The sequence below is a fragment of the Hydractinia symbiolongicarpus genome, chromosome 5, assembly GCF_029227915.1.
Source record: "Hydractinia symbiolongicarpus strain clone_291-10 chromosome 5, HSymV2.1, whole genome shotgun sequence".
Classification (NCBI taxonomy): domain Eukaryota; kingdom Metazoa; phylum Cnidaria; class Hydrozoa; order Anthoathecata; family Hydractiniidae; genus Hydractinia; species Hydractinia symbiolongicarpus.
Genome location: NC_079879.1, coordinates 15,471,890 through 15,543,978, shown reverse-complemented (window position 1 = coordinate 15,543,978; position 72,089 = coordinate 15,471,890).

Here is a 72,089-nt window from a genome sequence, read left to right as displayed (position 1 = left end):
TCGTTCCAGTCTCAATGCGCTACAACGTCCCAAGATGTTTTCATTGGCGAAGTTGCCTTAGAACACTCTTAACTACGTGCACAGTCCTATAAAGGCTGTAATATGGCCTTTTGCAGTCTAATAAAGGCTTCACACGTAAATCACGTGGCTTCACCTGCCTGCGCAGGTTACCTTTGGACTAATCGTTCCAGTCTCAATGCGCTACAACGTCCCAAGTCGTTTTCATTAGTGTCGTTGCCTTACAACACTCTTAACTACGTGCACAGTCCTATAAAGGCTGTAATATGGCCTTTTGCAGTCTAATAAAGGCCTCACACGTAAATCACGTGGTTCCATTTGCCTGTGCAGGTTACCATTGTACTATTCCTTACAGTCTCAATGCGCTACAGCGTTTCAAGTCGTTTTCATTAGCGCCGTTGCCTTACAACACTCCTAACTACGTGCAGAGTCCTATAAAGGCTGTAATATGGCCTTTTGCAGTCTAATAAAGGCCTCACACGTAAATCACGTGGTTCCATTTGCCTGCGCAAGTTACCATTGGCCTAGTCCTTCCAGTCTCAATGCGTTACAACGTCTCAAGTCGTTTTCATAATCGCTGTTGCCTTACAACACTCCTAACTACGTGCAGAGTCCTATAAAGGCTGTAATATGGCCTTTTGCAGTCTAATAAAGGCCTCACACGTAAATCACGTGGTTCCGTTTGCCTGTGCACTTTACCATTGGACTATTCCTTACAGTCTCAATGCACTACAGCGTTTCAATTCATTTTCATTAGCGCCGTTGCCTTACAACACTCCTAACTACGTGCACAGTCCTATAAAGGCTGTAATATGGCCTTTTGCAGTCTAATAAAGGCCTCACACGTAAATCACGTGGTTACATCTGTCTGTGCAGGTTACCAGTGGAATAGTTGTTCCAGTCTCAATGTGCTACAACGTCTCAAGTCGTTTTCATTTGCGCCGTTGCTTCACAACACTCTTAACTACGTGCACTGTCCTATAAAGGCTGTAATATGGCCTTTTGCAGTCTAATAAAGGCCTCACACGTAAATCACGTGGTTCCATTTGCCTGCACAAGTTACCATTGGCCTAGTCCTTCAAGTCTCAATGTGCTACAACGTCCCAGGTCGTTTTTATTAGCGCCGTTGCCTTACAATACTTTTAACTACATGCACAGTCCTATAAAGGCTGTAATATGGCATTTTGCAGTCTAATAAAGGCTTCACACGTAAATCACGTGGCTTCACCTGCCTGCGCAGGTTACCTTTGGACTAATCGTTCCAGTCTCAATGCGCTACAACGTCCCAAGATGTTTTCATTGGCGAAGTTGCCTTAGAACACTCTTAACTACGTGCACAGTCCTATAAAGGCTGTAATATGGCCTTTTGCAGTCTAATAAAGGCCTCATACGTATATCACGTGGTTCCATCTATTCCTTACAGTCTCAATGCGCTACAGCGTTTCAAGTCGTTTTCATTAGCGCCGTTGCCTTACAATACTTTTAACTACATGCACAGTCCTATAAAGGCTGTAATATGGCATTTTGCAGTCTAATAAAGGCTTCACACGTAAATCACGTGATTTCACCTGCCTGCGCAGGTTACCTTTGGACTAATCGTTCCAGTCTCAATGTGTTACAACCTCCCAAGTCGTTTTCATTTGCGCCGTTGCTTCACAACACTCCTAACTACGTGCACTGTCCTATAAAGGCTGTAATATGGCCTTTTGCAGTCTAATAAAGGCCTCACACGTAAATCACGTGGTTCCATTTGCCTGCGCAAGTTACCATTGGCCTAGTCCTTCAAGTCTCAATATGCTACAACGTCCCAGGTCGTTTTTATTAGCGCCGTTGCCTTACAATACTTTTAACTACATGCACAGTCCTATAAAGGCTTGTAATATGGCCTTTTGCAGTCTAATAAAGGCCTCACACGTAAATCACGTGATTTCACCTGCCTGCGCAGGTTACCTTTGGACTAATCGTTCCAGTCTCAATGTGTTACAACCTCCCAAGTCGTTTTCATTTGCGCCGTTGCTTCACAACACTCTTAACTACGTGCACTGTCCTATAAAGGCTGTAATATGGCCTTTTGCAGTCTAATAAAGGCTTCACACGTAAATCACGTGGTTCCATTTGCCTGTGCAGGTTACCATTGGACTATTCCTTCCAGTCTCAATGCGCTACAACGTCCCAGGTTGTTCTCATTAGCGCCGTTGCCTTACAACACTTTTAACTACATGCACAGTCCTATAAAGGCTGTAATATGGCCTTTTGCAGTCTAATAAAGGCTTCACACGTAGATCAGGTGGTTTCACCTGCCTGCGCACGTTACCATTGAACTAATCGTTCCAATCTGAATGCGCTACAACGTCCCAAGTTGTTTTCCTTGCCGAAGTTGCCTTAAAACACTCTTAACTACGTGCACAGTCCTATAAAGGCTGTAATATGGCCTTTTGCAGTCTAATAAAGGCCTCACACGTAAATCACGTGGTTCCATTTGCCTGTGCAGGTTACCATTGGCCTAGTCCTTCCAGTCTCAATGCGTTACAACGTCTCAAGTCGTTTTCATTATCGCTGTTGCCTTACAACACTCCTAACTACGTGCAGAGTCCTATAAAGGCTGTAATATGGCCTTTTGCAGTCTAATAAAGGCCTCACACGTAAATCACGTGGTTCCATTTGCCTGTGCACTTTACCATTGGCCTATTCCTTACAGTCTCAATGCACTACAGCGTTTCAATTCGTTTTCATTAGCGCCGTTGCCTTACAACACTCCTAACTACGTGCACAATCCTATAAAGGCTGTAATATGGCCTTTTGCAGTCTAATAAAGGCCTCACACGTAAATCACGTGGTTACATCTGTCTGTGCAGGTTACCAGTGGAATAGTTGTTCCAGTCTCAATGCGCTACAATGTCCCAAGTCGTTTTCATTTGCGCCGTTGCTTCACAACACTCTTAACTACGTGCACTGTCCTATAAAGGCTGTAATATGGCATTTTGCAGTCTAATAAAGGCTTCACACGTAAATCACGTGGTTCCATCTGCCTGTGCAGGTTACCAGTGGACTAGTCGTTCCAGTCTCATTGCGCTACAACGTCTTAAGTCGTTTTCATTAGTGTCGTTGCCTTACAACACTCTTAACTACGTGCACAGTCCTATAAAGGCTGTAACATGGTCTTTGCAGTCTAATAAAGGCTTCACACGTAAATCACGTGATTTCACCTGCCTGCGCAGGTTACCTTTGAACTAATCGTTCCAGTCCCAATGTGCTACAACCTCCCAAGTCGTTTTCATTAGCGCCGTTGCTTTACAACACTCTTAACTACGTGCATAATCCTATAAAGGCTGTAATATGGCCTTCTGCAGTCTAATACATGCCTCACACGTAAATCACGTGGTTCCATTAGCCTGCGCAAGTTACCATTGGCCTAATCCTTCAAGTCTCAATGTGCTACAACGTCCCAGGTCGTTTTCATTAGCGCCGTTGCCTTACAACACTTTTAACTACATGCACAGTCCTATAAAGGCTGTAATATGGCCTTTTGCAGTCTAATAAAGGCTTCACACGTAGATCAGGTGGTTTCACCTGCCTGCGCACGTTACCATTGAAGTAATCGTTCCAATCTGAATGCGCTACAACGTCCCAAGTTGTTTTCATTGCCGAAGTTGCGTTAAAACACTCTTAACTACGTGCACAGTCCTATAAAGGCTGTAATATGGCCTTTTGCAGTCTAATAAAGGCCTCACACGTAAATCACGTGGTTCCATTTGCCTGTGCAGGTTACCATTGGACTATTCCTTCCAGTCTCAATGCGCTACAACGTCCCAGGTTGTTCTCATTAGCGCCGTGGCCTTAGAACACTCTTAACAACGTGCACAGTCCTATAAAGGCTGTAATATGACCTTTTGCAGTCTAATAAAGGCCTCACACGCAAAACACGTGGTTCCATTTGCCTGCGCAAGTTACCATTGGCCTAGTCCTTCAAGTCTCAATGTGCTACAACGTCCCAGGTCGTTTTTATTAGCACCGTTGCCTTACAATACTTTTAACTACATGCACAGTCCTATAAAGGCTGTAATATGGCATTTTGCAGTGTAATAAAGGCTTCACACGTAAATCACCTGGCTTCACCTGCCTGCGCAGGTTACCTTTGGACTAATCGTTCCAGTCTCAATGCGCTACAACGTCCCAAGATGTTTTCATTGGCGAAGTTGCCTTAGAACACTCTTAACTACGTGCACAGTCCTATAAAGGCTGTAATATGGCCTTTTGCAGTCTAATAAAGGCCTCATACGTAAATCACGTGGTTCCATCTATTCCTTACAGTCTCAATGCGCTACAGCGTTTCAAGTCGTTTTCATTAGCGCCGTTGCCTTACAATACTTTTAACTACATGCACAGTCCTATAAAGGCTGTAATATGGCATTTTGCAGTCTAATAAAGGCTTCACACGTAAATCACGTGATTTCACCTGCCTGCGCAGGTTACCTTTGGACTAATCGTTCCAGTCTCAATGTGTTACAACCTCCCAAGTCGTTTTCATTTGCGCCGTTGCTTCACAACACTCTTAACTACGTGCACTGTCCTATAAAGGCTGTAATATGGCCTTTTGCAGTCTAATAAAGGCCTCACACGTAAATCACGTGGTTCCATTTGCGTGCGCAAGTTACCATTGGCCTAGTCCTTCAAGTCTCAATATGCTACAACGTCCCAGGTCGTTTTTATTAGCGCCGTTGCCTTACAATACTTTTAACTACATGCACAGTCCTATAAAGGCTTGTAATATGGCCTTTTGCAGTCTAATAAAGGCCTCACACGTAAATCACGTGATTTCACCTGCCTGCGCAGGTTACCTTTGGACTAATCGTTCCAGTCTCAATGTGTTACAACCTCCCAAGTCGTTTTCATTTGCGCCGTTGCTTCACAACACTCTTAACTACGTGCACTGTCCTATAAAGGCTGTAATATGGCCTTTTGCAGTCTAATAAAGGCTTCACACGTAAATCACGTGGTTCCATTTGCCTGTGCAGGTTACCATTGGACTATTCCTTCCAGTCTCAATGCGCTACAACGTCCCAGGTTGTTCTCATTAGCGCCGTGGCCTTAGAACACTCTTAACAACGTGCACAGTCCTATAAAGGCTGTAATATGACCTTTTGCAGTCTAATAAAGGCCTCACACGCAAAACACGTGGTTCCATTTGCCTGCGCAAGTTACCATTGGCCTAGTCCTTCAAGTCTCAATGTGCTACAACGTCCCAGGTCGTTTTTATTAGCACCGTTGCCTTACAATTCTTTTAACTACATGCACAGTCCTATAAAGGCTGTAATATGGCATTTTGCAGTCTAATAAAGGCTTCACACGTAAATCACGTGGCTTCACCTGCCTGCGCAGGTTACCTTTGGACTAATCGTTCCAGTCTCAATGCGCTACAACGTCCCAAGATGTTTTCATTGGCGAAGTTGCCTTAGAACACTCTTAACTACGTGCACAGTCCTATAAAGGCTGTAATATGGCCTTTTGCAGTCTAATAAAGGCCTCATACGTAAATCACGTGGTTCCATCTATTCCTTACAGTCTCAATGCGCTACAGCGTTTCAAGTCGTTTTCATTAGCGCCGTTGCCTTACATAACTTTTAACTACATGCACAGTCCTATAAAGGCTGTAATATGGCATTTTGCAGTCTAATAAAGGCTTCACACGTAAATCACGTGATTTCACCTGCCTGCGCAGGTTACCTTTGGACTAATCGTTCCAGTCTCAATGTGTTACAACCTCCCAAGTCGTTTTCATTTGCGCCGTTGCTTCACAACACTCTTAACTACGTGCACTGTCCTATAAAGGCTGTAATATGGCCTTTTGCAGTCTAATAAAGGCCTCACACGTAAATCACGTGGTTCCATTTGCCTGCGCAAGTTACCATTGGCCTAGTCCTTCAAGTCTCAATATGCTACAACGTCCCAGGTCGTTTTTATTAGCGCCGTTGCCTTACAATACTTTTAACTACATGCACAGTCCTATAAAGGCTTGTAATATGGCCTTTTGCAGTCTAATAAAGGCCTCACACGTAAATCACGTGATTTCACCTGCCTGCGCAGGTTACCTTTGGACTAATCGTTCCAGTCTCAATGTGTTACAACCTCCCAAGTCGTTTTCATTTGCGCCGTTGCTTCACAACACTCTTAACTACGTGCACTGTCCTATAAAGGCTGTAATATGGCCTTTTGCAGTCTAATAAAGGCTTCACACGTAAATCACGTGGCTTCACCTGCCTGCGCAGGTTACCTTTGGACTAATCGTTCCAGTCTCAATGCGCTACAACGTCCCAACTCGTTTTCATTAGTGTCGTTGCCTTACAACACTCTTAACTACGTGCACAGTCCTATAAAGGCTGTAATATGGCCTTTTGCAGTCTAATAAAGGCCTCACACGTAAATCACGTGGTTCCATTTGCCTGTGCAGGTTACCATTGTACTATTCCTTACAGTCTCAATGCGCTACAGCGTTTCAAGTCGTTTTCATTAGCGCCGTTGCCTTACAACACTCCTAACTACGTGCAGAGTCCTATAAAGGCTGTAATATGGCCTTTTGCAGTCTAATAAAGGCCTCACACGTAAATCACGTGGTTCCATTTGCCTGCGCAAGTTACCATTGGCCTAGTCCTTCCAGTCTCAATGCGTTACAACGTCTTAAGTCGTTTTCATAATCGCTGTTGCCTTACAACACTCCTAACTACGTGCAGAGTCCTATAAAGGCTGTAATATGGCCTTTTGCAGTCTAATAAAGGCCTCACACGTAAATCACGTGGTTCCGTTTGCCTGTGCACTTTACCATTGGACTATTCCTTACAGTCTCAATGCACTACAGCGTTTCAATTCATTTTCATTAGCGCCGTTGCCTTACAACACTCCTAACTACGTGCACAGTCCTATAAAGGCTGTAATATGGCCTTTTGCAGTCTAATAAAGGCCTCACACGTAAATCACGTGGTTACATCTGTCTGTGCAGGTTACCAGTGGAATAGTTGTTCCAGTCTCAATGTGCTACAACGTCTCAAGTCGTTTTCATTTGCGCCGTTGCTTCACAACACTCTTAACTACGTGCACTGTCCTATAAAGGCTGTAATATGGCCTTTTGCAGTCTAATAAAGGCCTCACACGTAAATCACGTGGTTCCATTTGCCTGCACAAGTTACCATTGGCCTAGTCCTTCAAGTCTCAATGTGCTACAACGTCCCAGGTCGTTTTTATTAGCGCCGTTGCCTTACAATACTTTTAACTACATGCACAGTCCTATAAAGGCTGTAATATGGCATTTTGCAGTCTAATAAAGGCTTCACACGTAAATCACGTGGCTTCACCTGCCTGCGCAGGTTACCTTTGGACTAATCTTTCCAGTCTCAATGCGCTACAACGTCCCAAGATGTTTTCATTGGCGAAGTTGCCTTAGAACACTCTTAACTACGTGCACAGTCCTATAAAGGCTGTAATATAGCCTTTTGCAGTCTAATAAAGGCCTTACACGTAAATCACGTGGTTCCATTTGCCTGTGCAGGTTACCAGTGGACTAATCGTTCCAGTCTCAATGTGTTACAACCTCCCAAGTCGTTTTCATTTGCGCCGTTGCTTCACAACACTCTTAACTACGTGCACTGTCCTATAAAGGCTGTAATATGGCCTTTTGCAGTCTAATAAAGGCTTCACACGTAAATCACGTGGCTTCACCTGCCTGCGCAGGTTACCTTTGGACTAATCGTTCCAGTCTCAATGCGCTACAACGTCCCAAGATGTTTTCATTGGCGAAGTTGCCTTAGAACACTCTTAACTACGTGCACAGTCCTATAAAGGCTGTAATATGGCCTTTTGCAGTCTAATAAAGGCCTCACACGTAAATCACGTGGTTCCATTTGCCTGAGCAGGTTACCATTGTACTATTCCTTACAGTCTCAATGTGCTACAACGTCTCAAGTCGTTTTCATTTGCGCCGTTGCTTCACAACACTCTTAACTACGTGCACTGTCCTATAAAGGCTGTAATATGGCCTTTTGCAGTCTAATAAAGGCCTCACACGTAAATCACGTGGTTCCATTTGCCTGCGCAAGTTACCATTGGCCTAGTCCTTCAAGTCTCAATGTGCTACAACGTCCCAGGTCGTTTTTATTAGCGCCGTTGCCTTACAATACTTTTAACTACATGCACAGTCCTATAAAGGCTGTAATATGGCATTTTGCAGTCTAATAAAGGCTTCACACGTAAATCACGTGGCTTCACCTGCCTGCGCAGGTTACCTTTGGACTAATCGCTCCAGTCTCAATGCGCTACAACGTCCCAAGATGTTTTCATTGGCGAAGTTGCCTTAGAACACTCTTAACTACGTGCACAGTCCTATAAAGGCTGTAATATAGCCTTTTGCAGTCTAATAAAGGCCTCACACGTAAATCACGTGGTTCCATTTGCCTGCACAAGTTACCATTGGCCTAGTCCTTCAAGTCTCAATGTGCTACAACGTCCCAGGTCGTTTTTATTAGCGCCGTTGCCTTACAATACTTTTAACTACATGCACAGTCCTATAAAGGCTGTAATATGGCATTTTGCAGTCTAATAAAGGCTTCACACGTAAATCACGTGGTTTCACCTGCCTGCGCAGGTTACCTTTGGACTAATCTTTCCAGTCTCAATGCGCTACAACGTCCCAAGATGTTTTCATTGGCGAAGTTGCCTTAGAACACTCTTAACTACGTGCACAGTCCTATAAAGGCTGTAATATGGCCTTTTGCAGTCTAATAAAGGCCTCACACGTAAATCACGTGGTTCCATTTGCCTGTGCAGGTTACCATTGTACTATTCCTTACAGTCTCAATGTGCTACAACGTCCCAGGTCGTTTTTATTAGCGCCGTTGCCTTACAATACTTTTAACTACATGCACAGTCCTATAAAGGCTGTAATATGGCATTTTGCAGTCTAATAAAGGCTTCACACGTAAATCACGTGGCTTCACCTGCCTGCGCAGGTTACCTTTGGACTAATCTTTCCAGTCTCAATGCGCTACAACGTCCCAAGATGTTTTCATTGGCGAAGTTGCCTTAGAACACTCTTAACTACGTGCACAGTCCTATAAAGGCTGTAATATGGCCTTTTGCAGTCTAATAAAGGCCTCACACGTAAATCACGTGGTTCCATTTGCCTGCACAAGTTACCATTGGCCTAGTCCTTCAAGTCTCAATGTGCTACAACGTCCCAGGTCGTTTTTATTAGCGCCGTTGCCTTACAATACTTTTAACTACATGCACAGTCCTATAAAGGCTGTAATATGGCATTTTGCAGTCTAATAAAGGCTTCACACGTAAATCACGTGGCTTCACCTGCCTGCGCAGGTTACCTTTGGACTAATCTTTCCAGTCTCAATGCGCTACAACGTCCCAAGATGTTTTCATTGGCGAAGTTGCCTTAGAACACTCTTAACTACGTGCACAGTCCTATAAAGGCTGTAATATAGCCTTTTGCAGTCTAATAAAGGCCTCACACGTAAATCACGTGGTTCCATTTGCCTGCGCAAGTTACCATTGGCCTAGTCCTTCCAGTCTCAATGCGTTACAACGTCTTAAGTCGTTTTCATAATCGCTGTTGCCTTACAACACTCCTAACTACGTGCAGAGTCCTATAAAGGCTGTAATATGGCCTTTTGCAGTCTAATAAAGGCCTCACACGTAAATCACGTGGTTCCGTTTGCCTGTGCACTTTACCATTGGACTATTCCTTACAGTCTCAATGCACTACAGCGTTTCAATTCATTTTCATTAGCGCCGTTGCCTTACAACACTCCTAACTACGTGCACAGTCCTATAAAGGCTGTAATATGGCCTTTTGCAGTCTAATAAAGGCCTCACACGTAAATCACGTGGTTACATCTGTCTGTGCAGGTTACCAGTGGAATAGTTGTTCCAGTCTCAATGTGCTACAACGTCTCAAGTCGTTTTCATTTGCGCCGTTGCTTCACAACACTCTTAACTACGTGCACTGTCCTATAAAGGCTGTAATATGGCCTTTTGCAGTCTAATAAAGGCCTCACACGTAAATCACGTGGTTCCATTTGCCTGCACAAGTTACCATTGGCCTAGTCCTTCAAGTCTCAATGTGCTACAACGTCCCAGGTCGTTTTTATTAGCGCCGTTGCCTTACAATACTTTTAACTACATGCACAGTCCTATAAAGGCTGTAATATGGCATTTTGCAGTCTAATAAAGGCTTCACACGTAAATCACGTGGCTTCACCTGCCTGCGCAGGTTACCTTTGGACTAATCTTTCCAGTCTCAATGCGCTACAACGTCCCAAGATGTTTTCATTGGCGAAGTTGCCTTAGAACACTCTTAACTACGTGCACAGTCCTATAAAGGCTGTAATATAGCCTTTTGCAGTCTAATAAAGGCCTTACACGTAAATCACGTGGTTCCATTTGCCTGTGCAGGTTACCAGTGGACTAATCGTTCCAGTCTCAATGTGTTACAACCTCCCAAGTCGTTTTCATTTGCGCCGTTGCTTCACAACACTCTTAACTACGTGCACTGTCCTATAAAGGCTGTAATATGGCCTTTTGCAGTCTAATAAAGGCTTCACACGTAAATCACGTGGCTTCACCTGCCTGCGCAGGTTACCTTTGGACTAATCGTTCCAGTCTCAATGCGCTACAACGTCCCAAGATGTTTTCATTGGCGAAGTTGCCTTAGAACACTCTTAACTACGTGCACAGTCCTATAAAGGCTGTAATATGGCCTTTTGCAGTCTAATAAAGGCCTCACACGTAAATCACGTGGTTCCATTTGCCTGAGCAGGTTACCATTGTACTATTCCTTACAGTCTCAATGTGCTACAACGTCTCAAGTCGTTTTCATTTGCGCCGTTGCTTCACAACACTCTTAACTACGTGCACTGTCCTATAAAGGCTGTAATATGGCCTTTTGCAGTCTAATAAAGGCCTCACACGTAAATCACGTGGTTCCATTTGCCTGCGCAAGTTACCATTGGCCTAGTCCTTCAAGTCTCAATGTGCTACAACGTCCCAGGTCGTTTTTATTAGCGCCGTTGCCTTACAATACTTTTAACTACATGCACAGTCCTATAAAGGCTGTAATATGGCATTTTGCAGTCTAATAAAGGCTTCACACGTAAATCACGTGGCTTCACCTGCCTGCGCAGGTTACCTTTGGACTAATCGCTCCAGTCTCAATGCGCTACAACGTCCCAAGATGTTTTCATTGGCGAAGTTGCCTTAGAACACTCTTAACTACGTGCACAGTCCTATAAAGGCTGTAATATAGCCTTTTGCAGTCTAATAAAGGCCTCACACGTAAATCACGTGGTTCCATTTGCCTGCACAAGTTACCATTGGCCTAGTCCTTCAAGTCTCAATGTGCTACAACGTCCCAGGTCGTTTTTATTAGCGCCGTTGCCTTACAATACTTTTAACTACATGCACAGTCCTATAAAGGCTGTAATATGGCATTTTGCAGTCTAATAAAGGCTTCACACGTAAATCACGTGGTTTCACCTGCCTGCGCAGGTTACCTTTGGACTAATCTTTCCAGTCTCAATGCGCTACAACGTCCCAAGATGTTTTCATTGGCGAAGTTGCCTTAGAACACTCTTAACTACGTGCACAGTCCTATAAAGGCTGTAATATGGCCTTTTGCAGTCTAATAAAGGCCTCACACGTAAATCACGTGGTTCCATTTGCCTGTGCAGGTTACCATTGTACTATTCCTTACAGTCTCAATGTGCTACAACGTCCCAGGTCGTTTTTATTAGCGCCGTTGCCTTACAATACTTTTAACTACATGCACAGTCCTATAAAGGCTGTAATATGGCATTTTGCAGTCTAATAAAGGCTTCACACGTAAATCACGTGGCTTCACCTGCCTGCGCAGGTTACCTTTGGACTAATCTTTCCAGTCTCAATGCGCTACAACGTCCCAAGATGTTTTCATTGGCGAAGTTGCCTTAGAACACTCTTAACTACGTGCACAGTCCTATAAAGGCTGTAATATGGCCTTTTGCAGTCTAATAAAGGCCTCACACGTAAATCACGTGGTTCCATTTGCCTGCACAAGTTACCATTGGCCTAGTCCTTCAAGTCTCAATGTGCTACAACGTCCCAGGTCGTTTTTATTAGCGCCGTTGCCTTACAATACTTTTAACTACATGCACAGTCCTATAAAGGCTGTAATATGGCATTTTGCAGTCTAATAAAGGCTTCACACGTAAATCACGTGGCTTCACCTGCCTGCGCAGGTTACCTTTGGACTAATCTTTCCAGTCTCAATGCGCTACAACGTCCCAAGATGTTTTCATTGGCGAAGTTGCCTTAGAACACTCTTAACTACGTGCACAGTCCTATAAAGGCTGTAATATAGCCTTTTGCAGTCTAATAAAGGCCTCACACGTAAATCACGTGGTTCCATTTGCCTGTGCAGGTTACCATTGTACTATTCCTTACAGTCTCAATGCGCTACAGCGTTTCAAGTCGTTTTCATTAGCGTCGTTGCCTTACCACACTCCTAACTACGTGCAGAGTCCTATAAAGGCTGTAATATGGCCTTTTGCAGTCTAATAAAGGCCTCACACGTAAATCACGTGGTTCCATTTGCCTGCGCAAGTTACCATTGGCCTAGTCCTTCAAGTCTCAATGTGCTACAACGTCCCAGGTCGTTTTTATTAGCGCCGTTGCCTTACAATACTTTTAACCAACATGCACAGTCCTATAAAGGCTGTAATATGGCATTTTGCAGTCTAATAAAGGCTTCACACGTAAATCACGTGGTTCCTTCTGCCTGTGCAGGTTACCAGTGGACTAATCGTTCCAGTCTCAATGTGTTACAACCTCCCAAGTCGTTTTCATTTGCGCCGTTGCTTCACAACACTCTTAACTACGTGCACTGTCCTATAAAGGCTGTAATATGGCCTTTTGCAGTCTAATAAAGGCTTCACACGTAAATCACGTGGCTTCACCTGCCTGCGCAGGTTACCTTTGGACTAATCGTTCCAGTCTCAATGCGCTACAACGTCCCAAGATGTTTTCATTGGCGAAGTTGCCTTAGAACACTCTTAACTACGTGCACAGTCCTATAAAGGCTGTAATATGGCCTTTTGCAGTCTAATAAAGGCCTCACACGTAAATCACGTGGTTCCATTTGCCTGAGCAGGTTACCATTGTACTATTCCTTACAGTCTCAATGTGCTACAACGTCTCAAGTCGTTTTCATTTGCGCCGTTGCTTCACAACACTCTTAACTACGTGCACTGTCCTATAAAGGCTGTAATATGGCCTTTTGCAGTCTAATAAAGGCCTCACACGTAAATCACGTGATTCCATTTGCCTGCGCAAGTTACCATTGGCCTAGTCCTTCAAGTCTCAATGTGCTACAACGTCCCAGGTCGTTTTTATTAGCGCCGTTGCCTTACAATACTTTTAACTACATGCACAGTCCTATAAAGGCTGTAATATGGCATTTTGCAGTCTAATAAAGGCTTCACACGTAAATCACGTGGCTTCACCTGCCTGCGCAGGTTACCTTTGGACTAATCGTTCCAGTCTCAATGCGCTACAACGTCCCAAGATGTTTTCATTAGTGTCGTTGCCTTACAACACTCTTAACTACGTGCACAGTCCTATAAAGGCTGTAATATGGTCTTTTGCAGTCTAATAAAGGCTTCACACGTAGATCAGGTGGTTTCACCTGCCTGCGCACGTTACCATTGAACTAATCGTTCCAGTCTCAATGCGCTACAGCGTTTCAAGTCGTTTTCATTAGCGCCGTTGCCTTACAACACTGCTAACTACGTGCACAGTCCTATAAAGGCTGTAATATGACCTTTTGCAGTCTAATAAAGGCCTCACACGTAAAACACGTGGTTCCATTCGCCTGTGCAGGTTACCATTGGACTATTCCTTCCAGTCTCAATGCGCTACAACGTCCAAAGTCGTTTTCATTATCGCTGTTGCCTTATAACACTCCTAACTACGTGCACTGTCCTATAAAGGCTGTAATATGGCCTTTTGCAGTCTAATAAAGGCCTCACACGTAAATCACGTGGTTCCATTTGCCTGCGCAAGTTACCATTGGCCTAGTCCTTCAAGTCTCAATGTGCTACAACGTCCCAGGTTGTTTTTATTAGCGCCGTTGCCTTACAATACTTTTAACTACATGCACAGTCCTATAAAGGCTGTAATATGGCATTTTGCAGTCTAATAAATGCTTCACACGTAAATCACGTGGCTGCACCTGCCTGCGCAGGTTACCTTTGGACTAATCGTTCCAGTCTCAATGCGCTACAACGTCCCAAGATGTTTTCATTGGCGAAGTTGCCTTAGAACACTCTTAACTACGTGCACAGTCCTATAAAGGCTGTAATATCGCCTTTTGCAGTCTAATAAAGGCCTCACACGTAAATCACGTGGTTCCATTTGCCTGTGCAGGTTACCATTGGACTATTCCTTCCAGTCTCAATGCGCTACAACGTCCAAAGTCGTTTTCATTATCGCTGTTGCCTTATAACACTCCTAACTACGTGCACTGTCCTATAAAGGCTGTAATATGGCCTTTTGCAGTCTAATAAAGGCCTCACACGTAAATCACGTGGTTCCATTTGCCTGCGCAAGTTACCATTGGCCTAGTCCTTCAAGTCTCAATGTGCTACAACGTCCCAGGTTGTTTTTATTAGCGCCGTTGCCTTACAATACTTTTAACTACATGCACAGTCCTATAAAGGCTGTAATATGGCATTTTGCAGTCTAATAAATGCTTCACACGTAAATCACGTGGCTGCACCTGCCTGCGCAGGTTACCTTTGGACTAATCGTTCCAGTCTCAATGCGCTACAACGTCCCAAGATGTTTTCATTGGCGAAGTTGCCTTAGAACACTCTTAACTACGTGCACAGTCCTATAAAGGCTGTAATATCGCCTTTTGCAGTCTAATAAAGGCCTCACACGTAAATCACGTGGTTCCATTTGCCTGTGCAGGTTACCATTGGACTATTCCTTCCAGTCTCAATGCGCTACAACGTCCCAGGTTGTTCTCATTAGCGCCGTGGCCTTAGAACACTCTTAACAACGTGCACAGTCCTATAAAGGCTGTAATATGACCTTTTGCAGTCTAATAAAGGCCTCACACGCAAAACACGTGGTTCCATTTGCCTGCGCAAGTTACCATTGGCCTAGTCCTTCAAGTCTCAATGTGCTACAACGTCCCAGGTCGTTTTTATTAGCACCGTTGCCTTACAATACTTTTAACTACATGCACAGTCCTATAAAGGCTGTAATATGGCATTTTGCAGTCTAATAAAGGCTTCACACGTAAATCACGTGGCTTCACCTGCCTGCGCAGGTTACCTTTGGACTAATCGTTCCAGTCTCAATGCGCTACAACGTCCCAAGATGTTTTCATTGGCGAAGTTGCCTTAGAACACTCTTAACTACGTGCACAGTCCTATAAAGGCTGTAATATGGCCTTTTGCAGTCTAATAAAGGCCTCATACGTAAATCACGTGGTTCCATCTATTCCTTACAGTCTCAATGCGCTACAGCGTTTCAAGTCGTTTTCATTAGCGCCGTTGCCTTACAATACTTTTAACTACATGCACAGTCCTATAAAGGCTGTAATATGGCATTTTGCAGTCTAATAAAGGCTTCACACGTAAATCACGTGATTTCACCTGCCTGCGCAGGTTACCTTTGGACTAATCGTTCCAGTCTCAATGTGTTACAACCTCCCAAGTCGTTTTCATTTGCGCCGTTGCTTCACAACACTCTTAACTACGTGCACTGTCCTATAAAGGCTGTAATATGGCCTTTTGCAGTCTAATAAAGGCCTCACACGTAAATCACGTGGTTCCATTTGCCTGCGCAAGTTACCATTGGCCTAGTCCTTCAAGTCTCAATATGCTACAACGTCCCAGGTCGTTTTTATTAGCGCCGTTGCCTTACAATACTTTTAACTACATGCACAGTCCTATAAAGGCTTGTAATATGGCCTTTTGCAGTCTAATAAAGGCCTCACACGTAAATCACGTGATTTCACCTGCCTGCGCAGGTTACCTTTGGACTAATCGTTCCAGTCTCAATGTGTTACAACCTCCCAAGTCGTTTTCATTTGCGCCGTTGCTTCACAACACTCTTAACTACGTGCACTGTCCTATAAAGGCTGTAATATGGCCTTTTGCAGTCTAATAAAGGCTTCACACGTAAATCACGTGGTTCCATTTGCCTGTGCAGGTTACCATTGGACTATTCCTTCCAGTCTCAATGCGCTACAACGTCCCAGGTTGTTCTCATTAGCGCCGTGGCCTTAGAACACTCTTAACAACGTGCACAGTCCTATAAAGGCTGTAATATGACCTTTTGCAGTCTAATAAAGGCCTCACACGCAAAACACGTGGTTCCATTTGCCTGCGCAAGTTACCATTGGCCTAGTCCTTCAAGTCTCAATGTGCTACAACGTCCCAGGTCGTTTTTATTAGCACCGTTGCCTTACAATACTTTTAACTACATGCACAGTCCTATAAAGGCTGTAATATGGCATTTTGCAGTCTAATAAAGGCTTCACACGTAAATCACGTGGCTTCACCTGCCTGCGCAGGTTACCTTTGGACTAATCGTTCCAGTCTCAATGCGCTACAACGTCCCAAGATGTTTTCATTGGCGAAGTTGCCTTAGAACACTCTTAACTACGTGCACAGTCCTATAAAGGCTGTAATATGGCCTTTTGCAGTCTAATAAAGGCTTCACACGTAAATCACGTGGCTTCACCTGCCTGCGCAGGTTACCTTTGGACTAATCGTTCCAGTCTCAATGCGCTACAACGTCCCAAGTCGTTTTCATTAGTGTCGTTGCCTTACAACACTCTTAACTACGTGCACAGTCCTATAAAGGCTGTAATATGGCCTTTTGCAGTCTAATAAAGGCCTCACACGTAAATCACGTGGTTCCATTTGCCTGTGCAGGTTACCATTGTACTATTCCTTACAGTCTCAATGCGCTACAGCGTTTCAAGTCGTTTTCATTAGCGCCGTTGCCTTACAACACTCCTAACTACGTGCAGAGTCCTATAAAGGCTGTAATATGGCCTTTTGCAGTCTAATAAAGGCCTCACACGTAAATCACGTGGTTCCATTTGCCTGCGCAAGTTACCATTGGCCTAGTCCTTCCAGTCTCAATGCGTTACAACGTCTCAAGTCGTTTTCATAATCGCTGTTGCCTTACAACACTCCTAACTACGTGCAGAGTCCTATAAAGGCTGTAATATGGCCTTTTGCAGTCTAATAAAGGCCTCACACGTAAATCACGTGGTTCCGTTTGCCTGTGCACTTTACCATTGGACTATTCCTTACAGTCTCAATGCACTACAGCGTTTCAATTCATTTTCATTAGCGCCGTTGCCTTACAACACTCCTAACTACGTGCACAGTCCTATAAAGGCTGTAATATGGCCTTTTGCAGTCTAATAAAGGCCTCACACGTAAATCACGTGGTTACATCTGTCTGTGCAGGTTACCAGTGGAATAGTTGTTCCAGTCTCAATGTGCTACAACGTCTCAAGTCGTTTTCATTTGCGCCGTTGCTTCACAACACTCTTAACTACGTGCACTGTCCTATAAAGGCTGTAATATGGCCTTTTGCAGTCTAATAAAGGCCTCACACGTAAATCACGTGGTTCCATTTGCCTGCACAAGTTACCATTGGCCTAGTCCTTCAAGTCTCAATGTGCTACAACGTCCCAGGTCGTTTTTATTAGCGCCGTTGCCTTACAATACTTTTAACTACATGCACAGTCCTATAAAGGCTGTAATATGGCATTTTGCAGTCTAATAAAGGCTTCACACGTAAATCACGTGGCTTCACCTGCCTGCGCAGGTTACCTTTGGACTAATCGTTCCAGTCTCAATGCGCTACAACGTCCCAAGATGTTTTCATTGGCGAAGTTGCCTTAGAACACTCTTAACTACGTGCACAGTCCTATAAAGGCTGTAATATGGCCTTTTGCAGTCTAATAAAGGCCTCATACGTAAATCACGTGGTTCCATCTATTCCTTACAGTCTCAATGCGCTACAGCGTTTCAAGTCGTTTTCATTAGCGCCGTTGCCTTACAATACTTTTAACTACATGCACAGTCCTATAAAGGCTGTAATATGGCATTTTGCAGTCTAATAAAGGCTTCACACGTAAATCACGTGATTTCACCTGCCTGCGCAGGTTACCTTTGGACTAATCGTTCCAGTCTCAATGTGTTACAACCTCCCAAGTCGTTTTCATTTGCGCCGTTGCTTCACAACACTCTTAACTACGTGCACTGTCCTATAAAGGCTGTAATATGGCCTTTTGCAGTCTAATAAAGGCCTCACACGTAAATCACGTGGTTCCATTTGCCTGCGCAAGTTACCATTGGCCTAGTCCTTCAAGTCTCAATATGCTACAACGTCCCAGGTCGTTTTTATTAGCGCCGTTGCCTTACAATACTTTTAACTACATGCACAGTCCTATAAAGGCTTGTAATATGGCCTTTTGCAGTCTAATAAAGGCCTCACACGTAAATCACGTGATTTCACCTGCCTGCGCAGGTTACCTTTGGACTAATCGTTCCAGTCTCAATGTGTTACAACCTCCCAAGTCGTTTTCATTTGCGCCGTTGCTTCACAACACTCTTAACTACGTGCACTGTCCTATAAAGGCTGTAATATGGCCTTTTGCAGTCTAATAAAGGCTTCACACGTAAATCACGTGGTTCCATTTGCCTGTGCAGGTTACCATTGGACTATTCCTTCCAGTCTCAATGCGCTACAACGTCCCAGGTTGTTCTCATTAGCGCCGTGGCCTTAGAACACTCTTAACAACGTGCACAGTCCTATAAAGGCTGTAATATGACCTTTTGCAGTCTAATAAAGGCCTCACACGCAAAACACGTGGTTCCATTTGCCTGCGCAAGTTACCATTGGCCTAGTCCTTCAAGTCTCAATGTGCTACAACGTCCCAGGTCGTTTTTATTAGCACCGTTGCCTTACAATACTTTTAACTACATGCACAGTCCTATAAAGGCTGTAATATGGCATTTTGCAGTCTAATAAAGGCTTCACACGTAAATCACGTGGCTTCACCTGCCTGCGCAGGTTACCTTTGGACTAATCGTTCCAGTCTCAATGCGCTACAACGTCCCAAGATGTTTTCATTGGCGAAGTTGCCTTAGAACACTCTTAACTACGTGCACAGTCCTATAAAGGCTGTAATATGGCCTTTTGCAGTCTAATAAAGGCTTCACACGTAAATCACGTGGCTTCACCTGCCTGCGCAGGTTACCTTTGGACTAATCGTTCCAGTCTCAATGCGCTACAACGTCCCAAGTCGTTTTCATTAGTGTCGTTGCCTTACAACACTCTTAACTACGTGCACAGTCCTATAAAGGCTGTAATATGGCCTTTTGCAGTCTAATAAAGGCCTCACACGTAAATCACGTGGTTCCATTTGCCTGTGCAGGTTACCATTGTACTATTCCTTACAGTCTCAATGCGCTACAGCGTTTCAAGTCGTTTTCATTAGCGCCGTTGCCTTACAACACTCCTAACTACGTGCAGAGTCCTATAAAGGCTGTAATATGGCCTTTTGCAGTCTAATAAAGGCCTCACACGTAAATCACGTGGTTCCATTTGCCTGCGCAAGTTACCATTGGCCTAGTCCTTCCAGTCTCAATGCGTTACAACGTCTCAAGTCGTTTTCATAATCGCTGTTGCCTTACAACACTCCTAACTACGTGCAGAGTCCTATAAAGGCTGTAATATGGCCTTTTGCAGTCTAATAAAGGCCTCACACGTAAATCACGTGGTTCCGTTTGCCTGTGCACTTTACCATTGGACTATTCCTTACAGTCTCAATGCACTACAGCGTTTCAATTCATTTTCATTAGCGCCGTTGCCTTACAACACTCCTAACTACGTGCACAGTCCTATAAAGGCTGTAATATGGCCTTTTGCAGTCTAATAAAGGCCTCACACGTAAATCACGTGGTTACATCTGTCTGTGCAGGTTACCAGTGGAATAGTTGTTCCAGTCTCAATGTGCTACAACGTCTCAAGTCGTTTTCATTTGCGCCGTTGCTTCACAACACTCTTAACTACGTGCACTGTCCTATAAAGGCTGTAATATGGCCTTTTGCAGTCTAATAAAGGCCTCACACGTAAATCACGTGGTTCCATTTGCCTGCACAAGTTACCATTGGCCTAGTCCTTCAAGTCTCAATGTGCTACAACGTCCCAGGTCGTTTTTATTAGCGCCGTTGCCTTACAATACTTTTAACTACATGCACAGTCCTATAAAGGCTGTAATATGGCATTTTGCAGTCTAATAAAGGCTTCACACGTAAATCACGTGGCTTCACCTGCCTGCGCAGGTTACCTTTGGACTAATCTTTCCAGTCTCAATGCGCTACAACGTCCCAAGATGTTTTCATTGGCGAAGGTGCCTTAGAACACTCTTAACTACGTGCACAGTCCTATAAAGGCTGTAATATAGCCTTTTGCAGTCTAATAAAGGCCTCACACGTAAATCACGTGGTTCCATTTGCTTGTGCAGGTTACCATTGTACTATTCCTTACAGTCTCAATGCGCTACAGCGTTTCAAGTCGTTTTCATTAGCGCCGTTGCCTTACCACACTCCTAACTACGTGCAGAGTCCTATAAAGGCTGTAATATGGCCTTTTGCAGTCTAATAAAGGCCTCACACGTAAATCACGTGGTTCCATTTGCCTGCGCAAGTTACCATTGGCCTAGTCCTTCAAGTCTCAATGTGCTACAACGTCCCAGGTCGTTTTTATTAGCGCCGTTGCCTTACAATACTTTTAACCAACATGCACAGTCCTATAAAGGCTGTAATATGGCATTTTGCAGTCTAATAAAGGCTTCACACGTAAATCACGTGGTTCCTTCTGCCTGTGCAGGTTACCAGTGGACTAATCGTTCCAGTCTCAATGTGTTACAACCTCCCAAGTCGTTTTCATTTGCGCCGTTGCTTCACAACACTCTTAACTACGTGCACTGTCCTATAAAGGCTGTAATATGGCCTTTTGCAGTCTAATAAAGGCTTCACACGTAAATCACGTGGCTTCACCTGCCTGCGCAGGTTACCTTTGGACTAATCGTTCCAGTCTCAATGCGCTACAACGTCCCAAGATGTTTTCATTGGCGAAGTTGCCTTAGAACACTCTTAACTACGTGCACAGTCCTATAAAGGCTGTAATATGGCCTTTTGCAGTCTAATAAAGGCCTCACACGTAAATCACGTGGTTCCATTTGCCTGAGCAGGTTACCATTGTAATATTCCTTACAGTCTCAATGTGCTACAACGTCTCAAGTCGTTTTCATTTGCGCCGTTGCTTCACAACACTCTTAACTACGTGCACTGTCCTATAAAGGCTGTAATATGGCCTTTTGCAGTCTAATAAAGGCCTCACACGTAAATCACGTGGTTCCATTTGCCTGCGCAAGTTACCATTGGCCTAGTCCTTCAAGTCTCAATGTGCTACAACGTCCCAGGTCGTTTTTATTAGCGCCGTTGCCTTACAATACTTTTAACTACATGCACAGTCCTATAAAGGCTGTAATATGGCATTTTGCAGTCTAATAAAGGCTTCACACGTAAATCACGTGGCTTCACCTGCCTGCGCAGGTTACCTTTGGACTAATCGTTCCAGTCTCAATGCTCTACAACGTCCCAAGATGTTTTCATTGGCGAAGTTGCCTTAGAACACTCTTAACTACGTGCACAGTCCTATAAAGGCTGTAATATAGCCTTTTGCAGTCTAATAAAGGCCTCACACGTAAATCACGTGGTTCCATTTGCCTGCACAAGTTACCATTGGCCTAGTCCTTCAAGTCTCAATGTGCTACAACGTCCCAGGTCGTTTTTATTAGCGCCGTTGCCTTACAATACTTTTAACTACATGCACAGTCCTATAAAGGCTGTAATATGGCATTTTGCAGTCTAATAAAGGCTTCACACGTAAATCACGTGGCTTCACCTGCCTGCGCAGGTTACCTTTGGACTAATCTTTCCAGTCTCAATGCGCTACAACGTCCCAAGATGTTTTCATTGGCGAAGTTGCCTTAGAACACTCTTAACTACGTGCACAGTCCTATAAAGGCTGTAATATGGCCTTTTGCAGTCTAATAAAGGCCTCACACGTAAATCACGTGGTTCCATTTGCCTGTGCAGGTTACCATTGTACTATTCCTTACAGTCTCAATGTGCTACAACGTCCCAGGTCGTTTTTATTAGAGCCGTTGCCTTACAATACTTTTAACTACATGCACAGTCCTATAAAGGCTGTAATATGGCATTTTGCAGTCTAATAAAGGCTTCACACGTAAATCACGTGGCTTCACCTGCCTGCGCAGGTTACCTTTGGACTAATCTTTCCAGTCTCAATGCGCTACAACGTCCCAAGATGTTTTCATTGGCGAAGTTGCCTTAGAACACTCTTAACTACGTGCACAGTCCTATAAAGGCTGTAATATGGCCTTTTGCAGTCTAATAAAGGCCTCACACGTAAATCACGTGGTTCCATTTGCCTGCACAAGTTACCATTGGCCTAGTCCTTCAAGTCTCAATGTGCTACAACGTCCCAGGTCGTTTTTATTAGCGCCGTTGCCTTACAATACTTTTAACTACATGCACAGTCCTATAAAGGCTGTAATATGGCATTTTGCAGTCTAATAAAGGCTTCACACGTAAATCACGTGGCTTCACCTGCCTGCGCAGGTTACCTTTGGACTAATCTTTCCAGTCTCAATGCGCTACAACGTCCCAAGATGTTTTCATTGGCGAAGTTGCCTTAGAACACTCTTAACTACGTGCACAGTCCTATAAAGGCTGTAATATAGCCTTTTGCAGTCTAATAAAGGCCTCACACGTAAATCACGTGGTTCCATTTGCCTGTGCAGGTTACCATTGTACTATTCCTTACAGTCTCAATGCGCTACAGCGTTTCAAGTCGTTTTCATTAGCGTCGTTGCCTTACCACACTCCTAACTACGTGCAGAGACCTATAAAGGCTGTAATATGGCCTTTTGCAGTCTAATAAAGGCCTCACACGTAAATCACGTGGTTCCATTTGCATGCGCAAGTTACCATTGGCCTAGTCCTTCAAGTCTCAATGTGCTACAACGTCCCAGGTCGTTTTTATTAGCGCCGTTGCCTTACAATACTTTTAACCAACATGCACAGTCCTATAAAGGCTGTAATATGGCATTTTGCAGTCTAATAAAGGCTTCACACGTAAATCACGTGGTTCCTTCTGCCTGTGCAGGTTACCAGTGGACTAATCGTTCCAGTCTCAATGTGTTACAACCTCCCAAGTCGTTTTCATTTGCGCCGTTGCTTCACAACACTCTTAACTACGTGCACTGTCCTATAAAGGCTGTAATATGGCCTTTTGCAGTCTAATAAAGGCTTCACACGTAAATCACGTGGCTTCACCTGCCTGCGCAGGTTACCTTTGGACTAATCGTTCCAGTCTCAATGCGCTACAACGTCCCAAGATGTTTTCATTGGCGAAGTTGCCTTAGAACACTCTTAACTACGTGCACAGTCCTATAAAGGCTGTAATATGGCCTTTTGCAGTCTAATAAAGGCCTCACACGTAAATCACGTGGTTCCATTTGCCTGAGCAGGTTACCATTGTACTATTCCTTACAGTCTCAATGTGCTACAACGTCTCAAGTCGTTTTCATTTGCGCCGTTGCTTCACAACACTCTTAACTACGTGCACAGTCCTATAAAGGCTGTAATATGGTCTTTGCAGTCTAATAAAGGCTTCACACGTAAATCACGTGATTTCACCTGCCTGTGCAGGTTACCTTTGGACTAATCGTTCCAGTCTCAATGTGCTACAACCTCCCAAGTCGTTTTCATTAGCGCGGTTGCTTTACAACACTCTTAACTGCGTGCATAATCCTATAAAGGCTGTAATATGGCCTTCTGCAGTCTAATACATGCCTCACACGTAAATCACGTGGTTCCATTAGCCTGCGCAAGTTACCATTGGCCTAATCCTTCAAGTCTCAATGTGCTACTACGTCCCAGGTCGTTTTCATTAGCGCCGTTGCCTTACAACACTTTTAACTACATGCACAGTCCTATAAAGGCTGTAATATGGCCTTTTGCAGTCTAATAAAGGCTTCACACGTAGATCAGGTGGTTTCACCTGCCTGCGCACGTTACCATTGAACTAATCGTTCCAGTCTCAATGCGCTACAGCGTTTCAAGTCGTTTTCATTAGCGCCGTTGCCTTACAACACTGCTAACTACGTGCACAGTCCTATAAAGGCTGTAATATGACCTTTTGCAGTCTAATAAAGGCCTCACACGTAAAACACGTGGTTCCATTCGCCTGTGCAGGTTACCATTGGACTATTCCTTCCAGTCTCAATGCGCTACAACGTCCAAAGTCGTTTTCATTATCGCTGTTGCCTTATAACACTCCTAACTACGTGCACTGTCCTATAAAGGCTGTAATATGGCCTTTTGCAGTCTAATAAAGGCCTCACACGTAAATCACGTGGTTCCATTTGCCTGCGCAAGTTACCATTGGCCTAGTCCTTCAAGTCTCAATGTGCTACAAAGTCCCAGGTTGTTTTTATTAGCGCCGTTGCCTTACAATACTTTTAACTACATGCACAGTCCTATAAAGGCTGTAATATGGCATTTTGCAGTCTAATAAATGCTTCACACGTAAATCACGTGGCTGCACCTGCCTGCGCAGGTTACCTTTGGACTAATCGTTCCAGTCTCAATGCGCTACAACGTCCCAAGATGTTTTCATTGGCGAAGTTGCCTTAGAACACTCTTAACTACGTGCACAGTCCTATAAAGGCTGTAATATCGCCTTTTGCAGTCTAATAAAGGCCTCACACGTAAATCATGTGGTTCCATTTGCCTGTGCAGGTTACCATTGTACTATTCCTTACAGTCTCAATGCGCTACAGCGTTTCAAGTCGTTTTCATTAGCGCCGTTGCCTTACAACACTCCTAACTACGTGCAGAGTCCTATAAAGGCTGTAATATGGCCTTTTGCAGTCTAATAAAGGCCTCATAGGTAAATCACGTGGTTCCATTTGCCTGCGCAAGTTACCATTGGCCTAGTCCTTCCAGTCTCAATGCGTTACAACGTCTCAAGTCGTTTTCATTATCGCTGTTGCCTTACAACACTCCTAACTACGTGCAGAGTCCTATAAAGGCTGTAATATGGCCTTTTGCAGTCTAATAAAGGCCTCACACGTAAATCACGTGGTTCCATTTGCCTGTGCACTTTACCATTGGACTATTCCTTACAGTCTCAATGCACTACAGCGTTTCAATTCGTTTTCATTAGCGCCGTTGCTTTACAACACTCCTAACTACGTGCACAGTCCTATAAAGGCTGTAATATGGCCTTTTGCAGTCTAATAAAGGCCTCACACGTAAATCATGTGGTTCCATTTGCCTGTGCAGGTTACCATTGTACTATTCCTTACAGTCTCAATGCGCTACAGCGTTTCAAGTCGTTTTCATTAGCGCCGTTGCCTTACAACACTCGTAACTACGTGCACAGTCGTATAAAGGCTGTAATATGACCTTTTGCAGTCTTATAAAGGCCACACACGTAAAACACGTGGTTCCATTTGCCTGTGCAGGTTACCATTGGACTATTCCTTCAAGTCTCAATGTGCTGCAACGTCCCAGGTTGTTTTTATTAGCGACGTTGCCTTACAATACTTTTAACTACATGCACAGTCCTATAAAGGCTGTAATATGGCATTTTGCAGTCTAATAAAGGCTTCACACGTAAATCACGTGGCTGCACCTGCCTGCGCAGGTTACCTTTGGACTAATCGTTCCAATCTTAATGCGCTACAACGTCCCAAGTTGTTTTCATTGGCGAAGTTGCCTTAGAACTCTCTTAACTACATGCACAGTCCTATAAAGGCTGTAATATGGCCTTTTGCAGTCTAATAAAGGCCTCACACGTAAATCACGTGGTTACATCTGTCTGTGCAGGTTACCAGTGGACTAGTTGTTCCAGTCTCAATGCGCTACAACGTCCCAAGTCGTTTTCATTTCCGCCGTTGCTTCACAACACTCTTAACTACGTGCACTGTCCTATAAAGGCTGTAATATGGCCTTTTGCAGTCTAATAAAGGCCTCACACGTAAATCACGTGGTTCCATTTGCCTGCGCAAGTTACCATTGGCCTAGTCCTTCAAGTCTCAATGTGCTACAACGTCCCAGGTTGTTTTTATTAGCGCCGTTGCCTTACAATACTTTTAACTACATGCACAGTCCTATAGAGGCTGTAATATGGCATTTTGCAGTCTAATAAAGGCTTCACACGTAAATCACGTGGCTGCACCTGCCTGCGCAGGTTACCTTTGGACTAATCGTTCCAGTCTCAATGCGCTACAACGTCCCAAGATGTTTTCATTGGCGAAGTTGCCTTAGAACACTCTTAACTACGTGCACAGTCCTATAAAGGCTGTAATATGGCCTTTTGCAGTCTAATAAAGGCCTCACACGTAAATCATGTGGTTCCATTTGCCTGTGCAGGTTACCATTGTACTATTCCTTACAGTCGCAATGCGCTACAGCGTTTCAAGTCGTTTTCATTAGCGCCGTTGCCTTACAACACTCCTAACTACGTGCACAGTCGTATAAAGGCTGTAATATGACCTTTTGCAGTCTTATAAAGGCCACACACGTAAAACACGTGGTTCCATTTGCCTGTGCAGGTTACCATTGGACTATTCCTTCCAGTCTCAATGCGCTACAACGTCCCAAGATGTTTTCATTGGCGAAGTTGCCTTAGAACACTCTTAACTACGTGCACAGTCCTATAAAGGCTGTAATATGGCCTTTTGCAGTCTAATAAAGGCCTCACACGTAAATCACGTGGTTCCATTTGCCTGTGCAGGTTACCATTGTACTATTCCTTACAGTCTCAATGCGCTACAGCGTTTCAAGTCGTTTTCATTAGCGCCGTTGCCTTACAACACTCCTAACTACGTGCAGAGTCCTATAAAGGCTGTAATATGGCCTTTTGCAGTCTAATAAAGGCCTCACACGTAAATCACGTGGTTACATCTGTCTGTGCAGGTTACCAGTGGAATAGTTGTTCCAGTCTCAATGTGCTACAACGTCCCAAGTCGTTTTCATTTGCGCCGTTGCTTCACAACACTCTTAACTACGTGCACTGTCCTATAAAGGCTGTAATATGGCCTTTTGCAGTCTAATAAAGGCCTCACACGTAAATCACGTGGTTCCATTTGCCTGCGCAAGTTACCATTGGCCTAGTCCTTCAAGTCTCAATGTGCTGCAACGTCCTAGGTCGTTTTTATTAGCGCCGTTGCCTTACAATACTTTTAACTACATGCACAGTCCTAAAGGCTGTAATATGGCATTTTGCAGTCTAATAAAGGCTTCACACGTAAATCACAGGGCTTCACCTGCCTGCGCAGGTTACCTTTGGACTAATCGTTCCAGTCTCAATGCGCTACAACGTCCCAAGATGTTTTCATTGGCGAAGTTGCCTTAGAACACTCTTAACTACGTGCACAGTCCTATAAAGGCTGTAATATAGCCTTTTGCAGTCTAATAAAGGCCTCACACGTAAATCACGTGGTTCCATTTGCCTGTGCAGGTTACCATTGTACTATTCCTTACAGTCTCAATGCGCTACAGCGTTTCAAGTCGTTTTCATTAGCGCCGTTGCCTTACAACACTCCTAACTACGTGCAGAGTCCTATAAAGGCTGTAATATGGCCTTTTGCCGTCTAATAAAGGCCTCACACGTAAATCACGTGGTTCCATTTGCCTGCGCAAGTTACCATTGGCCTAGTCCTTCCAGGCTCAATGCGTTACAACGTCTCAAGTCGTTTTCATTATCGCTGTTGCCTTACAACACTCCTAACTACGTGCAGAGTCCTATAAAGACTGTAATATGGCCTTTTGCAGTCTAATAAAGGCCTCACACGTAAATCACGTGGTTCCATTTGCCTGCGCAAGTTACCATTGGCCTAGTCCTTCAAGTCTCAATGTGCTACAACGTCCCAGGTCGTTTTTCTTAGCGCCGTTGCCTTACAATACTTTTAACTACATGCACAGTCCTATAAAGGCTGTAATATGGCATTTTGCAGTCTAATAAAGGCTTCACACGTAAATCACGAGGTTCCTTCTGCCTGTGCAGGTTACCAGTGGACTAGTCGTTCCAGTCTCAATGCGCTACAACGTCCCAAGTCGTTTTCATTAGTGTCGTTGCTTTACAACACTCTTAACTACGTGCACAGTCCTATAAAGGCTGTAATATGGTCTTTGCAGTCTAATAAAGGCTTCACACGTAAATCACGTGATTTCACCTGCCTGCGCAGGTTACCTTTGGACTAATCGTTCCAGTCTCAATGTGCTACAACCTCCCAAGTCGTTTTCATTAGCGCCGTTGCTTTATAACACTCTTAACTACGTGCATAATCCTATAAAGGCTATAATATGGCCTTCTGCAGTCTAATACATGCCTCACACGTAAATCACGTGGTTCCATTAGCCTGCGCAAGTTACCATTGGCCTAATCCTTCAAGTCTCAATGTGCTACTACGTCCCAGGTCGTTTTCATTAGCGCCGTTGCCTTACAACACTTTTAACTACATGCACAGTCCTATAAAGGCTGTAATATGGCCTTTTGCAGTCTAATAAAGGCTTCACACGTAGATCAGGTGGTTTCACCTGCCTGCGCACGTTACCATTGAACTAATCGTTCCAGTCTCAATGCGCTACAGCGTTTCAAGTCGTTTTCATTAGCGCCGTTGCCTTACAACACTGCTAACTACGTGCACAGTCCTATAAAGGCTGTAATATGACCTTTTGCAGTCTAATAAAGGCCTCACACGTAAAACACGTGGTTCCATTCGCCTGTGCAGGTTACCATTGGACTATTCCTTCCAGTCTCAATGCGCTACAACGTCCAAAGTCGTTTTCATTATCGCTGTTGCCTTATAACACTCCTAACTACGTGCACTGTCCTATAAAGGCTGTAATATGGCCTTTTGCAGTCTAATAAAGGCCTCACACGTAAATCACGTGGTTCCATTTGCCTGCGCAAGTTACCATTGGCCTAGTCCTTCAAGTCTCAATGTGCTACAAAGTCCCAGGTTGTTTTTATTAGCGCCGTTGCCTTACAATACTTTTAACTACATGCACAGTCCTATAAAGGCTGTAATATGGCATTTTGCAGTCTAATAAATGCTTCACACGTAAATCACGTGGCTGCACCTGCCTGCGCAGGTTACCTTTGGACTAATCGTTCCAGTCTCAATGCGCTACAACGTCCCAAGATGTTTTCATTGGCGAAGTTGCCTTAGAACACTCTTAACTACGTGCACAGTCCTATAAAGGCTGTAATATCGCCTTTTGCAGTCTAATAAAGGCCTCACACGTAAATCATGTGGTTCCATTTGCCTGTGCAGGTTACCATTGTACTATTCCTTACAGTCTCAATGCGCTACAGCGTTTCAAGTCGTTTTCATTAGCGCCGTTGCCTTACAACACTCCTAACTACGTGCAGAGTCCTATAAAGGCTGTAATATGGCCTTTTGCAGTCTAATAAAGGCCTCATAGGTAAATCACGTGGTTCCATTTGCCTGCGCAAGTTACCATTGGCCTAGTCCTTCCAGTCTCAATGCGTTACAACGTCTCAAGTCGTTTTCATTATCGCTGTTGCCTTACAACACTCCTAACTACGTGCAGAGTCCTATAAAGGCTGTAATATGGCCTTTTGCAGTCTAATAAAGGCCTCACACGTAAATCACGTGGTTCCATTTGCCTGTGCACTTTACCATTGGACTATTCCTTACAGTCTCAATGCACTACAGCGTTTCAATTCGTTTTCATTACCGCCGTTGCTTTACAACACTCCTAACTACGTGCACAGTCCTATAAAGGCTGTAATATGGCCTTTTGCAGTCTAATAAAGGCCTCACACGTAAATCATGTGGTTACATCTGTCTGTGCAGGTTACCAGTGGAATAGTTGTTCCAGTCTCAATGTGCTACAACGTCCCAAGTCGTTTTCATTTGCGCCGTTGCTTCACAACACTCTTAACTACGTGCACTGTCCTATAAAGGCTGTAATATGGCCTTTTGCAGTCTAATAAAGGCCTCACACGTAAATCACGTGGTTCCATTTGCCTGCGCAAGTTACCATTGGCCTAGTCCTTCAAGTCTCAATGTGCTGCAACGTCCTAGGTCGTTTTTATTAGCGCCGTTGCCTTACAATACTTTTAACTACATGCACAGTCCTAAAGGCTGTAATATGGCATTTTGCAGTCTAATAAAGGCTTCACACGTAAATCACAGGGCTTCACCTGCCTGCGCAGGTTACCTTTGGACTAATCGTTCCAGTCTCAATGCGCTACAACGTCCCAAGATGTTTTCATTGGCGAAGTTGCCTTAGAACACTCTTAACTACGTGCACAGTCCTATAAAGGCTGTAATATAGCCTTTTGCAGTCTAATAAAGGCCTCACACGTAAATCACGTGGTTCCATTTGCCTGTGCAGGTTACCATTGTACTATTCCTTACAGTCTCAATGCGCTACAGCGTTTCAAGTCGTTTTCATTAGCGCCGTTGCCTTACAACACTCCTAACTACGTGCAGAGTCCTATAAAGGCTGTAATATGGCCTTTTGCCGTCTAATAAAGGCCTCACACGTAAATCACGTGGTTCCATTTGCCTGCGCAAGTTACCATTGGCCTAGTCCTTCCAGGCTCAATGCGTTACAACGTCTCAAGTCGTTTTCATTATCGCTGTTGCCTTACAACACTCCTAACTACGTGCAGAGTCCCATAAAGACTGTAATATGGCCTTTTGCAGTCTAATAAAGGCCTCACACGTAAATCACGTGGTTCCATTTGCCTGCGCAAGTTACCATTGGCCTAGTCCTTCAAGTCTCAATGTGCTACAACGTCCCAGGTCGTTTTTCTTAGCGCCGTTGCCTTACAATACTTTTAACTACATGCACAGTCCTATAAAGGCTGTAATATGGCATTTTGCAGTCTAATAAAGGCTTCACACGTAAATCACGAGGTTCCTTCTGCCTGTGCAGGTTACCAGTGGACTAGTCGTTCCAGTCTCAATGCGCTACAACGTCCCAAGTCGTTTTCATTAGTGTCGTTGCTTTACAACACTCTTAACTACGTGCACAGTCCTATAAAGGCTGTAATATGGTCTTTGCAGTCTAATAAAGGCTTCACACGTAAATCACGTGATTTCACCTGCCTGCGCAGGTTACCTTTGGACTAATCGTTCCAGTCTCAATGTGCTACAACCTCCCAAGTCGTTTTCATTAGCGCCGTTGCTTTATAACACTCTTAACTACGTGCATAATCCTATAAAGGCTGTAATATGGCCTTCTGCAGTCTAATACATGCCTCACACGTAAATCACGTGGTTCCATTAGCCTGCGCAAGTTACCATTGGCCTAATCCTTCAAGTCTCAATGTGCTACTACGTCCCAGGTCGTTTTCATTTTTGCCGTTGCCTTACAACACTTTTAACTACATGCACAGTCCTATAAAGGCTGTAATATGGCTTTTTGCAGTCTAATAAAGGCTTCACACGTAGATCAGGTGGTTTCACCTGCCTGCGCACGTTACCATTGAACTAATCGTTCCAGTCTCAATGCGCTACAGCGTTTCAAGTCGTTTTCATTAGCGCCGTTGCCTTACAACACTGCTAACTACGTGCACAGTCGTAACAAGGCTGTAATATGGCCTTTTGCAGTCTAATAAAGGCCTCATACGTAAATCACGTGGTTCCATCTCCCTGCGCAGGTCACCATTGGACTATTCCTTCCAGTCTCAATGCACTACAACGTTCCAAGTGGTTTTCCCTAGCGCCGTGGCCTTAGAACACTCTTAACTACGTGCACAGTCCTATAAAGGCTGTAATATGACCTTTTGCAGTCTAATAAAGGCCTCACACGTAAAACACGTGGTTCCATTTGCCTGTGCAGGTTACCATTGGACTATTCCTTCCAGTCTCAATGCGCTACAACGTCCAAAGTCGTTTTCATTATCGCTGTTGCCTTATAACACTCCTAACTACGTGCACTGTCCTATAAAGGCTGTAATATGGCCTTTTGCAGTCTAATAAAGGCCTCACACGTAAATCACGTGGTTTCACCTGCCTGCGCAGGTTACCTTTGGACTAATCGTTCCAATCTTAATGCGCTACAACGTCCCAAGTTGTTTTCATTGGCAAAGTTGCCTTAGAACTCTCTTAACTAAGTGCACAGTCCTATAAAGGCTGTAATATGGCCTTTTGCAGTCTAATAAAGGCCTCACACGTAAATCATGTGGTTCCATTTGCCTGTGCAGGTTACCATTGTACTATTCCTTACAGTCTCAATGCGCTACAGCGTTTCAAGTCGTTTTCATTAGCGCCGTTGCCTTACAACACTCCTAACTACGTGCACAGTCGTATAAAGGCTGTAATATGACCTTTTGCAGTCTTATAAAGGCCACACACGTAAAACACGTGGTTCCATTTGCCTGTGCAGGTTACCATTGGACTATTCCTTCAAGTCTCAATGTGCTGCAACGTCCCAGGTTGTTTTTATTAGCGCCGTTGCCTTACAATACTTTTAACTACATGCACAGTCCTATAAAGGCTGTAATATGGCATTTTGCAGTCTAATAAAGGCTTCACACGTAAATCACGTGGCTGCACCTGCCTGCGCAGGTTACCTTTGGACTAATCGTTCCAATCTTAATGCGCTACAACGTCCCAAGTTGTTTTCATTGGCGAAGTTGCCTTAGAACTCTCTTAACTACATGCACAGTCCTATAAAGGCTGTAATATGGCCTTTTGCAGTCTAATAAAGGCCTCACAAGTAAATCACGTGGTTACATCTGTCTGTGCAGGTTACCAGTGGACTAGTTGTTCCAGTCTCAATGCGCTACAACGTCCCAAGTCGTTTTCATTTCCGCCGTTGCTTCACAACACTCTTAACTACGTGCACTGTCCTATAAAGGCTGTAATATGGCCTTTTGCAGTCTAATAAAGGCCTCACACGTAAATCACGTGGTTCCATTTCCCTGCGCAAGTTACCATTGGCCTAGTCCTTCAAGTCTCAATGTGCTACAACGTCCCAGGTTGTTTTTATTAGCGCCGTTGCCTTACAATACTTTTAACTACATGCACAGTCCTATAAAGGCTGTAATATGGCATTTTGCAGTCTAATAAAGGCTTCACACGTAAATCACGTGGCTGCACCTGCCTGCGCAGGTTACCTTTGGACTAATCGTTCCAGTCTCAATGCGCTACAACGTCCCAAGATGTTTTCATTGGCGAAGTTGCCTTAGAACACTCTTAACTACGTGCACAGTCCTATAAAGGCTGTAATATGGCCTTTTGCAGTCTAATAAAGGCCTCACACGTAAATCATGTGGTTCCATTTGCCTGTGCAGGTTACCATTGTACTATTCCTTACAGTCGCAATGCGCTACAGCGTTTCAAGTCGTTTTCATTAGCGCCGTTGCCTTACAACACTCCTAACTACGTGCACAGTCGTATAAAGGCTGTAATATGACCTTTTGCAGTCTTATAAAGGCCACACACGTAAAACACGTGGTTCCATTTGCCTGTGCAGGTTACCATTGGACTATTCCTTCCAGTCTCAATGCGCTACAACGTCCCAAGATGTTTTCATTGGCGAAGTTGCCTTAGAACACTCTTAACTACGTGCACAGTCCTATAAAGGCTGTAATATGGCCTTTTGCAGTGTAATAAAGGCCTCACACGTAAATCACGTGGTTCCATTTGCCTGTGCAGGTTACCATTGTACTATTCCTTACAGTCTCAATGCGCTACAGCGTTTCAAGTCGTTTTCATTAGCGCCGTTGCCTTACAACACTCCTAACTACGTGCAGAGTCCTATAAAGGCTGTAATATGGCCTTTTGCAGTCTAATAAAGGCCTCACACGTAAATCACGTGGTTACATCTGTCTGTGCAGGTTACCAGTGGAATAGTTGTTCCAGTCTCAATGTGCTACAACGTCCCAAGTCGTTTTCATTTGCGCCGTTGCTTCACAACACTCTTAACTACGTGCACTGTCCTATAAAGGCTGTAATATGGCCTTTTGCAGTCTAATAAAGGCCTCACACGTAAATCACGTGGTTCCATTTGCCTGCGCAAGTTACCATTGGCCTAGTCCTTCAAGTCTCAATGTGCTGGAACGTCCTAGGTCGTTTTTATTAGCGCCGTTGCCTTACAATACTTTTAACTACATGCACAGTCCTATAAAGGCTGTAATATGGCATTTTGCAGTCTAATAAAGGCTTCACACGTAAATCACAGGGCTTCACCTGCCTGCGCAGGTTACCTTTGGACTAATCGTTCCAGTCTCAATGCGCTACAACGTCCCAAGATGTTTTCATTGGCGAAGTTGCCTTAGAACACTCTTAACTACGTGCACAGTCCTATAAAGGCTGTAATATAGCCTTTTGCAGTCTAATAAAGGCCTCACACGTAAATCACGTGGTTCCATTTGCCTGTGCAGGTTACCATTGTACTATTCCTTACAGTCTCAATGCGCTACAGCGTTTCAAGTCGTTTTCATTAGCGCCGTTGCCTTACAACACTCCTAACTACGTGCAGAGTCCTATAAAGGCTGTAATATGGCCTTTTGCCGTCTAATAAAGGCCTCACACGTAAATCACGTGGTTCCATTTGCCTGCGCAAGTTACCATTGGCCTAGTCCTTCCAGGCTCAATGCGTTACAACGTCTCAAGTCGTTTTCATTATCGCTGTTGCCTTACAACACTCCTAACTACGTGCAGAGTCCTATAAAGACTGTAATATGGCCTTTTGCAGTCTAATAAAGGCCTCACACGTAAATCACGTGGTTCCATTTGCCTGCGCAAGTTACCATTGGCCTAGTCCTTCAAGTCTCAATGTGCTACAACGTCCCAGGTCGTTTTTCTTAGCGCCGTTGCCTTACAATACTTTTAATTACATGCACAGTCCTATAAAGGCTGTAATATGGCCTTTTGCAGTCTAATAAAGGCTTCACACGTAGATCAGGTGGTTTCACCTGCCTGCGCACGTTACCATTGAACTAATCGTTCCAGTCTCAATGCGCTACAGCGTTTCAAGTCGTTTTCATTAGCGCCGTTGCCTTACAACACTGCTAACTACGTGCACAGTCGTAACAAGGCTGTAATATGGCCTTTTGCAGTCTAATAAAGGCCTCATACGTAAATCACGTGGTTCCATCTCCCTGCGCAGGTCACCATTGGACTATTCCTTCCAGTCTCAATGCACTACAACGTTCCAAGTGGTTTTCCCTAGCGCCGTGGCCTTAGAACACTCTTAACTACGTGCACAGTCCTATAAAGGCTGTAATATGACCTTTTGCAGTCTAATAAAGGCCTCACACGTAAAACACGTGGTTCCATTTGCCTGTGCAGGTTACCATTGGACTATTCATTCCAGTCTCAATGCGCTACAACGTCCAAAGTCGTTTTCATTATCGCTGTTGCCTTATAACACTCCTAACTACGTGCACTGTCCTATAAAGGCTGTAATATGGCCTTTTGCAGTCTAATAAAGGCCTCACACGTAAATCACGTGGTTTCACCTGCCTGCGCAGGTTACCTTTGGACTAATCGTTCCAATCTTAATGCGCTACAACGTCCCAAGTTGTTTTCATTGGCAAAGTTGCCTTAGAACTCTCTTAACTAAGTGCACAGTCCTATAAAGGCTGTAATATGGCCTTTTGCAGTCTAATAAAGGCCTCACACGTAAATCATGTGGTTCCATTTGCCTGTGCAGGTTACCATTGTACTATTCCTTACAGTCTCAATGCGCTACAGCGTTTCAAGTCGTTTTCATTAGCGCCGTTGCCTTACAACACTCCTAACTACGTGCACAGTCGTATAAAGGCTGTAATATGACCTTTTGCAGTCTTATAAAGGCCACACACGTAAAACACGTGGTTCCATTTGCCTGTGCAGGTTACCATTGGACTATTCCTTCAAGTCTCAATGTGCTGCAACGTCCCAGGTTGTTTTTATTAGCGCCGTTGCCTTACAATACTTTTAACTACATGCACAGTCCTATAAAGGCTGTAATATGGCATTTTGCAGTCTAATAAAGGCTTCACACGTAAATCACGTGGCTGCACCTGCCTGCGCAGGTTACCTTTGGACTAATCGTTCCAATCTTAATGCGCTACAACGTCCCAAGTTGTTTTCATTGGCGAAGTTGCCTTAGAACTCTCTTAACTACATGCACAGTCCTATAAAGGCTGTAATATGGCCTTTTGCAGTCTAATAAAGGCCTCACACGTAAATCACGTGGTTTCACCTGCCTGCGCAGGTTACCTTTGGACTAATCGTTCCAATCTTAATGCGCTACAACGTCCCAAGTTGTTTTCATTGGCAAAGTTGCCTTAGAACTCTCTTAACTAAGTGCACAGTCCTATAAAGGCTGTAATATGGCCTTTTGCAGTCTAATAAAGGCCTCACACGTAAATCATGTGGTTCCATTTGCCTGTGCAGGTTACCATTGTACTATTCCTTACAGTCTCAATGCGCTACAGCGTTTCAAGTCGTTTTCATTAGCGCCGTTGCCTTACAACACTCCTAACTACGTGCACAGTCGTATAAAGGCTGTAATATGACCTTTTGCAGTCTTATAAAGGCCACACACGTAAAACACGTGGTTCCATTTGCCTGTGCAGGTTACCATTGGACTATTCCTTCAAGTCTCAATGTGCTGCAACGTCCCAGGTTGTTTTTATTAGCGCCGTTGCCTTACAATACTTTTAACTACATGCACAGTCCTATAAAGGCTGTAATATGGCATTTTGCAGTCTAATAAAGGCTTCACACGTAAATCACGTGGCTGCACCTGCCTGCGCAGGTTACCTTTGGACTAATCGTTCCAATCTTAATGCGCTACAACGTCCCAAGTTGTTTTCATTGGCGAAGTTGCCTTAGAACTCTCTTAACTACATGCACAGTCCTATAAAGGCTGTAATATGGCCTTTTGCAGTCTAATAAAGGCCTCACAAGTAAATCACGTGGTTACATCTGTCTGTGCAGGTTACCAGTGGACTAGTTGTTCCAGTCTCAATGCGCTACAACGTCCCAAGTCGTTTTCATTTCCGCCGTTGCTTCACAACACTCTTAACTACGTGCACTGTCCTATAAAGGCTGTAATATGGCCTTTTGCAGTCTAATAAAGGCCTCACACGTAAATCACGTGGTTCCATTTCCCTGCGCAAGTTACCATTGGCCTAGTCCTTCAAGTCTCAATGTGCTACAACGTCCCAGGTTGTTTTTATTAGCGCCGTTGCCTTACAATACTTTTAACTACATGCACAGTCCTATAAAGGCTGTAATATGGCATTTTGCAGTCTAATAAAGGCTTCACACGTAAATCACGTGGCTGCACCTGCCTGCGCAGGTTACCTTTGGACTAATCGTTCCAGTCTCAATGCGCTACAACGTCCCAAGATGTTTTCATTGGCGAAGTTGCCTTAGAACACTCTTAACTACGTGCACAGTCCTATAAAGGCTGTAATATGGCCTTTTGCAGTCTAATAAAGGCCTCACACGTAAATCATGTGGTTCCATTTGCCTGTGTAGGTTACCATTGTACTATTCCTTACAGTCGCAATGCGCTACAGCGTTTCAAGTCGTTTTCATTAGCGCCGTTGCCTTACAACACTCCTAACTACGTGCACAGTCGTATAAAGGCTGTAATATGACCTTTTGCAGTCTTATAAAGGCCACACACGTAAAACACGTGGTTCCATTTGCCTGTGCAGGTTACCATTGGACTATTCCTTCCAGTCTCAATGCGCTACAACGTCCCAAGATGTTTTCATTGGCGAAGTTGCCTTAGAACACTCTTAACTACGTGCACAGTCCTATAAAGGCTGTAATATGGCCTTTTGCAGTGTAATAAAGGCCTCACACGTAAATCACGTGGTTCCATTTGCCTGTGCAGGTTACCATTGTACTATTCCTTACAGTCTCAATGCGCTACAGCGTTTCAAGTCGTTTTCATTAGCGCCGTTGCCTTACAACACTCCTAACTACGTGCAGAGTCCTATAAAGGCTGTAATATGGCCTTTTGCAGTCTAATAAAGGCCTCACACGTAAATCACGTGGTTACATCTGTCTGTGCAGGTTACCAGTGGAATAGTTGTTCCAGTCTCAATGTGCTACAACGTCCCAAGTCGTTTTCATTTGCGCCGTTGCTTCACAACACTCTTAACTACGTGCACTGTCCTATAAAGGCTGTAATATGGCCTTTTGCAGTCTAATAAAGGCCTCACACGTAAATCACGTGGTTCCATTTGCCTGCGCAAGTTACCATTGGCCTAGTCCTTCAAGTCTCAATGTGCTGGAACGTCCTAGGTCGTTTTTATTAGCGCCGTTGCCTTACAATACTTTTAACTACATGCACAGTCCTATAAAGGCTGTAATATGGCATTTTGCAGTCTAATAAAGGCTTCACACGTAAATCACAGGGCTTCACCTGCCTGCGCAGGTTACCTTTGGACTAATCGTTCCAGTCTCAATGCGCTACAACGTCCCAAGATGTTTTCATTGGCGAAGTTGCCTTAGAACACTCTTAACTACGTGCACAGTCCTATAAAGGCTGTAATATAGCCTTTTGCAGTCTAATAAAGGCCTCACACGTAAATCACGTGGTTCCATTTGCCTGTGCAGGTTACCATTGTACTATTCCTTACAGTCTCAATGCGCTACAGCGTTTCAAGTCGTTTTCATTAGCGCCGTTGCCTTACAACACTCCTAACTACGTGCAGAGTCCTATAAAGGCTGTAATATGGCCTTTTGCCGTCTAATAAAGGCCTCACACGTAAATCACGTGGTTCCATTTGCCTGCGCAAGTTACCATTGGCCTAGTCCTTCCAGGCTCAATGCGTTACAACGTCTCAAGTCGTTTTCATTATCGCTGTTGCCTTACAACACTCCTAACTACGTGCAGAGTCCTATAAAGACTGTAATATGGCCTTTTGCAGTCTAATAAAGGCCTCACACGTAAATCACGTGGTTCCATTTGCCTGCGCAAGTTACCATTGGCCTAGTCCTTCAAGTCTCAATGTGCTACAACGTCCCAGGTCGTTTTTCTTAGCGCCGTTGCCTTACAATACTTTTAATTACATGCACAGTCCTATAAAGGCTGTAATATGGCATTTTGCAGTCTAATAAAGGCTTCACACGTAAATCACGAGGTTCCTTCTGCCTGTGCAGGTTACCAGTGGACTAGTCGTTCCAGTCTTAATGCGCTACAACGTCCCAAGTCGTTTTCATTAGTGTCGTTGCTTTACAACACTCTTAACTACGTGCACAGTCCTATAAAGGCTGTAATATGGTCTTTGCAGTCTAATAAAGGCTTCACACGTAAATCACGTGATTTCACCTGCCTGCGCAGGTTACCTTTGGACTAATCGTTCCAGTCTCAATGTGCTACAACCTCCCAAGTCGTTTTCATTAGCGCCGTTGCTTTACAACACTCTTAACTACGTGCATAATCCTATAAAGGCTGTAATATGGCCTTCTGCAGTCTAATACATGCCTCACACGTAAATCACGTGGTTCCATTAGCCTGCGCAAGTTACCATTGGCCTTATCCTTCAAGTCTCAATGTGCTACTACGTCCCAGGTCGTTTTCATTTTTGCCGTTGCCTTACAACACTTTTAACTACATGCACAGTCCTATAAAGGCTGTAATATGGCCTTTTGCAGTCTAATAAAGGCTTCACACGTAGATCAGGTGGTTTCACCTGCCTGCGCACGTTACCATTGAACTAATCGTTCCAGTCTCAATGCGCTACAGCGTTTCAAGTCGTTTTCATTAGCGCCGTTGCCTTACAACACTGCTAACTACGTGCACAGTCGTAACAAGGCTGTAATATGGCCTTTTGCAGTCTAATAAAGGCCTCATACGTAAATCACGTGGTTCCATCTCCCTGCGCAGGTCACCATTGGACTATTCCTTCCAGTCTCAATGCACTACAACGTTCCAAGTGGTTTTCCCTAGCGCCGTGGCCTTAGAACACTCTTAACTACGTGCACAGTCCTATAAAGGCTGTAATATGACCTTTTGCAGTCTAATAAAGGCCTCACACGTAAAACACGTGGTTCCATTTGCCTGTGCAGGTTACCATTGGACTATTCATTCCAGTCTCAATGCGCTACAACGTCCAAAGTCGTTTTCATTATCGCTGTTGCCTTATAACACTCCTAACTACGTGCACTGTCCTATAAAGGCTGTAATATGGCCTTTTGCAGTCTAATAAAGGCCTCACACGTAAATCACGTGGTTTCACCTGCCTGCGCAGGTTACCTTTGGACTAATCGTTCCAATCTTAATGCGCTACAACGTCCCAAGTTGTTTTCATTGGCAAAGTTGCCTTAGAACTCTCTTAACTAAGTGCACAGTCCTATAAAGGCTGTAATATGGCCTTTTGCAGTCTAATAAAGGCCTCACACGTAAATCACGTGGTTACCTCTGTCTGTGCAGGTTACCAGTGGACTAGTTGTTCCAGTCTCAATGCGCTACAACGTCCCAAGTCGTTTTCATTTCCGCCGTTGCTTCACAACACTCTTAACTACGTGCACTGTCCTATAAAGGCTGTAATATGGCCTTTTGCAGTCTAATAAAGGCCTCACACGTAAATCACGTGGTTCCATTTGCCTGCGCAAGTTACCATTGGCCTAGTCCTTCAAGTCTCAATGTGCTACAACGTCCCAGGTTGTTTTTATTAGCGCCGTTGCCTTACAATACTTTTAACTACATGCACAGTCCTATAAAGGCTGTAATATGGCATTTTGCAGTCTAATAAAGGCTTCACACGTAAATCACGTGGCTGCACCTGCCTGCGCAGGTTACCTTTGGACTAATCGTTCCAGTCTCAATGCGCTACAACGTCCCAAGATGTTTTCATTGGCGAAGTTGCCTTAGAACACTCTTAACTACGTGCACAGTCCTATAAAGGCTGTAATATGGCCTTTTGCAGTCTAATAAAGGCCTCACACGTAAATCACGTGGTTCCATTTGCCTGTGCAGGTTACCATTGTACTATTCCTTACAGTCTCAATGCGCTACAGCGTTTCAAGTCGTTTTCATTAGCGCCGTTGCCTTACAACACTCCTAACTACGTGCACAGTCGTATAAAGGCTGTAATATGGCATTTTGCAGTCTAATAAAGGCCTCACACGTAAATCACGTGGTTCCATTTGCCTGCGCAAGTTACCATTGGCCTAGTCCTTCAAGTCTCAATGTGCTGCAACGTCCTAGGTCGTTTTTATTAGCACCGTTGCCTTACAATACTTTTAACTACATGCACAGTCCTATAAAGGCTGTAATATGGCATTTTGCAGTCTAATAAAGGCTTCACACGTAAATCACAGGGCTTCACCTGCCTGCGCAGGTTACCTTTGGACTAATCGTTCCAGTCTCAATGCGCTACAACGTCCCAAGATGTTTTCATTGGCGAAGTTGCCTTAGAACACTCTTAACTACGTGCACAGTCCTATAAAGGCTGTAATATAGCCTTTTGCAGTCTAATAAAGGCCTCACACGTAAATCACGTGGTTCCATTTGCCTGTGCAGGTTACCATTGTACTATTCCTTACAGTCTCAATGCGCTACAGCGTTTCAAGTCGTTTTCATTAGCGCCGTTGCCTTACAACACTCCTAACTACGTGCAGAGTCCTATAAAGGCTGTAATATGGCCTTTTGCAGTCTAATAAAGGCCTCACACGTAAATCACGTGGTTCCATTTGCCTGCGCAAGTTACCATTGGCCTAGTCCTTCCAGTCTCAATGCGTTACAACGTCTCAAGTCGTTTTCATTATCGCTGTTGCCTTACAACACTCCTAACTACGTGCAGAGTCCTATAAAGACTGTAATATGGCCTTTTGCAGTCTAATAAAGGCCTCACACGTAAATCACGTGGTTCCATTTGCCTGCGCAAGTTACCATTGGCCTAGTCCTTCAAGTCTCAATGTGCTACAACGTCCCAGGTCGTTTTTATTAGCGCCGTTGCCTTACAATACTTTTAACTACATGCACAGTCCTATAAAGGCTGTAATATGGCATTTTGCAGTCTAATAAAGGCTTCACACGTAAATCACGAGGTTCCTTCTGCCTGTGCAGGTTACCAGTGGACTAGTCGTTCCAGTCTCAATGCGCTACAACGTCCCAAGTCGTTTTCATTAGTGTCGTTGCTTTACAACACTCTTAACTACGTGCACAGTCCTATAAAGGCTGTAATATGGTCTTTGCAGTCTAATAAAGGCTTCACACGTAAATCACGTGATTTCACCTGCATGCGCAGGTTACCTTTGGACTAATCGTTCCAGTCTCAATGTGCTACAACCTCCCAAGTCGTTTTCATTAGCGCCGTTGCTTTACAACACTCTTAACTACGTGCATAATCCTATAAAGGCTGTAATATGGCCTTCTGCAGTCTAATACATGCCTCACACGTAAATCACGTGGTTCCATTAGCCTGCGCAAGTTACCATTGGCCTAATCCTTCAAGTCTCAATGTGCTACTACGTCCCAGGTCGTTTTCATTAGCGCCGTTGCCTTACAACACTTTTAACTACATGCACAGTCCTATAAAGGCTGTAATATGGCCTTTTGCAGTCTAATAAAGGCTTCACACGTAAATCACGTGGCTGCACCTGCCTGCGCAGGTTACCTTTGGACTAATCGTTCCAGTCTCAATGCGCTACAACGTCCCAAGATGTTTTCATTGGCGAAGTTGCCTTAGAACACTCTTAACTACGTGCACAGTCCTATAAAGGCTGTAATATGGCCTTTTGCAGTCTAATAAAGGCCTCACACGTAAATCACGTGGTTCCATTTGCCTGTGCAGGTTACCATTGTACTATTCCTTACAGTCTCAATGCGCTACAGCGTTTCAAGTCGTTTTCATTAGCGCCGTTGCCTTACAACACTCCTAACTACGTGCACAGTCGTATAAAGGCTGTAATATGGCATTTTGCAGTCTAATAAAGGCCTCACACGTAAATCACGTGGTTCCATTTGCCTGCGCAAGTTACCATTGGCCTAGTCCTTCAAGTCTCAATGTGCTGCAACGTCCTAGGTCGTTTTTATTAGCACCGTTGCCTTACAATACTTTTAACTACATGCACAGTCCTATAAAGGCTGTAATATGGCATTTTGCAGTCTAATAAAGGCTTCACACGTAAATCACAGGGCTTCACCTGCCTGCGCAGGTTACCTTTGGACTAATCGTTCCAGTCTCAATGCGCTACAACGTCCCAAGATGTTTTCATTGGCGAAGTTGCCTTAGAACACTCTTAACTACGTGCACAGTCCTATAAAGGCTGTAATATAGCCTTTTGCAGTCTAATAAAGGCCTCACACGTAAATCACGTGGTTCCATTTGCCTGTGCAGGTTACCATTGTACTATTCCTTACAGTCTCAATGCGCTACAGCGTTTCAAGTCGTTTTCATTAGCGCCGTTGCCTTACAACACTCCTAACTACGTGCAGAGTCCTATAAAGGCTGTAATATGGCCTTTTGCAGTCTAATAAAGGCCTCACACGTAAATCACGTGGTTCCATTTGCCTGCGCAAGTTACCATTGGCCTAGTCCTTCCAGTCTCAATGCGTTACAACGTCTCAAGTCGTTTTCATTATCGCTGTTGCCTTACAACACTCCTAACTACGTGCAGAGTCCTATAAAGACTGTAATATGGCCTTTTGCAGTCTAATAAAGGCCTCACACGTAAATCACGTGGTTCCATTTGCCTGCGCAAGTTACCATTGGCCTAGTCCTTCAAGTCTCAATGTGCTACAACGTCCCAGGTCGTTTTTATTAGCGCCGTTGCCTTACAATACTTTTAACTACATGCACAGTCCTATAAAGGCTGTAATATGGCATTTTGCAGTCTAATAAAGGCTTCACACGTAAATCACGAGGTTCCTTCTGCCTGTGCAGGTTACCAGTGGACTAGTCGTTCCAGTCTCAATGCGCTACAACGTCCCAAGTCGTTTTCATTAGTGTCGTTGCTTTACAACACTCTTAACTACGTGCACAGTCCTATAAAGGCTGTAATATGGTCTTTGCAGTCTAATAAAGGCTTCACACGTAAATCACGTGATTTCACCTGCCTGCGCAGGTTACCTTTGGACTAATCGTTCCAGTCTCAATGTGCTACAACCTCCCAAGTCGTTTTCATTAGCGCCGTTGCTTTACAACACTCTTAACTACGTGCATAATCCTATAAAGGCTGTAATATGGCCTTCTGCAGTCTAATACATGCCTCACACGTAAATCACGTGGTTCCATTAGCCTGCGCAAGTTACCATTGGCCTAATCCTTCAAGTCTCAATGTGCTACTACGTCCCAGGTCGTTTTCATTAGCGCCGTTGCCTTACAACACTTTTAACTACATGCACAGTCCTATAAAGGCTGTAATATGGCCTTTTGCAGTCTAATAAAGGCTTCACACGTAGATCAGGTGGTTTCACCTGCCTGCGCACGTTACCATTGAACTAATCGTTCCAGTCTCAATGCGCTACAGCGTTTCAAGTCGTTTTCATTAGCGCCGTTGCCTTACAACACTGCTAACTACGTGCACAGTCGTAACAAGGCTGTAATATGGCCTTTTGCAGTCTAATAAAGGCCTCATACGTAAATCACGTGGTTCCATCTCCCTGTGCACAGTCCTATAAAGGCTGTAATATGGTCTTTGCAGTCTAATAAAGGCTTCACACGTAAATCACGTGATTTCACCTGCCTGCGCAAGTTACCTTTGGACTAATCGTTCCAGTCTCAATGTGCTACAACCTCCCAAGTCGTTTTCATTAGCGCCGTTGCTTTACAACACTCTTAACTACGTGCATAATCCTATAAAGGCTGTAATATGGCCTTCTGCAGTCTAATAAAGGCCTCATACGTAAATCACGTGGTTCCATCTCCCTGCGCAGGTCACCATTGGACTATTCCTTCCAGTCTCAATGCACTACTACGTCCCAGGTCGTTTTCATTATCGCTGTTGCCTTATAACACTCCTAACTACGTGCACTGTCCTATAAAGGCTGTAATATGGCCTTTTGCAGTCTAATAAAGGCCTCACACGTAAATCACGTGGTTTCACCTGCCTGCGCAGGTTACCTTTGGACTAATCGTTCCAATCTTAATGCGCTACAACGTCCCAAGTTGTTTTCATTGGCAAAGTTGCCTTAGAACTCTCTTAACTACGTGCACAGTCCTATAAAGGCTGTAATATGGCCTTTTGCAGTCTAATAAAGGCCTCACACGTAAATCACGTGGTTACCGCTGTCTGTGCAGGTTACCAGTGGACTAGTTGTTCCAGTCTCAATGCGCTACAACGTCCCAAGTCGTTTTCATTTCCGCCGTTGCTTCACAACACTCTTAACTACGTGCACTGTCCTATAAAGGCTGTAATATGGCCTTTTTTTCAGTCTAATAAAGGCCTCACACGTAAATCACGTGGCTGCACCTGCCTGCGCAGGTTACCTTTGGACTAATCGTTCCAGTCTCAATGCGCTACAACGTCCCAAGATGTTTTCATTGGCGAAGTTGCCTTAGAACACTCTTAACTACGTGCACAGTCCTTTAAAGGCTGTAATATGGCCTTTTGCAGTCTAATAAATGCCTCACACGTAAATCACGTGGTTCCATTTGCCTGTGCAGGTTACCATTGTACTATTCCTTACAGTCTCAATGCGCTACAGCGTTTCAAGTCGTTTTCATTAGCGCCGTTGCCTTACAACACTCCTAACTACTTGCACAGTCGTATAAAGGCTGTAATAAGACCTTTTGCAGTCTAATAAAGGCCACACACGTAAAACACGTGGTTCCATTTGCCTGTGCAGGTTACCATTGGACTATTCCTTCCAGTCTCAATGCGTTACAACGTCTCAAGTCGTTTTCATTATCGCTGTTGCCTTACAACACTCCTAACTACGTGCAGAGTCCTATAAAGGCTGTAATATGGCCTTTTGCAGTCTAATAAAGGCCTCACACGTAAATCACGTGGTTCCATTTGCCTGTGCACTTTACCATTGGACTATTCTTTACAGTCTCAATGCACTACAGCGTTTCAATTCGTTTTCATTAGCGCCGTTGCCTTACAACACTCCTAACTACGTGCACAGTCGTAACAAGGCTGTAATATGGCCTTTTGCAGTCTAATAAAGGCCTCATACGTAAATCACGTGGTTCCATCTCCCTGCGCAGGTTACCATTGGACTATTCCTTCCAGTCTCAATGCGCTACAACGTTCCAAGTGGTTTTCCTTAGCGCCGTGGCCTTAGAACACTCTTAACTACGTGCACAGTCCTATAAAGGCTGTAATATGACCTTTTGCAGTCTAATAAAGGCCTCACACGTAAATCACGTGGTTCCATTTGCCTGCGCAAGTTACCATTGGCCTAGTCCTTCAAGTCTCAATGTGCTACAACGTCCCAGGTCGTTTTTATTAGCGCCGTTGCCTTACAATACTTTTAACTACATGCACAGTCCTATAAAGGCTGTAATATGGCATTTTGCAGTCTAATAAAGGCTTCACACGTAAATCACGTGGTTCTATCTGCCTGTGCAGGTTACCATTGGACTATTCCTTCCAGTCTCAATGCGTTACAACGTCTCAAGTCGTTTTCATTATCGCTGTTGCCTTACAACACTCCTAACTACGTGCACAGTCCTATAAAGGCTGTAATATGGCCTTTTGCAGTCTAATAAAGGCCTCACACGTAAATCACGTGGTTCCATTTGCCTGTGCAGGTTACCATTGGACTATTCCTTACAGTCTCAATGCGCTACAGCGTTTCAAGTCGTTTTCATTAGCGCCGTTGCCTTACAACACTGCTAACTACGTGCACAGTCGTAACAAGGCTGTAATATGGCCTTTTGCAGTCTAATAAAGGCCTCATACGTAAATCACGTGGTTCCATCTCCCTGCGCAGGTTACCATTGGACTATTCCTTCCAGTCTCAATGCACTACAACGTTCCAAGTGGTTTTCCTTAGCGCCGTGGCCTTAGAACACTCTTAACTACGTGCACAGTCCTATAAAGGCTGTAATATGGCCTTTTGCTGTCTAATAAAGGCCTCAAACGTAAATCACGTGGTTCCATTTGCCTGTGCAGGTTACCATTGCACTATTCCTTCCAGTCTCAATGCGCTACAACGTCCCAAGTCGTTTTCCTTAGCGCCGTTCACTTACAACACTATTAACTACGTGCACAGTCCAATAAAGGTTGTAATATAGACTTTTTCAGTCTATTAAAGGCCTCACACGTTAATCACGTGGTTCCATTAGCCTGCGCAAGTTACCATTGGCCTAATCCTTCAAGTTTCAATGTGCTACAACGTCCCAGGTTGTTCTCATTAGCGTCGTGGCCTTAGAACACTCTTAACAACGTGCACAGTCCTATAAAGGCTGTAATATGACCTTTTGCAGTCTAATAAAGGCCTCACACGTAATTCACGTGGTTCCATCTGCCTGCGCAGGTTACCATTGGACTATTCCTTCCAGTCTCAATGCGTTACAACGTCTCAAGTCGTATTCATTATCGCTGTTGCCTTACAACTCTCCTAACTACGTGCAGAGTCCTATAAAGGCTGTAATATGGCCTTTTGCAGTCTAATGAAAGGCCTCACACGTAAATCACGTGGTTCCATCTGCCTGTGTAGGTTACCAGTGGACTAGTCGTTCCAGTCTCAATGCGCTACAACGTCCCAAGTTGTTTTCATTTGCGCCGTTGCTTTACAACACTCTTAACTGCGTGCACTGTCCTTTAAAGGCTGTAATATGGCCTTTTGCAGTCTAATAAAGGCCTCACACGTAAATCACGTGGTTCCATTTGCCTGTGCAGGTTACCATTGGACTATTCCTTCCAGTCTCAATGCGTTACAACGTCCCAAGTCATTTTCATTAGCGCCGTTGCCTTACAACACTCCTAACTACGTGCACAGTCGTATAAAGGCTGTAATATGACCTTTTGCAGTCTAATAAAGGCCTCACACGTAAAACACGTGGTTCCATTTGCCTGTGCAGGTTACCATTGGACTATTCCTTACAGTCTCAATGCGCTACAGCGTTTTAAGTCGTTTTCATTAGCGCCGTTGCCTTACAACACTGCTAACTACGTGCACAGTCGTAACAAGGCTGTATTATGGCCTTTTGCAGTCCAATAAAGGCCTCATACGTAAATCACGTGGTTCCATCTCCCTGCGCAGGTTACCATTGGACTATTCCTTCCAGTCTCAATGCACTACAACGTTCCAAGTGGTTTTCCTTAGCGCCGTGGCCTTAGAACACTCTTAACTACGTGCACAGTCTTATAAAGGCTGTAATATGGTCTTTGCAGTCTAATAAAGGCTTCACACGTAAATCACGTGGCTTCACCTGCCTGCGCTGGTTACCTTTGGACTAATCGTTCCAGTCTCAATGCGCTACAACGTCCCAAGATGTTTTCATTGGCGAAGTTGCCTTAGAACACTTTTAACTACGTGCACAGTCCTATAAAGGCTGTAATATGGTCTTTTGTAGTCTAATAAAGGCCTCACACGTAAATCACGTGGTTCCATTTGCCTGTGCAGGTTACCATTGTACTATTCCTTACAGTCTCAATGCCCTACAGCGTTTCAAGTCGTTTTCATTAGCGCCGTTGCCTTACAACACTCCTAACTACGTGCACAGTCGTATAAAGGCTGTAATATGGCCTTTTGCAGTCTAATAAAGGCTTCACACGTAAATCACGTGGCTTCACCTGCCTGCGCAGGTTACCTTTGGACAAATCGTTCCAGTCTCAATGCGCTACAACGTCCCAAGATGTTTTCATTGGCGAAGTTGCCTTAGAACACTTTTAACTACGTGCACAGTCCTATAAAGGCTGTAATATGGTCTTTTGTAGTCTAATAAAGGCCTCACACGTAAATCACGTGGTTCCATTTGCCTGTGCAGGTTACCATTGTACTATTCCTTACAGTCTCAATGCCCTACAGCGTTTCAAGTCGTTTTCATTAGCGCCGTTGCCTTACAACACTCCTAACTACGTGTACAGTCGTATAAAGGCTGTAATATGACCTTTTGCAGTCTAATAAAGGCCTCACACGTAAATCACGTGGTTCCATCTCCCTGCGCAGGTTACCATTGCATTATTCCTTCCAGTCTCAATGCACTACAACGTTCCAATTGGTTTTCCTTAGCGCCGTAGCCTTAGAACACTCTTAACTACGTGCACAGTCCTATAAAGGCTGTAATATGACCTTTTGCAGTCTAATAAAGGCCTCACACGTAAATCACGTGGTTCCATTTGCCTGCGCAAGTTACCATTGGCCTAGTCCTTCAAGTCTCAATGTGCTACAACGTCCCAAGTCGTTTTCATTAGTGTCGTTGCCTTACAACACTCTTAACTACGTGCACAGTCCTATAAAGGCTGTAATATGGTCTTTGCAGTCTAATAAAGGCTTCACACGTAAATCACGTGATTTCACCTGCCTGCGCAGGTTACCTTTGGACTAATCGTTCCAGTCTCAATGTGCTACAACCTCCCAAGTCGTTTTCATTAGCGCCGTTGCTTTACAACACTCTTAACTACGTACATAATCCTATAAAGGCTGTAATATGGCCTTCTGCAGTCTAATACATGCCTCACACGTAAATCACGTGGTTCCATTAGCCTGCGCAAGTTACCATTGGCCTAATCCTTCAAGTCTCAATGTGCTACAACGTCCCAGGTCGTTTTCATTAGCGCCGTTGCCTTACAACACTTTTAACTACATGCACAGTCCTATAAAGGCTGTAATATGGCCTTTTGCAGTCTAATAAAGGCTTCACACGTAGATCAGGTGGTTTCACCTGCCTGCGCACGTTACCATTGAACTAATTGTTCCAGTCTCAATGCGCTACAACGTCCCAAGTTGTTTTTATTGCCGAAGTTGCCTTAAAACACTCTTAACTACGTGCACAGTCCTATAAAGGCTGTAATATGGCCTTTTGCTGTCTAATAAAGGCCTCAAACGTAAATCACGTGGTTCCATTTGCCTGTGCAGGTTACCATTGCACTATTCCTTCCAGTCTCAATGCGCTACAACGTCCCAAGTCGTTTTCCTTAGCGCCGTTCACTTACAACACTATTAACTACGTGCACAGTCCAATAAAGGTTGTAATATAGACTTTTTCAGTCTATTAAAGGCCTCACACGTTAATCACGTGGTTCCATTAGCCTGCGCAAGTTACCATTGGCCTAATCCTTCAAGTTTCAATGTGCTACAACGTCCCAGGTTGTTCTCATTAGCGTCGTGGCCTTAGAACACTCTTAACAACGTGCACAGTCCTATAAAGGCTGTAATATGACCTTTTGCAGTCTAATAAAGGCCTCACACGTAATTCACGTGGTTCCATCTGCCTGCGCAGGTTACCATTGGACTATTCCTTCCAGTCTCAATGCGTTACAACGTCTCAAGTCGTATTCATTATCGCTGTTGCCTTACAACTCTCCTAACTACGTGCAGAGTCCTATAAAGGCTGTAATATGGCCTTTTGCAGTCTAATAAAGGCCTCACACGTAAATCACGTGGTTTCACCTGCCTGCGCAGGTTACCTTTGGACTAATAGTTCCATTCTTAATGCGCTACAACGTCCCAAGTTGTTTTCATTGGCGAAGTTGCCTTGGAACTCTCTTAACTACGTGCACAGTCCTATAAAGGCTGTAATATGGCCTTTTGCAGTCTAATGAAGGGCCTCACACGTAAATCACGTGGTTCCATCTGCCTGTGTAGGTTACCAGTGGACTAGTCGTTCCAGTCTCAATGCGCTACAACGTCCCAAGTTGTTTTCATTTGCGCCGTTGCTTTACAACACTCTTAACTGCGTGCACTGTCCTTTAAAGGCTGTAATATGGCCTTTTGCAGTCTAATAAAGGCCTCACACGTAAATCACGTGGTTCCATTTGCCTGTGCAGGTTACCATTGGACTATTCCTTCCAGTCTCAATGCGTTACAACGTCCCAAGTCATTTTCATTAGCGCCGTTGCCTTACAACACTCCTAACTACGTGCACAGTCGTATAAAGGCTGTAATATGACCTTTTGCAGTCTAATAAAGGCCTCACACGTAAAACACGTGGTTCCATTTGCCTGTGCAGGTTACCATTGGACTATTCCTTACAGTCTCAATGCGCTACAGCGTTTTAAGTCGTTTTCATTAGCGCCGTTGCCTTACAACACTGCTAACTACGTGCACAGTCGTAACAAGGCTGTATTATGGCCTTTTGCAGTCCAATAAAGGCCTCATACGTAAATCACGTGGTTCCATCTCCCTGCGCAGGTTACCATTGGACTATTCCTTCCAGTCTCAATGCACTACAACGTTCCAAGTGGTTTTCCTTAGCGCCGTGGCCTTAGAACACTCTTAACTACGTGCACAGTCCTATAAAGGCTGTAATATGGTCTTTGCAGTCTAATAAAGGCTTCACACGTAAATCACGTGGCTTCACCTGCCTGCGCTGGTTACCTTTGGACTAATCGTTCCAGTCTCAATGCGCTACAACGTCCCAAGATGTTTTCATTGGCGAAGTTGCCTTAGAACACTTTTAACTACGTGCACAGTCCTATAAAGGCTGTAATATGGTCTTTTGTAGTCTAATAAAGGCCTCACACGTAAATCACGTGGTTCCATTTGCCTGTGCAGGTTACCATTGTACTATTCCTTACAGTCTCAATGCCCTACAGCGTTTCAAGTCGTTTTCATTAGCGCCGTTGCCTTACAACACTCCTAACTACGTGTACAGTCGTATAAAGGCTGTAATATGACCTTTTGCAGTCTAATAAAGGCCTCACACGTAAATCACGTGGTTCCATCTCCCTGCGCAGGTTACCATTGCATTATTCCTTCCAGTCTCAATGCACTACAACGTTCCAATTGGTTTTCCTTAGCGCCGTAGCCTTAGAACACTCTTAACTACGTGCACAGTTCTATAAAGGCTGTAATATGACCTTTTGCAGTCTAATAAAGGCCTCACACGTAAATCACGTGGTTCCATTTGCCTGCGCAAGTTACCATTGGCCTAGTCCTTCAAGTCTCAATGTGCTACAACGTCCCAAGTCGTTTTCATTAGTGTCGTTGCCTTACAACACTCTTAACTACGTGCACAGTCCTATAAAGGCTGTAATATGGTCTTTGCAGTCTAATAAAGGCTTCACACGTAAATCACGTGATTTCACCTGCCTGCGCAGGTTACCTTTGGACTAATCGTTCCAGTCTCAATGTGCTACAACCTCCCAAGTCGTTTTCATTAGCGCCGTTGCTTTACAACACTCTTAACTACGTACATAATCCTATAAAGGCTGTAATATGGCCTTCTGCAGTCTAATACATGCCTCACACGTAAATCACGTGGTTCCATTTGCCTGTGCAGGTTACCATTGGACTAATCGTTCCAGTCTCAACGCGCTACAACGTCCCAAGTTGTTTTCATTGCCGAAGTTGCCTTAGAACACTCTTAACTACGTGCACAGTCCTATAAAGGCTGTAATATGGCCTTTTGCAGTCTAATAAAGGCCTCACACGTAAATCACGTGGTTCCATTTGCCTGTGCAGGTTACCATTGGACTATTCCTTCCAGTCTCAATGCGTTACAACGTCCCAAGTCATTTTCATTAGCGCCGTTGCTTTACAACACTCTTAACTACGTGCACTGTCCTATAAAGGCTGTAATATGGCCTTTTGCAGTCTAATAAAGGCCTCACACGTAAATCACGTGGTTTCACCGGTCTGCGCAGGTTACCATTGGCCTAGTCCTTCCAGTCTCAATGTGCTACAACGTCCCAAGTCGTTTTCACTAGCGCCGTTGCCTTACAACACTCTTAACTACGTGCACAGTCCATTAAAGGTTGTAATATAGACTTTTTCAGTCTAATAAAGGCCTCCCACGTAAATCACGTGGTTCCATTTGCCTGTGCAGGTTACCATTGGACTAATCGTTCCAGTCTCAACGCGCTACAACGTCCCAAGTTGTTTTCATTGCCGAAGTTGCCTTAGAACACTCTTAACTACGTGCACAGTCCTATAAAGGCTGTAATATGGCCTTTTGCTGTCTAATAAAGGCCTCACACGTAAATCACGTGGTTCCATTTGCCTGTGCAGGTTACCATTGCACTATTCCTTCCAGTCTCAATGCGCTACAACGTCCCAAGTCTTTTTCCTTAGCGCCGTTCTCTTACAACACTATTAACTACGTGCACAGTCCAATAAAGGTTGTAATATAGACTTTTTCAGTCTATTAAAGGCCTCACACGTTAATCACGTGGTTCCATTAGCCTGCGCAAGTTACCATTGGCCTAATCCTTCAAGTTTCAATGTGCTACAACGTCCCAGGTTGTTCTCATTAGCGTCGTGGCCTTAGAACACTCTTAACAACGTGCACAGTCCTATAAAGGCTGTAATATGACCTTTTGCAGTCTAATAAAGGCCTCACACGTAATTCACGTGGTTCCATCTGCCTGCGCAGGTTACCATTGGACTATTCCTTCCAGTCTCAATGCGTTACAACGTCTCAAGTCGTATTCATTATCGCTGTTGCCTTACAACTCTCCTAACTACGTGCAGAGTCCTATAAAGGCTGTAATATGGCCTTTTGCAGTCTAATAAAGGCCTCACACGTAAATCACGTGGTTTCACCTGCCTGCGCAGGTTACCTTTGGACTAATAGTTCCATTCTTAATGCGCTACAACGTCCCAAGTTGTTTTCATTGGCGAAGTTGCCTTGGAACTCTCTTAACTACGTGCACAGTCCTATAAAGGCTGTAATATGGCCTTTTGCAGTCTAATGAAAGGCCTCACACGTAAATCACGTGGTTCCATCTGCCTGTGTAGGTTACCAGTGGACTAGTCGTTCCAGTCTCAATGCGCTACAACGTCCCAAGTTGTTTTCATTTGCGCCGTTGCTTTACAACACTCTTAACTGCGTGCACTGTCCTTTAAAGGCTGTAATATGGCCTTTTGCAGTCTAATAAAGGCCTCACACGTAAATCACGTAGTTCCATTTGCCTGTGCAGGTTACCATTGGACTATTCCTTCCAGTCTCAATGCGTTACAACGTCCCAAGTCATTTTCATTAGCGCCGTTGCTTTACAACACTCTTAACTACGTGCACTGTCCTATAAAGGCTGTAATATGGCCTTTTGCAGTCTAATAAAGGCCTCACACGTAAATCACGTGGTTTCACCGGTCTGCGCAGGTTACCATTGGCCTAGTCCTTCCAGTCTCAATGTGCTACAACGTCCCAAGTCGTTTTCATTAGCGCCGTTGCCTTACAACACTCTTAACTACGTGCACAGTCCATTAAAGGTTGTAATATAGACTTTTTCAGTCTAATAAAGGCCTCCCACGTAAATCACGTGGTTCCATTTGCCTGTGCAGGTTACCATTGGACTAATCGTTCCAGTCTCAACGCGCTACAACGTCCCAAGTTGTTTTCATTGCCGAAGTTGCCTTAGAACACTCTTAACTACGTGCACAGTCCTATAAAGGCTGTAATATGGCCTTTTGCTGTCTAATAAAGGCCTCAAACGTAAATCACGTGATTCCATTTGCCTGTGCAGGTTACCATTGCACTATTCCTTCCAGTCTCAATGCGCTACAACGTCCCAAGTCTTTTTCCTTAGCGCCGTTCACTTACAACACTATTAACTACGTGCACAGTCCAATAAAGGTTGTAATATAGACTTTTTCAGTCTATTAAAGGCCTCACACGTTAATCACGTGGTTCCATTAGCCTGCGCAAGTTACCATTGGCCTAATCCTTCAAGTTTCAATGTGCTACAACGTCCCAGGTTGTTCTCATTAGCGTCGTGGCCTTAGAACACTCTTAACAACGTGCACAGTCCTATAAAGGCTGTAATATGACCTTTTGCAGTCTAATAAAGGCCTCACACGTAATTCACGTGGTTCCATCTGCCTGCGCAGGTTACCATTGGACTATTCCTTCCAGTCTCAATGCGTTACAACGTCTCAAGTCGTATTCATTATCGCTGTTGCCTTACAACTCTCCTAACTACGTGCAGAGTCCTATAAAGGCTGTAATATGGCCTTTTGCAGTCTAATAAAGGCCTCACACGTAAATCACGTGGTTTCACCTGCCTGCGCAGGTTACCTTTGGACTAATAGTTCCATTCTTAATGCGCTACAACGTCCCAAGTTGTTTTCATTGGCGAAGTTGCCTTGGAACTCTCTTAACTACGTGCACAGTCCTATAAAGGCTGTAATATGGCCTTTTGCAGTCTAATGAAAGGCCTCACACGTAAATCACGTGGTTCCATCTGCCTGTGTAGGTTACCAGTGGACTAGTCGTTCCAGTCTCAATGCGCTACAACGTCCCAAGTTGTTTTCATTTGCGCCGTTGCTTTACAACACTCTTAACTGCGTGCACTGTCCTTTAAAGGCTGTAATATGGCCTTTTGCAGTCTAATAAAGGCCTCACACGTAAATCACGTGGTTCCATTTGCCTGTGCAGGTTACCATTGGACTATTCCTTCCAGTCTCAATGCGTTACAACGTCCCAAGTCATTTTCATTAGCGCCGTTGCTTTACAACACTCTTAACTACGTGCACTGTCCTATAAAGGCTGTAATATGGCCTTTTGCAGTCTAATAAAGGCCTCACACGTAAATCACGTGGTTTCACCGGTCTGCGCAGGTTACCATTGGCCTAGTCCTTCCAGTCTCAATGTGCTACAACGTCCCAAGTCGTTTTCATTAGCGCCGTTGCCTTACAACACTCTTAACTACGTGCACAGTCCATTAAAGGTTGTAATATAGACTTTTTCAGTCTAATAAAGGCCTCCCACGTAAATCACGTGGTTCCATTTGCCTGTGCAGGTTACCATTGGACTAATCGTTCCAGTCTCAACGCGCTACAACGTCCCAAGTTGTTTTCATTGCCGAAGTCGCCTTAGAACACTCTTAACTACGTGCACAGTCCTATAAAGGCTGTAATATGGCCTTTTGCAGTCTAATAAAGGCCTCACACGTAAATCACGTGGTTCCATTTGCCTGTGCAGGTTACAGTTAGACTATTCCTTCCAGTCTCAATGCGCTACAACGTCCCAAGTCATTTTCATTAGCGCCGTTGCTTTACAACACTCTTAACTACGTGCACTGTCCTATAAAGGCTGTAATATGGCCTTTTGCAGTCTAATAAAGGCCTCACACGTAAATCACGTGGTTCCATTTGCCTGTGCAGGTTACCATTGTACTATTCCTTACAGTCTCAATGCGTTACAGCGTTTCAAGTCGTTTTCATTAGCGCCGTTGCCTTACAACACTCCTAACTACGTGCACAGTCGTATAAAGGCTGTAATATGGCCTTTTGCAGTCTAATAAAGGCTTCACACGTAAATCACGTGGCTTCACCTGCCTGCGCAGGTTACCTTTGGACAAATCGTTCCAGTCTCAATGCGCTACAACGTCCCAAGATGTTTTCATTGGCTAAGTTGCCTTAGAACACTTTTAACTACGTGCACAGTCCTATAAAGGCTGTAATATGGCCTTTTGCAGTCTAATAAAGGCCTCACACGTAAATCACGTGGTTCCATTTGCCTGTGCAGGTTACCATTGTACTATTCCTTACAGTCTCAATGCGCTACAGCGTTTCAAGTCGTTTTCATTAGCGCCGTTGCCTTACAACACTGCTAACTACGTGCACAGTCGTAACAAGGCTGTAATATGGCCTTTTGCAGTCTAATAAAGGCCTCATACGTAAATCACGTGGTTCCATCTCCCTGCGCAGGTTACCATTGGAATATTCCTTCCAGTCTCAATGCAATACAACGTTCCAAGTGGTTTTCCTTAGCGCCGTGGCCTTAGAACACTCTTAACTACGTGCACAGTCCTATAAAGGCTGTAATATGGTCTTTTCAGTCTAATAAAGGCTTCACACGTAAATCACGTGATTTCACCTGCCTGCGCAGGTTACCATTGTACTATTCCTTACAGTCTCAATGCGCTACAGCGTTTCAAGTCGTTTTCATTAGCGCCGTTGCCTTACAACACTCTTAACTACGTGCACAGTCGTATAAAGGCTGTAATATGACCTTTTGCAGTCTAATAAAGGCCTCACACGTAAATCACGTGGTTCCATTAGCCTGCGCAAGTTACCATTGGCCTAATCCTTCAAGTCTCAATGTGCTACAACGTCCCAGGTCGTTTTCATTAGCGCCGTTGCCTTACAACACTTTTAACTACATGCACAGTCCTATAAAGGCTGTAATATGGCCTTTTGCAGTCTAATAAAGGCCTCACACGTAAATCACGTGGTTCCATTTGCCTGTGCACTTTACCATTGGACTATTCCTTACAGTCTCAATGCACTACAGCGTTTCAATTCGTTTTCATTAGCGCCGTTGCCTTACAACACTCCTAACTACGTGCACAGTCGTAACAAGGCTGTAATATGGCCTTTTGCAGTCTAATAAAGGCCTCATACGTAAATCACGTGGTTCCATCTCCCTGCGCAGGTTACCATTGGACTATTCCTTACAGTCTCAATGCGCTACAGCGTTTCAAGTCGTTTTCATTAGCGCCGTTGCCTTACAACACTCTTAACTACGTGCACAGTCGTATAAAGGCTGTAATATGACCTTTTGCAGTCTAATAAAGGCCTCACACGTAAATCACGTGGTTCCATTTGCCTGCGCAAGTTACCATTGGCCTAGTCCTTCAAGTCTCAATGTGCTACAACGTCCCAAGTCGTTTTCATTAGCGCCGTTGCTTTACAACACTCTTAACTACGTACATAATCCTATAAAGGCTGTAATATGGCCTTCTGCAGTCTAATAAAGGCCTCACACGTAAATCACGTGGTTCCATTTGCCTGTGCACTTTACCATTGGACTTTTCCTTACAGTCTCAATGCACTACAGCGTTACGTGCACAGTCGTAACAAGGCTGTAATATGGTCTTTGCAGTCTAATAAAGTCTTCACACGTAAATCACGTGATTTCACCTGCCTGCGCAGGTTACCATTGTACTATTCCTTACAGTCTCAATGCGCTACAGCGTTTCAAGTCGTTTTCATTAGCGCCGTTGCCTTACAACACTCTTAACTACGTGCACAGTCCTATAAAGGCTGTAATATGGTCTTTGCAGTCTAATAAAGGCTTCACACGTAAATCACGTGATTTCACCTGCCTGCGCAGGTTACCTTTGGACTAATCGTTCCAGTCTCAATGTGCTACAACCTCCCAAGTCGTTTTCATTAGCGCCGTTGCTTTACAACACTCTTAACTACGTACATAATCCTATAAAGGCTGTAATATGGCCTTCTGCAGTCTAATACATGCCTCACACGTAAATCACGTGGTTCCATTAGCCTGCGCAAGTTACCATTGGCCTAATCCTTCAAGTCTCAATGTGCTACAACGTCCCAGGTCGTTTTCATTAGCGCCGTTGCCTTACAACACTTTTAACTACATGCACAGTCCTATAAAGGCTATAATATGGCCTTTTGCAGTCTAATAAAGGTTTCACACGTAGATCAGGTGGTTTCACCTGCCTGCGCACGTTACCATTGAACTAATTGTTCCAGTCTCAATGCGCTACAACGTCCCAAGTTGTTTTTATTGCCGAAGTTGCCTTAAAACACTCTTAACTACGTGCACAGTCCTATAAAGGCTGTAATATGGCCTTTTGCTGTCTAATAAAGGCCTCAAACGTAAATCACGTGGTTCCATTTGCCTGTGCAGGTTACCATTGCACTATTCCTTCCAGTCTCAATGCGCTACAACGTCCCAAGTCATTTTCATTAGCGCCGTTGCTTTACAACACTCTTAACTACGTGCACTGTCCTATAAAGGCTGTAATATGGCCTTTTGCAGTCTAATAAAGGCCTCACACGTAAATCACGTGGTTTCACCGGTCTGCGCAGGTTACCATTGGCCTAGTCCTTCCAGTCTCAATGTGCTACAACGTCCCAAGTCGTTTTCATTAGCGCCGTTGCCTTACAACACTTTTAACTACGTGCACAGTCCATTAAAGGTTGTAATATAGACTTTTTCAGTCTAATAAAGGCCTCCCACGTAAATCACATGGTTCCATTTGCCTGTGCAGGTTACCATTGGACTAATCGTTCCAGTCTCAACGCGCTACAACGTCCCAAGTTGTTTTCATTGCCGAAGTTGCCTTAGAACACTCTTAACTACGTGCACAGTCCTATAAAGGCTGTAATATGGCCTTTTGCAGTCTAATAAAGGCCTCACACGTAAATCACGTGGTTCCATTTGCCTGTGCAGGTTACAGTTAGACTATTCCTTCCAGTCTCAATGCGCTACAACGTCCCAAGTCATTTTCATTAGCGCCGTTGCCTTACAACACTGCTAACTACGTGCACTGTCCTATAAAGGCTGTAATATGGCCTTTTGCAGTCTAATAAAGGCCTCATACGTAAATCACGTGGTTCCATCTCCCTGCGCAGGTTACCATTGGACTATTCCTTCCAATCTCAATGCACTACAACGTTCCAAGTGGTTTTCCTTAGCGCCATGGCCTTAGAACACTCTTAACTACGTGCACTGTCCTATAAAGGCTGTAATATGGCCTTTTGCAGTCTAATAAAGGCCTCACACGTAAATCACGTGGTTTCACCGGTCTGCGCAGGTTACCATTGGCCTAGTCCTTCCAGTCTCAATGTGCTACAACGTCCCAAGTCGTTTTCATTAGCGCCGTTGCCTTACAACACTCTTAACTACGTGCACAGTCCATTAAAGGTTGTAATATAGACTTTTTCAGTCTAATAAAGGCCTCCCACGTAAATCACGTGGTTCCATTTGCCTGTGCAGGTTACCATTGGACTAATCGTTCCAGTCTCAACGCGCTACAACGTCCCAAGTTGTTTTCATTGCCGAAGTTGCCTTAGAACACTCTTAACTACGTGCACAGTCCTATAAAGGCTGTAATATGGCCTTTTGCAGTCTAATAAAGGCCTCACACGTAAATCACGTGGTTCCATTTGCCTGTGCAGGTTACAGTTAGACTATTCCTTCCAGTCTCAATGCGCTACAACGTCCCAAGTCATTTTCATTAGCGCCGTTGCTTTACAACACTCTTAACTACGTGCACTGTCCTATAAAGGCTGTAATATGGCCTTTTGCAGTCTAATAAAGGCCTCACACGTAAATCACGTGGTTCCATTTGCCTGTGCAGGTTACCATTGTACTATTCCTTACAGTCTCAATGCGTTACAGCGTTTCAAGTCGTTTTCATTAGCGCCGTTGCCTTACAACACTCCTAACTACGTGCACAGTCGTATAAAGGCTGTAATATGGCCTTTTGCAGTCTAATAAAGGCTTCACACGTAAATCACGTGGCTTCACCTGCCTGCGCAGGTTACCTTTGGACAAATCGTTCCAGTCTCAATGCGCTACAACGTCCCAAGATGTTTTCATTGGCTAAGTTGCCTTAGAACACTTTTAACTACGTGCACAGTCCTATAAAGGCTGTAATATGGCCTTTTGCAGTCTAATAAAGGCCTCACACGTAAATCACGTGGTTCCATTTGCCTGTGCAGGTTACCATTGTACTATTCCTTACAGTCTCAATGCGCTACAGCGTTTCAAGTCGTTTTCATTAGCGCCGTTGCCTTACAACACTGCTAACTACGTGCACAGTCGTAACAAGGCTGTAATATGGCCTTTTGCAGTCTAATAAAGGCCTCATACGTAAATCACGTGGTTCCATCTCCCTGCGCAGGTTACCATTGGACTATTCCTTCCAGTCTCAATGCACTACAACGTTCCAAGTGGTTTTCCTTAGCGCCGTGGCCTTAGAACACTCTTAACTACGTGCACAGTCCTATAAAGGCTGTAATATGGTCTTTGCAGTCTAATAAAGGCTTCACACGTAAATCACGTGATTTCACCTGCCTGCGCAGGTTACCATTGTACTATTCCTTACAGTCTCAATGCGCTACAGCGTTTCAAGTCGTTTTCATTAGCGCCGTTGCCTTACAACACTCCTAACTACGTGCACAGTTGTAACAAGGCTGTAATATGGCCTTTTGCAGTCTAATAAAGGCCTCATACGTAAATCACGTGGTTCCATCTCCCTGCGCAGGTTACCATTGGACTATTCCTTCCAGTCTCAATGCACTACAACGTTCCAAGTGGTTTTCCTTAGCGCCGTGGCCTTAGAACACTCTTAACTACGTGCACAGTCCTATAAAGGCTGTAATATGACCTTTTGCAGTCTAATAAAGGCCTCACACGTAAATCACGTGGTTCCATTTGCCTGCGCAAGTTACCATTGGCCTAGTCCTTCAAGTCTCAATGTGCTACAACGTCCCAAGTCGTTTTCATTAGCGCCGTTGCTTTACAACACTCTTAACTACGTACATAATCCTATAAAGGCTGTAATATGGCCTTCTGCAGTCTAATAAAGGCCTCACACGTAAATCACGTGGTTCCATTTGCCTGTGCACTTTACCATTGGACTTTTCCTTACAGTCTCAATGCACTACAGCGTTACGTGCACAGTCGTAACAAGGCTGTAATATGGTCTTTGCAGTCTAATAAAGGCTTCACACGTAAATCACGTGATTTCACCTGCCTGCGCAGGTTACCATTGTACTATTCCTTACAGTCTCAATGCGCTACAGCGTTTCAAGTCGTTTTCATTAACGCCGTTGCCTTACAACACTGCTAACTACGTGCACAGTCGTAATAAGGCTGTAATATGGCCTTTTGCAGTCTAATAAAGGCCTCATACGTAAATCACGTGGTTCCATCTCCCTGCGCAGGTTACCATTGGACTATTCCTTCCAATCTCAATGCACTACAACGTTCCAAGTGGTTTTCCTTAGCGCCATGGCCTTAGAACACTCTTAACTACGTGCACAGTCCTATAAAGGCTGTAATATGGTCTTTGCAGTCTAATAAAGGCTTCACACGTAAATCACGTGATTTCACCTGCCTGCGCAGGTTACCATTGTACTATTCCTTACAGTCTCAATGCGCTACAGCGTTTCAAGTCGTTTTCATTAGCGCCGTTGCCTTACAACACTCCTAACTACGTGCACAGTCGTATAAAGGCTGTAATATGACCTTTTGCAGTCTAATAAAGGCCTCACACGTAAATCACGTGGTTCCATCTCCCTGCGCAGGTTACCATTGGACTATTCCTTCCAGTCTCAATGCACTACAACGTTCCAAGTGGTTTTCCTTAGCGCCGTGGCCTTAGAAGACTCTTAACTACATGCACAGTCGTATAAATGCTGTAATATGACCTTTTGCAGTCTAATAAAGGCCTCACACGTAAATCACGTGGTTTCACCTGTCTGCGCAGGTTACCATTGGCCTAGTCCTTCTAGCCTCAATGCGCTACAACGTCCCAAGTCGTTTTCAATAGTGTCGTTGCCTAACAACACTCCTAACTACGTGCACAGTCCTATAAAGGCTGTAATATGGCCTTTTGCTGTCTAATAAAGGCCTCACACGTAAATCACGTGGTTCCATTTGCCTGTGCAGGTTACCATTGGACTATTCCTTCCAGTCTCAATGGCTACAACGTCCCAGGTTGTTCTCATTAGCGTCGTGGCCTTAGAACACTCTTAACAACGTGCACAGTCCTATAAAGGCTGTAATATGACCTTTTGCAGTCTAATAAAGGCCTCACACGTAAATCACGTGGTTCCATTTGCCCGTGCAGGTTACCATTGGACTATTCCTCACAGTCTCAATGCGCTACAGCGTTTCAAGTCGTTTTCATTAGCGCCGTTGCCGTACAACACTCCTAACTACGTGCACAGTCGTATAAAGGCTGTAATATGGCCTTTTGCATTCTAATAAAGCCCTCATACGTAAATCACGTGGTTCCATCTGCCTGCGCAGGTTACCATTGGACTATTCCTTCCAGTCTCAATGCGTTACAACGTCTCAAGTCGTATTCATTATCGCTGTTGCCTTACAACTCTTCTAACTACGTGCAGAGTCCTATAAAGGCTGTAATATGGCCTTTTGCAGTCTAATAAAGGCCTCACACGTAAATCACGTGGTTTCACCTGCCTGCGCAGGTTACATTTGGACTAATAGTTCCATTCTTAATGCGCTACAACGTCCCATGTTGTTTTCATTGGCGAAGTTGCCTTGGAACTCTCTTAACTACGTGCACAGTCCTATAAAGGCTGTAATATGGCCTTTTGCAGTCTAATAAAAGGCCTCACACGTAAATCACGTGGTTCCATTTGCCCGTGCAGGTTACCATTGGACTATTCCTCACAGTCTCAATGCGCTACAGCGTTTCAAGTCGTTTTCATTAGCGCCGTTGCCTTACAACACTCCTAACTACGTGCACAGTCGTATAAAGGCTGTAATATGGCCTTTTGCATTCTAATAAAGCCCTCATACGTAAATCACGTGGTTCCATCTGCCTGCGCAGGTTACCATTGGACTATTCCTTCCAGTCTCAATGCGTTACAACGTCTCAAGTCGTATTCATTATCGCTGTTGCCTTACAACTCTGCTAACTACGTGCAGAGTCCTATAAAGGCTGTAATATGGCCTTTTGCAGTCTAATAAAGGCCTCACACGTAAATCACGTGGTTTCACCTGCCTGCGCAGGTTACATTTGGACTAATAGTTCCATTCTTAATGCGCTACAACGTCCCAAGTTGTTTTCATTGGCGAAGTTGCCTTGGACTCTCTTAACTACGTGCACAGTCCTATAAAGGCTGTAATATGGCCTTTTGCAGTCTAATAAAAGGCCTCACACGTAAATCACGTGGTTTCACCGGTCTGCGCAGGTTACCATTGGCCTAGTCCTTCCAGTCTCAATGTGCTACAACGTCCCAAGTCGTTTTCATTAGCGCCGTTGCCTTACAACACTCTTAACTACGTGCACAGTCCATTAAAGTTTGTAATATAGACTTTTTCAGTCTAATAAAGGCCTCCCACGTAAATCACGTGGTTCCATTTGCCTGTGCAGGTTACGATTGGACTAATCGTTCCAGTCTCAACGCGCTACAACGTCCCAAGTTGTTTTCATTGCCGAAGTTGCCTTAGAACACTCTTAACTACGTGCACAGTCCTACAAAGGCTGTAATATGGCCTTTTGCAGTCTAATAAAGGCCTCACACGTAAATCACGTGGTTCCATTTGCCTGTGCAGGTTACCTTTGGACTAATCGTTCCAGTCTCAATGCGCTACAACGTCCCAAGATGTTTTCATTGGCTAAGTTGCCTTAGAACACTTTTAACTACGTGCACAGTCCTATAAAGGCTGTAATATGGCCTTTTGCAGTCTAATAAAGGCCTCACACGTAAATCACGTGGTTCCATTTGCCTGTGCAGGTTACCATTGTACTATTCCTTACAGTCTCAATGCGCTACAGCGTTTCAAGTCGTTTTCATTAGCGCCGTTGCCTTACAACACTCCTAACTACGTGCACAGTCGTATAAAGGCTGTAATATGACCTTTTGCAGTCTAATAAAGGCTTCACACGTAGATCGGGTGGTTTCACCTGCCTGCGCACGTTACCATTGAACTAATCATTCCAGTCTCAATGCGCTACAACGTCCCAAGTTGTTTTTATTGCCAAAGTTGCCTTAAAACACTCTTAACTACGTGCACAGTCCTATAAAGGCTCTATTATGCCCTTTTGCAGTTTAATAAAGGCCTCACACGTAAATCACGTGGTTCCATTTGCCTGTGCAGGTTACCATTAGACTATTCCTTCCAGTCTCAATGCGCTACAACGTCCCAAGTCGTTTTCCTTAGCGCCGTTCCCTTACAACACTCTTAACTACGTGCACAGTCCATTAAAGGTTGTAATATAGACTTTTTCAGTCTAATAAAGGCCTCCCACGTAAATCACGTGGTTCCATTTGCCTGTGCAGGTTACCATTGGACTAATCGTTCCAGTCTCAACGCGCTACAACGTCCCAAGTTGTTTTCATTGCCGAAGTTGCCTTAGAACACTCTTAACTACGTGCACAGTCCTATAAAGGCTGTAATATGGCCTTTTGCAGTCTAATAAAGGCCTCACACGTAAATCACGTGGTTCCATTTGCCTGTGCAGGTTACCATTGTACTATTCCTTACAGTCTCAATGCGCTACAGCGTTTCAAGTCGTTTTCATTAGCGCCATGGCCTTAGAACACTCTTAACTACGTGCACAGTCCTATAAAGGCTGTAATATGACCTTTTGCAGTCTAACAAAGGCCTAACACGTAAATCTCGTGGTTCCATTTGCCTGCGCGAGTTACCATTGGCCTAGTCCTTTAAGTCTCAATGTGCTACAACGTCCCAAGTCGTTTTCATTAGTGTCGTTGCCTTACAACACTCTTAACTACGTGCACAGTCCTATAAAGCCTGTAATATGGTCTTTGCAGTCTAATAAAGGCTTCACACGTAAATCACGTGATTTCACCTGCCTGCGCAGGTTACCTTTGGACTAATCGTTCCAGTCTCAATGTGCTACAACCTTCCAAGTCGTTTTCATTAGCGCCGTTGCTTTACAACACTCTTAACTACGTACATAATCCTATAAAGGCTGTAATATGGCCTTCTGCAGTCTAATACATGCTTCACACGTAAATCACGTGGTTCCATTAGCCTGCGCAAGTTACCATTGGCCTAATCCTTCAAGTCTCAATGTGCTACAACGTCCCAAGTCGTTTTCATTAGTGTCGTTGCCTTACAACACTCTTAACTACGTGCACAGTCCTATAAAGGCTGTAATATGGTCTTTGCAGTCTAATAAAGGCTTCACAAGTAAATCACGTGATTTCACCTGCCTGCGCAGGTTACCTTTGGACTAATCGTTCCAGTCTCAATGTGCTACATCCTCCCAAGTCGTTTTCATTAGCGCCGTTGCTTTACAACACTCTTAACTACGTGCACAGTCGTAACAAGGCTGTAATATGGCCTTTTGCAGTCTAATAAAGGCCTCATACGTAAATCACGTGGTTCCATCTCCTTGCGCAGGTTACCATTGGACTATTCCTTCCAGTCTTAATGCACTACAACGTTCCAAGTGGTTTTCCTTAGCGCCATGGCCTTAGAACACTCTTAACTACGTGCACAGTCCTATAAAGGCTGTAATATGACCTTTTGCAGTCTAACAGAGGCCTAACACGTAAATCTCGTGGTTCCATTTGCCTACGCGAGTTACCATTGGCCTAGTCCTTCAAGTCTCAATGTGCTACAACGTCCCAAGTCGTTTTCATTAGTGTTGTTGCCTTACAACACTCTTAACTACGTGCACAGTCCTATAAAGCCTGTAATATGGTCTTTGCAGTCTAATAAAGGCTTCACACGTAAATCACGTGATTTCACCTGCCTGCGCAGGTTACCTTTGGACTAATCGTTCCAGTCTCAATGTGCTACAACCTTCCAAGTCGTTTTCATTAGCGCCGTTGCTTTACAACACTCTTAACTACGTACATAATCCTATAAAGGCTGTAATATGGCCTTCTGCAGTCTAATACATGCTTCACACGTAAATCACGTGGTTCCATTAGCCTGCGCAAGTTACCATTGGCCTAATCCTTCAAGTCTCAATGTGCTACAACGTCCCAGGTCGTTTTCATTAGCGCCGTTGCCTTACAACACTTTTAACTACATGCACAGTCCTATAAAGGCTGTAATATGGCCTTTTGCAGTCTAATAAAGGCTTCACACGTAGATCGGGTGGTTTCACCTGCCTGCGCACGTTACCATTGAACTAATCATTCCAGTCTCAATGCGCTACAACGTCCCAAGTTGTTTTTATTGCCAAAGTTGCCTTAAAACACTCTTAACTACGTGCACAGTCCTATAAAGGCTGTAATATGGCCTTTTGCAGTTTAATAAAGGCCTCACACGTAAATCACGTGGTTCCATTTGCCTGTGCAGGTTACCATTGGACTATTCCTTCCAGTCTCAATGCGCTAAAACGTCCCAAGTCGTTTTCCTTAGCGCCGTTCCCTTACAACACTCTTAACTACGTGCACAGTCCATTAAAGGTTGTAATATAGACTTTTTCAGTCTAATAAAGGCCTCCCACGTAAATCACGTGGTTCCATTTGCCTGTGCAGGTTACCATTGGACTAATCGTTCCAGTCTCAACGCGCTACAACGTCCCAAGTTGTTTTCATTGCCGAAGTTGCCTTAGAACACTCTTAACTACGTGCACAGTCTAATAAAGGCTGTAATATGGCCTTTTGCAGTCTAATAAAGGCCTCACACGTAAATCACGTGGTTCCATTTGCCTGTGCAGGTTACCATTGTACTATTCCTTACAGTCTCAATGCGCTACAGCGTTTCAAGTCGTTTTCATTAGCGCCATGGCCTTAGAACACTCTTAACTACGTGCACAGTCCTATAAAGGCTGTAATATGACCTTTTGCAGTCTAACAAAGGCCTAACACGTAAATCTCGTGGTTCCATTTGCCTGCGCGAGTTACCATTGGCCTAGTCCTTCAAGTCTCAATGTGCTACAACGTCCCAAGTCGTTTTCATTAGTGTCGTTGCCTTACAACACTCTTAACTACGTGCACAGTCCTATAAAGCCTGTAATATGGTCTTTGCAGTCTAATAAAGGCTTCACACGTAAATCACGTGATTTCACCTGCCTGCGCAGGTTACCTTTGGACTAATCGTTCCAGTCTCAATGTGCTACAACCTTCCAAGTCGTTTTCATTAGCGCCGTTGCTTTACAACACTCTTAACTACGTACATAATCCTATAAAGGCTGTAATATGGCCTTCTGCAGTCTAATACATGCTTCACACGTAAATCACGTGGTTCCATTAGCCTGCGCAAGTTACCATTGGCCTAATCCTTCAAGTCTCAATGTGCTACAACGTCCCAAGTCGTTTTCATTAGTGTCGTTGCCTTACAACACTCTTAACTACGTGCACAGTCCTATAAAGGCTGTAATATGGTCTTTGCAGTCTAATAAAGGCTTCACAAGTAAATCACGTGATTTCACCTGCCTGCGCAGGTTACCTTTGGACTAATCGTTCCAGTCTCAATGTGCTACAACCTCCCAAGTCGTTTTCATTAGCGCCGTTGCTTTACAACACTCTTAACTACGTACATAATCCTATAAAGGCTGTAATATGGCCTTCTGCAGTCTAATACATGCCTCACACGTAAATCACGTGGTTCCATTAGCCTGCGCAAGTTACCATTGGCCTAATCCTTCAAGTCTCAATGTGCTACAACGTCCCAGGTCGTTTTCATTAGCGCCGTTGCCTTACAACACTTTTAACTACATGCACAGTCCTATAAAGGCTGTAATATGGCCTTTTGCAGTCTAATAAAGGCCTCACACGTAAATCACGTGGTTCCATTTGTCTGTGCACTTTACCATTGGACTATTCCTTACAGTCTCAATGCACTACAGCGTTTCAATTCGTTTTCATTAGCGCCGTTGCCTTACAACACTCCTAACTACGTGCACAGTCGTAACAAGGCTGTAATATGGCCTTTTGCAGTCTAATAAAGGCCTCATACGTAAATCACGTGGTTCCATCTCCTTGCGCAGGTTACCATTGGACTATTCCTTCCAGTCTTAATGCACTACAACGTTCCAAGTGGTTTTCCTTAGCGCCATGGCCTTAGAACACTCTTAACTACGTGCACAGTCCTATAAAGGCTGTAATATGACCTTTTGCAGTCTAACAGAGGCCTAACACGTAAATCTCGTGGTTTCATTTGCCTACGCGAGTTACCATTGGCCTAGTCCTTCAAGTCTCAATGTGCTACAACGTCCCAAGTCGTTTTCATTAGTGTCGTTGCCTTACAACACTCTTAACTACGTGCACAGTCCTATAAAGCCTGTAATATGGTCTTTGCAGTCTAATAAAGGCTTCACACGTAAATCACGTGATTTCACCTGCCTGCGCAGGTTACCTTTGGACTAATCGTTCCAGTCTCAATGTGCTACAACCTTCCAAGTCGTTTTCATTAGCGCCGTTGCTTTACAACACTCTTAACTACGTACATAATCCTATAAAGGCTGTAATATGGCCTTTTGCAGTCTAATAAAGGCTTCACACGTAGATCGGGTGGTTTCACCTGCCTGCGCACGTTACCATTGAACTAATCATTCCAGTCTCAATGCGCTACAACGTCCCAAGTTGTTTTTATTGCCAAAGTTGCCTTAAAACACTCTTAACTACGTGCACAGTCCTATAAAGGCTGTAATATGGCCTTTTGCAGTTTAATAAAGGCCTCACACGTAAATCACGTGGTTCCATTTGCCTGTGCAGGTTACCATTGGACTATTCCTTCCAGTCTCAATGCGCTACAACGTCCCAAGTCGTTTTCCTTAGCGCCGTTCCCTTACAACACTCTTAACTACGTGCACAGTCCATTAAAGGTTGTAATATAGACTTTTTCAGTCTAATAAAGGCCTCCCACGTAAATCACGTGGTTCCATTTGCCTGTGCAGGTTACCATTGGACTAATCGTTCCAGTCTCAACGCGCTACAACGTCCCAAGTTGTTTTCATTGCCGAAGTTGCCTTAGAACACTCTTAACTACGTGCACAGTCCTATAAAGGCTGTAATATGGCCTTTTGCAGTCTAATAAAGGCCTCACACGTAAATCACGTGGTTCCATTTGCCTGTGCAGGTTACCATTGTACTATTCCTTACAGTCTCAATGCGCTACAGCGTTTCAAGTCGTTTTCATTAGCGCCGTTGCCTTACAACACTCCTAACTACGTGCACAGTCGTATAAAGGCTGTAATATGACCTTTTGCAGTCTAATAAAGGCTTCACACGTAAATCACGTGGCTTCACCTGCCTGCGCAGGTTACCTTTGGACTAATCGTTGCAGTCTCAATGCGCTACAACGTCCCAAGATGTTTTCATTGGCTAAGTTGCCTTAGAACACTTTTAACTACGTGCACAGTCGTATAAAGGCTGTAATATGACCCTTTGCAGTCTAATAAAGGCCTCACACGTAAATCACGTGGTTGCATTTGCCTGCGCATGTTACCATTGGCCTAGTCCTTCAAGTCTCAATGTTCTACAACGTCCCAAGTCGTTATCATTAGTGTCGTTGCCTTACAACACTCTTAACTACGAGCACAGTCCTATAAAGGCTGTGATATGGTCTTTGCAGTCTAATAAAGGCTTCACACGTAAGTCACGTGATTTCACCTGCCTGCGCAGGTTACCTTTGGACTAATCGTTCCAGTCTCAATGTGCTACAACCTCCCAAGTCGTTTTCATTAGCGCCGTTGCTTTACAACACTCTTAACTACGTACATAATCCTATAAAGGCTGTAATATGGCCTTCTGCAGTCTAATACATGCCTCACACGTAAATCACGTGGTTCCATTAGCCTGCGCAAGTTACCATTGGCCTAATCCTTCAAGTCTCAATGTGCTACAACGTCCCAGGTCGTTTTCATTAGCGCCGTTGCCTTACAACACTTTTAACTACATGCACAGTCCTATAAAGGCTGTAATATGGCCTTTTGCAGTCTAATAAAGGCCTCACACGTAAATCACGTGGTTCCATTTGCCTGTGCACTTTACCATTGGACTATTCCTTACAGTCTCAATGCACTACAGCGTTTCAATTCGTTTTCATTAGCGCCGTTGCCTTACAACACTCCTAACTACGTGCACAGTCGTAACAAGGCTGTAATATGGCCTTTTGCAGTCTAATAAAGGCCTCATACGTAAATCACGTGGTTCCATCTCCCTGCGCAGGTTAACATTGGACTATTCCTTCCAGTCTCAATGCACTACAACGTTCCAAGTGGTTTTCCTTAGCGCCGTGGCCTTAGAACACTCTTAACTACGTGCACAGTCCTTTAAAGGCTGTAATATGACCTTTTGCAGTCTAATAAAGGCCTCACACGTAAATCACGTGGTTCCATTAGCCTGCGCAAGTTACCATTGGCCTAATCCTTCAAGTCTCAATGTGCTACAACGTCCCAAGTCGTTTTCATTAGTGTCGTTGCCTTACAACACTCTTAACTACGTGCACAGTCCTATAAAGGCTGTAATATGGTCTTTGCAGTCTAATAAAGGCTTCACACGTAAATCACGTGATTTCACCTGCCTGCGCAGGTTACCTTTGGACTAATCGTTCCAGTCTCAATGTGCTACAACCTCCCAAGTCGTTTTCAATAGCGCCGTTGCTTTACAACACTCTTAACTTCGTACATAATCCTATAAAGGCTGTAATATGGCCTTCTGCAGTCTAATACATGCCTCACACGTAAATCACGTGGTTCCATTAGCCTGCGCAAGTTACCATTGGCCTAATCCTTCAAGTCTCAATGTGCTACAACGTCCCAGGTCGTTTTCATTAGCGCCGTTGCCTTACAACACTTTTAACTACATGCACAGTCCTATAAAGGCTGTAATATGGCCTTTTGCAGTCTAATAAAGGCTTCACACGTAGATCGAGTGGTTTCACCTGCCTGCGCACGTTACCATTGAACTAATCATTCCAGTCTCAATGCGCTACAACGTCCCAAGTTGTTTTTATTGCCGAAGTTGCCTTAAAACACTCTTAACTACGTGCACAGTCCTATAAAGGCTGTAATATGGCCTTTCGCAGTTTAATAAAGGCCTCACACGTAAATCACGTGGTTCCATTTGCCTGTGCAGGTTACCATTGGACTATTCCTTCCAGTCTCAATGCGCTACAACGTCCCAAGTCGTTTTCCTTAGCGCCGTTCCCTTACAACACTATTAACTACGTGCACAGTCCAATAAAGGTTGTAATATAGACTTTTTCAGTCTAATAAAGGCCTCACACGGTAATCACGTGGTTCCATTAGCCTGCGCAAGTTACCATTGGCCTAATCCTTCAAGTCTCAATGTGCTACAACGTCCCAGGTTGTTCTCATTAGCGTCGTTGCCTTACAACACTCTTAACTACGTGCACAGTCCTATAAAGGCTGTAATATGGTCTTTGCAGTCTAATAAAGGCTTCACACGTAAATCACGTGGTTCCATTTGCCT